The following is a 72,089-nucleotide window of genomic DNA, read 5'->3' as shown; positions in this document are numbered from 1 at the left end:
TAGAAAAATTCTTTATCAGGTACAGTAACTCTCCTTCCGTTAATGCAGTGTCTCAGAAGGAGCAAATGCCATCCCCTGCACAAGTAGCCTACATATAAATTCAGCCATTTACTTCGATTTGCAGAAATCATTTTTTGTATCCCCATTCCCCCACCTACTGACTCTCAATGCATCTATAATTTGGGATTTGATTTATATGATTAGTAGAACTGATCGATTTGTTTTTGCGGTTTTCTCGTCTACCACCCTCAGTAAGTCAAATAACTTAAAAGTAGGTGGTACTTCTTTTTGTTTTCTCATAAACTTCAGAATATTTCTGACCAGAAAAATAGCCTGTACTGTCTTGGCTTATTATGTCCTTGGAATTTGACTATAATTATGGTCAATAATGAGCTAATGAAAATGATTATTCCAACTTGAATGCCAATGAGACAATATTCGACTCTCAGACAGACAGAACAGAGCAGAACACCATAATGACTGTGAATGTTTCTATATCAGTGGAAGTTAATACTTCAGAAAATAGGGGATGTGAGCAGAAACAGGTCATCTTAGAAAAGCAAACAGTCTTAATTAAATCTAAAAAAAATCTGAAAATGTAATTAACAGGGCTTGATTGATACAAGGATTATGAAGACTTTGCAAGTACTGTGTTGAGCAGGGAGTTAGGTTTGGGTAGTTCATGTTCTGTTTTCCATTAAGACCTATAGCTGGTGCTGTTCTATCTGTAGGTGTTCATTGTTCCTTATTAATACACTATTTTTCCTGGTTCTACTCTGTAAAAATATTAATTTGTGGGTTACCCCTAGCGTCACACAGGTGGAAAAAATGACAACCGCTAATCTGAAGTCATGATTTTGTAATTTGTACTATATAAACTATAAACCATAAACTATAAACTGTACTTCTTTTACATATTTGTAGCCTTTCCTCTTCATTTGAAAGTCTCACTGATGCCCACTGATTCAACGCATAAATCTGCTGATATTAGGGCTGATTATGTCAATCCTGTTGTGCTCTCTCTGAAATCTAAAGAGTTCCCAGAGAACCCTTTGCATTTGCTTGCATAACTTTTGTGAAGGAAATAATATAAGGTGGAGGAAAAATTAGCTATATTTAGTATACTGCATTAATGCTTTTGTCTCCGTGTCACTCCTGAAAACATGGTAGAGAAATGCCTGCAAATGAGACAGAGACCCAGTTTTATTTGATTTATTTTAATATTTTTTTAATTTAATATTTTTTTTATTTTACTGGTATATTACAATGTATGCAAGTGAATTTCTTTGCTCAGACACAAAGATTAGATTAGTTTGCTGATAGTTTGTCCTCACATTTTTGAGTGAACCCCCATCATGACCGCATAGTTGTTTTATCAGGCTGGAGTGACGGTGATGGACGTCCCATACTCAGAGGGGCAGGAGGGAACAGGCTGTCCTGCTCCATAAAGTTCATTTAGCACTGGGTTTTCTGCTCTCCACCAGCGCAAGCACTTCGTCTGATCTCCTCACAGGTGACATACAATGAACGATATCTATAAAGCAGCGGTGAGTCCATGCATTTGTTTTTTTCTGGCAAATTTTCCACATAGCACTTTCTTGGCTTTCTTGACTTTAAAACAAAGTTTGCCAACAATAAAGTTTTCATAAATGGTTACTACAGTACTATAACATCAGAATACTTACCTATTCAAGGTTGCGCTTGCGCTTGAAAAATGGGGTGTTATTTCTGTTTTTGTTTTTTATTCATTTATTTGTTTTTTGTGTGTTTTTTCCTTGACATTGTCATTGTGTTTAATCTGAAGTAAAAAGATAAAATTAGACCCTTGGGGTAAGACGCCCCTTCCAGAACTGGCAAAGAAGGCTCAGAGTGGAATGTTAAGTGTTATTATTATTATTTTATTTTCATTGTAATTCGTGGGGTTATTATTCAATAATTGTAATGTATATTTACGTTGATTCATTCATTAAAACCTATAAACTAATTGAATGAATTGCTTGATTGTAAGTCATATAATAAATGTACCTTATATAATCCAATGTCTTTTACTGGAATTCTACTTTGTTAGCAGTTATTCAATTGAGCAACTAAATTCTAAAAACTCAATTTTAAATAGAGTAGTTCATTTAGTATTTTACATTAACAACACTTAATATATAGAAAATAACTAAATTAGCAAATGTTTATTTCTCTTAATAACACATTGGCTATTTATTCTGTACATGCCAAATTTCTATCTAAATATGTTACAATGGAAAAGTAAAGGCACATTGTTCTTAAGGGGGGTTCTTAACGCATTAGTATAACACATTTCGTTTGACATTTAGTGCTGATCATGCGTTGTAATCGACTCTAAAGGTAACCATGAATATCCATGAACAGTTACATTTATTACAGCTGTGAAAAAAAAAAAAATATTATAAAACTATAAAAATGATAAAAAACTATTATGAAAACATACTTATTATAAGGTGCATTATAAGGCTTCACAAATTACATTGCTTCATAGAAAGAGTGACAACAATATCTGTGGCTAACATTATATTTTATATATAAACTTTATACAACTACATATGAACGATTTATACAACTACATATAAATGGTCAAACTACTGTACAACATTATTTTCTGTATTGCGGCAACAATGAAGTGTAAATGTTAGTCATACAGGATAGTACATCACTCATCCGGCCAACTTTATGCCATAAGAGTTAAAAAAAGACAAGTGAAAATACATTGACTCTTGAGTATTATGAGAGTTAGATAGGAGCAACTCGAGAGAGAGCAGAGACACTATCATTCATGACTACACATGGAGCACCGCCTACCTCCCATGGCTAATTTTGGCATGCTTTGCTCAGCCAAGCGTGTATGTCTTCATGCTGGGAAAGCAGGAGCTTAAGATAAAACACTCAAAGTCAGATTCCAGCATTGATTGAGTGTGTGTGTGTGTGTGTCCACTGATCTCTCTGAGATGTACATGAGACTGTGAGTCTGGGAGGAACATCCTGACACATGTTTATATGTCACACTAGTCTGGTGGTTTGTGGTGGATCCAACATAGGACTATAGACAGTAACTTAAGCTACTTCAGCAGCTGTCTCATGAGTTAGCTTTGCCGGATTACCCATCCATTGTTATGCCACCTCATATTATGTCCTTTATCTGCGGTTTGTTATTTTTAACTCCAGAGTACCTTTATCTGCTGTGTGTAATCCACATTACTCAGATCTAACCTCCGTCTGTGTTTTTGGATAAAATATTGGTTTGGACTAAAGCAAACATATTGCTAATGAGAACACACCTTTTAAATATCCCATATGCAAATGATATTGATTTTAACTGGATATTGACTTTAACATGTACATATATTAAACGTCCTTATATGAAATATATTGTCATATGAAGTAAAACATAAATGAAAAACATATGAAGTCTATGTTTATAAATGAATATATAAAAACATGTATGAAATTAGAAATTGGAACAATTTTATTTATATATACATACATATTATATATATACATTAATATTATTATTTTTTTTTTGGGGGGGGGGGGGGGTTGTGTATATTTTTAATCAAGCTGCATATATAAATAAATATTATATACTGTATATATATACTGTGTCTGTGTGTGTGTCTGTGTGTGTGTGTGTCTGTGTGCACGTTTTTGTGACAAATGAGGACATAAATTTGTATAATGACACAGGTATGACACAGGTATTACAAGGTGAAGGTGACTTTTCAGGACATTACCCCATGTACCCACTTTTTTTTTTCAAAACCCTTAGGGGAAGTCGTGGCCTAATGGTTAGAGAGTCGGACTCGTAATCGAAAGGTTGTGGGTTCGAGTCTCGGGCCGGCAGGGATTGTAGGTGGGGGGAGTGAATGTCCAGCGCTCTCTCCACCCTCAATACCACGACTGAGGTGCCCTTGAGCAAGACACCGAACCCCCAACTGCTCCCCGGGCGCTGCAGCATAAATGCCCACTGCTCCGTGTGTGTGTTCACGGTGTGTGTGTGTTCACTGCTGTGTGTGTGTTCACTGCTGTGTGTGTGTGTTCACGGTGTGTGTGTGTGTTCACTGCTGTGTGTGTGTTCACGGTGTGTGTGTGTTCACTGCTGTGTGTGTGCACGTTGGATGGGTTAAATGCAGAGCACGAATCCCGAATATGGGTCACCATACTTGGCTGTATGTCACTTCACTTCACTTATAAATCATACAGAGTGAGGTTTTTTGGGGGGAAAGTTAAAATGCACAGTCTCCTGTGAGGGCTAAGTTTAGGTGTAAGGCAATAGCACATACAGTTTGTACAGTACAAAAACCATTACGCCTATGGGATGTCCCCACTTTTCACAAAAACAAACATGTGTGTGTGTGTGTGTGTGTGTGTGTATACTGTTTTGTTGCCATATATGGTTGCTACGTACATATTATACCATATTTACCATATTTTTAAAAAAATCATCATATAGATATTATTAACACATGCACATATACAGATTTAACTTCTGGGATTTTATATATATTTTGCAATGCCTCCACTTATTTGTGATTGACTGATGATGCTGCCCATGCAATAAAGAACTACACAAATGTACAGAGATAATGAAGGTTGTGAAATTTGTTAAAGAATTACACATTATAATAGAGGAGAGTTGGAAGTAAATCTCCAGACTGAGCAACCATGCCCAACTGTGTGAGGCAACCCTGTCACTAGGACATACTATCGTGACAAAATTAACAATTCGCATGCTCTTTAAAACATTTTCCTCTCTCCTTTGTCCTCCTCCTCCCCTTCTTCATCAACTCTAAAAGCTGATGACTTTGCCACGTTCTTCATTAATAAAATTAAAACCATCACTGCACAATTTTCCACACCACAATCTGTCAAGCACATCTTACCAGCAAACATACACTCGTTCACATCCTTCTCTTCACTCTCTGAGGCAGAAGTCTCCTCTCTAGCCATTTCTCCTGCAGCTGTACCTGCACTCACTCACATCATTAACACATCCCTTCACACTGGTGTTTTTCCCTCAGAATTTAGACAGGCTCTTATAGCCCCACTACTTAAGAAACCCACCCTAAACCCATTTCTTTTAGAGAACTACAGACCGGTTTCCCTTCATTGCAAAAATACTTGAACGAGCTGTGTTCAACTGAGTCTCTGCCTTTCTCACAAAGAACAACCTCCTGGACAGCAACCAGTCTGGTTTCAGAAGAGGACATTCAACCGAGACTGCCTTGCTCTCAGTTGTTGAAGCCCTAAGACTGGCAAGAGCGGATTCCATATCTTTTCATATCACTGCTATGCTGATAACACTCAACTCTACCTCTCATTCCATCCTGATGATCTGAAGAAAGCTGCTCGCATCTCAGCTTGTCTAACAGACATTTCTTGCTGGACAAAGGACCATCACCTTCACCTTCAACCCAACCTTGCCAAGACAGAACTGCTTGTGGTTCCATCAAACCCATCGTTTCGTCACAATTTCACTATTCAGTTAAGCACATCAACCATAACTCCTTCAAAAACAGCCAGAAACCTTGGAGTTATGATTGATGATCAGCTGACTTTCTCAGACCACACTGCCCGGTCCTGCAGATTTGCTTTATTCAACATCAAGAAGATCAAGCCCTTTCTTTCAGAACATGCAACACATCTACTTGTTCAAGCTCTTGTTCTGTCCAGGCTGGACTATTGCAGTGCTCTCTTGGCAGGTCTTCCAGGCAGTTCTCTCAAACCTTTGCAATTAATCCAGAACGCGGCAGCGAGATTAATCTTTAATGAGCCGAAAAGACTGCACGTCACATCTCTGTTTATCAATTTGCACTGACTACCAATAGCTGCTCGCATTAAATTCAATGCATTAATGTTTGCCTACAGAACCACCACTGGCTCTGCACCCCTTTGCTTATGCACGTAAGTCTCTAGAAGCATGCATTCTGCAAGTGAATGTTGCTTTATTGTTCATCCCAAGGAGGCACAAAATCACTTTCACAGACTTTTACATTAAATGTTCCTTCCTGGTGGAATCACCTACCCAACTCGGTTCTTAGCCATCTTCAATAATCGACTAAAAACACATCTCTTCCATCTTTATTTGACCCTCTAACTCTAGCACTCTCTATTCTAATTCTATTCTTTAAAATAAATAAAATGCCCCTATTAGATTTGCACTCTATTCATTTACTAACTGCTTGTTTAAAAAAAAAAAACACTAACTAACACTAGATTCTCTATTCTTTTTGTATTCTATCTATTTGTAATTCAAGTTTTTATTGCTTTTTGAAAGGTAAACGGGTAAGATTACAACATTACAATGATAATAATGATACAGGGTTACAGATTTCTACAGACACGGTTGGAACAGTAGAGAAAGTACAATACAAGACATATCGAGTGTTAATCTATTTATTGTTGTTACTGTAATATATGTCCAGAACTCTTCCCGGGGAGACAACCCATCCTCTTTCACACCATGTACTCTATTAAGCATAGATTCGTTAGAAGCAATTTCTATCATTGCACTTGCCCAATCTTTCAGTTCTGCGGCTTTCACTGTCTTCCAGTGTCTCAGAATAATCCTACTAGCCATTGTAATACATACCGTTTTAACAGAAAGTACACGCTAAGAGACATTTGGTAATTGAGATTTATCACCTAATAAACACAGTTAGAGGGTGTTAGAGATATTGTGTTACGATATCAATAACTTGTTTCCAGAATGGTTTAACTAGGCTACACTCCCAGATACAATGTAAAAAGGTAGCGGTTTCCAACTGGCATTTCCAGCACAAACTGTCCTTCATCAGTTTCATCCTGTAAAGTCTTACCCACCTGTGTGGTAGTATCTGTGAAGAATCTTATATTGAGTGAATTTTCCACTTGCTTTCTTTATATATTTACCACATGCCTATTCTATATTTGTTTTCATTTTATTTATTATACAATTAATCAAAAGCAATACAAAAAGGCCTCTAACACTAGCTTCCTCTATTCTTTTTCTATTCTATCTGTTGTCTTTTTATTTATTATATAATTAAAAAAATAATTGCTAAGTGTACTGCCTTCGGCTAACTGAGACTTAGCACTTGCATATCATTGCTCTTTTGCTGGTTTTGATTGCTTCTATTGTCCTCATTTGTAAGTCACTTTGGATAAAAGCATCTGCTAAATTACTAAATGTTACTCTATGAAATTTGTATTTTATTAGATCCTTTGATTTAATAAATATATTTAATATTTTAGTTCATGTTTGTTGCTGCAAAAATATCACACAAACATGTCATTATTTGCTTGCAGGGTTAAGTAACGGTCACAACAATAATAAATGTGAATCCTTCCACTGACCAAAATGACTGTAATATATGTGTGTGGATGCATGTTTGTGTTAATGTGTATAGAATATATTATTTGTGTATACAGTATGACTATTGACCCATGAATGTCTTCAACAGGTAGAGCAGCTCACCGATGAGCAGAAGAATGGTATGGTATAATACTATACAGCAAACAGCATTTGGTCTCAGAATGGCCATGAACATTATGTTATATATTCTACAATGACTCTAGATTATACCTTTTTGTTTGCTAGTGATGTGTAAAAAGTAAATGACAACAATGCAAAATGACAATGAAAATGAGGAATGTCCCGCACAGTATTTCAACTGGATTTGAGAGCTGGACTTTACGTTGGCCATTCCTTTGTGTTCTTGCATGATTTGGGTCATTGTGTTGAAAGGTCCACTTACACTTCAGCTTTAACTTTTTAACTTCTCGTTCTCAAGCACTCTTTGAGGCAGCAAAATAACTAGAAATAATTATAATAATTATATAATTTACTAAACTGACTTGTGATATGTAACCCTGGACCACAAAACCAGTCATAAGGGTAATTTAATTCAATTTAATTTAATAAATATTTATTATAGCTTTCCATTGATGTATGGTTTGTTATGATAGGACAATATTTGTCTGAGATACAACTATTTGAAAATCTGGAATCTGAGGGAGCAAAAAAATCTAAATATTGAGAAAATCTCCTTTAAAGTTGTTCAAATGAAGTTCTTAGCAATGCATATTACTAATCAAAAATTAAGTTTTGATATATTTACGGAAGGACATTTACATAATATCTCCATGGAACATGAGGACTTAATATCCTAATGATTTTTGTCATAAAATAAAAATTGATAATTGTGACCCATACAACGTATTGTTGGCTATTGCTACAAACATTTGTTTGTGCCTCTGTTTGTGCTGCAGGGCTACATAATATTAAGTGGTTCATGCGAGAGAAACTGTACTGTAAACTAAATTTCTCTGTGTTGGTGTTTTGTAGAGTTCCGCGCAGCGTTTGATATTTTCATTCAGGATGCTGAGGATGGATGCATCAGCACTAAGGAGCTCGGGAAGGTGATGAGGATGCTGGGCCAGAACCCCACGCCGGAGGAGCTCCAGGAGATGATTGATGAGGTGGATGAGGACGGTAAATCCAGAATAATCTAGAATTAGTAACATTCCAGAATGCTAACTTCATTTACTCACCCTCATGTTGCTCCAAATTCAGCATACAAATAATCTGTATGGGGTGTTTTCCCGGACAGATATCAAGCATAGTCCTAGACTAAAATGGCCCTTTAAACCAGATCAACAGAAATCTGCTTTCTCTGTCATGGTATTAAATAGTCTCAGCCTGCATCCCAATGTGCATACTATCCATCCTAAATTCTATGTGATAGTAGTATTATTAGTAGTAACTATTTAGGACGCAGGGTTAGACTTAGCCTAGTCCAGAATTGAATAGGCTGATTTCCTGGAGGAAGACTAGAGCTACTTCAGGACTAAATGGAGGCTTACATTATACCTACCAGGGGGCAGGATTAACTTCAGATTAACATTGTGTTCACAGTCTTTATATATCGCAATTATTGATACCCTTGGAGGATATGAACAAAGAAACCTGAGAAAATAAATCTGCACTGTTAATCATTTTAATCTTTTATTTAAAAAAAATCACCTTTTAAAAAAACAACCTTTCAACCAAGAAAATGGAAAGGAATGGAAATCTCATTATGAAAGTTTTTTTTCTCTCTCTCTAATACACATTGGCCATAATTAATTGGCTTTTATTCAATACGTTTGCTAATTTAACAGCTATGAGTCTGTCCAGTAATGCCTGATGAGTTTGGTGAACACCTGACAACAGATCAGAGACCATTCCTTCATCCAGATTCAGGTCAGGGAACTGGGACGGCCATGGCAGAACCAGAACCTTAATTTTTTTATGATTTTGATGGTGCTTTTGGATCATTGTTCTGTTGGAAGATCCAACCATGGTCCATTATAAGACTTTCTGACCCCAAGACGTAACTATTTTATGCAATTATCCAGCTGTGATCCTTGGAGAGCCATTGGCCATTCAAATTATCCTCCTAATGTTGCATTAAGACAATATAGATTTTTAACATATAGGTTTGTAACATGGTGGAAATGGAAATAATCAATGATTTAGCTCTTTATTTTACTTTATTTTTTATTTATTTTACTATTTTGTGCTATTTTTTGACTTCATGTTTTGTAAAGCTCAACAATCTGTTTATTCGGTTTATTGTGATGGATGATAAAGATAATTTGGCCTTTGTGTTCCTCATATTTATATTTCTGTGAAACAGGAAGTCATTGGCTGGATAATTTCATGTTCCTGGTCACCCTGGTGTGCTAAAAAAAAATGTAAATATGAAATGGGAATATAGATTTTACTAATAATAATTTCTAGGACTACAAATAATTGTGGCCAATGTGTATTATAAAAATATTGTAAAATATTTTTATAATGTGATTTTGTTGAAATGTTTTTTTGTTGAAATGATTTTTGTTATTTTTTTACTTTTTTACTTTTTTAATGAAAGATCAGAATGATAAACAATACAGGTTTATTTTCTCTCTCACACACTCTCTCTCTCTCTCTCTCTCTAAAACAGCTGCTTTATGTATAATATAATGAATAATAATAATAAAAATGTTGCAAAACTGACAACAACAGCTGATTGCAATTGAAAAACAAAAGGAACATTCTAGAGGGAAAAACAAAAGACTTGAAATGTAGAATTCAAATGTCTTTACAGGAAATGTCAGTGCAGGTGCTGTCATTAAAATGTAAACGTAATCTTGTGCTATAATGGTTGTTGGTGTACTTGTGCAGGCAGTGGTACGGTGGATTTCGAGGAGTTTTTGGTCATGATGGTGAGATGCATGAAAGATGATAGCAAAGGAAAGTCAGAGGAAGAACTGGCAGAACTCTTCCGCATGTTTGATAAGTAAGTTTTGTTCCTAAACTGAACTAAGAGACTTGACCTGCGGTGGGTTTAGGGTTTCTAATGGTGTTTGATTGTATTTGGACAGGAATGCAGATGGTTACATTGATCTTGATGAACTGAAGCTGATGCTGGAAGCTACAGGTGAAACCATCACTGAAGATGACATCGAGGAGCTAATGAGGGATGGAGACAAAAACAATGATGGGAAAATTGATTATGATGGTAAGCATGTGTCGTTTTACATGCAAGTTAACTGGTATTAACAGAAAAAACAGTGAACCAGTGTGATGCAAATGTGTCCCTTTTCCATCATTTCCACTATCCTTCTATTGCAGAGTTCTTGGAGTTCATGAAAGGGGTGGAATAAATAATGAAGAAATGTCTCCCTGGATTGTCTGTACACAAAAGCAGAGTAAATATTTAAGCTTGATGAGAAATATCAACAGAGCGTCTATGATATATTTCATTATTGTGCACAATATTTTCAGAAAATTCAGTTATTTACACTGAAGTCAAGGCCAATTTGTGTAGATTTAAGACTTTGCTTGGGTTTAATTTGTCTCTTTATATATACATTTATTCAAAATATTTAGGAAATTAGTCACAGTTCCATAATGTAACAAAATCACACCACACTGACCAGACTTGCCATTTAAATGTTCATTTCATTCTACCGCAGACCTGGAAAGAAATAACTATTCCATAGACATTCCCAAAATCCACATCTGTCAATCTATTTTAGCAAAGTCTGAGTTTACATTTGAGAGCCTGTGTTTATTGTTTTTCAGCCTATCTATCAAATTCAAAAACAAATTACTGTCTACTTGTCTGCGAAAATAGAATAAAGCATTTGAGAATTTAGCTTTGTTTCATTCATTGAGCCATGCATTGAAGCATTGAGAATGAATTACAGTTGTGCTCATAAGATTACATACCCCTACTGAATATGGAAATATGCTAATGTGCTTATATGTTAATGAATAAGCTATTTCACATAACAGATGTTTATATATACTCCACAAGACAAAATAATAACTCAATTCATAAAAAATGACCCTGTTCAAAAGTTTACATACCCTTGAATCTTAATACTGTGTTGTTTCCTGGATGATCCACAGCTGTTTTAATATTTTGTGATAGTTGTTCATGAGTGCCTTGTTGTCATGAGCATTTCAACTGCCTGCTGTTCTTCAGAAAAATCCTCCAGCTCCTCCAACTCTTTCCAACAATGACTGTATGATTTTGAGATCCATCTTTTCACACTGAGGGCAATTGAGGGACTCATACACAGTTATTACAAAAGGCTCAAGAAGGCAACACTATGCATTAAGAGCCAGATGGTGTAAACTTTTGAACAGGATGATGATGTATAAATTTTTCTTATTTTGTTTAAGATTGAAGGGTATGTAAACTTTTGAACGGGATCATTTTTAGAAAATTCAGTTATTATTTTTGTCTTATGGAGAATATATAAACATTTGTTATGTGAAGTAGCTTATTCAGGACAGTGTTAAACAAACAATAACAATAACCATTTTCATGATTCCTCTTATTTTGTTCAAATTATTAACATTTTGCATATTCTGCAAGCGGCATGTAAATGTATGAGCACAACTGTATACTAGCATCTCTAGTTGTAAGTTACAGTATTTATGAGGTGGTGGTGTGTGTTCTTGATTGGTTTGTTGACTGAGGATTCGGTCCCCTATTTAGCGAGCAATGAGACACACCACCCTGACCAATACACTAAACCTCAGGTTACTCCAGGAGGACTTAACCTGTAAGTGAACTTTAAATCTGTTTGAGTAAAAGTGTTTGCTATATGACTATAGCAACTTTTTTACTAATTAAGTGGCAAAAAGAAAAAGAAAAAGAAAAAAACATCTGCCTTATTGAGAGCATATACTTTGCGTTATTCAGGCCGCCTCATGCTAATCTTATCAGAGAGCTCTTCTTTCACTGCAGTCTAAGCTAGTCGATGAAAGGGAGAAAGAAACGCAGATGGCTATAGTATAAGACACAATAGTATCGTGGCACACGAGGGCTTGGGTTCTGGCAGCAGAGGCCCTGCAGCAGGGCAAATAAGTGACAACCCGGTGACATAGCAGCTAATGACACCCCTGCCATTCCTGAGAGGATTCACAACAGCTTCTTCCTTCTCCTCCAGCAGAATTGGTTAGTGCATAAGATATTGCTTCAGTGTTTGCTTTTTAAATCCCAGTTAAAACTGTAAGGAAAAACAGGAAGGTGAGGTGTTAAGAGGCATAAAAGACAGAAGCTGAAAAGGTAGACTCTCACAAGCAAAGCTGACTTAAAAGTGTAGTTCACCCAAAGTTCTGTCATCATTTACTCACCCTCAAGTTGTTCCCACATTCTTCAAAATATCTTCTATGTTCAACAAAAAGAAGAAACTCGTACACTTAATGGGTGGGTGACTAGAAGTCAAAAATGAACAAAGAACTTTATGATTTTCAAGCGAGTTTTTGGCAGAATCTAAAATAACAGTTGGATGAGATGACTACCGAAATAAACATAAAATCCAAGATGCTATTGTTCAAATAGAAGAAGCCTATTGAAATCCATTCTTGAAGGGGGAGCATCAGGAAGGTATCCAGGAGAAGGTTTTCAGAAGAGGAACCGAGAAGATCCGGTAGAGGAGGGTTGATTGAGTGATTAAGTCATTGGCCTAATGGATAGAGAGTTGGACTTGTAATCTGAAAGTTGCGGGTTTGAGTCTCAGGTCCAGCAGTAATTGTTGGTGGTGGGAGTGAATGTCCAGCGCTCTCTCCACCCTCAATACCATGATGGACCTTTTTGGAAGGAAGATGGCGGCGCGATCGATCGCAGCGGCTGCTCCGGGTCCCAAAGACGGTGCTTTTATGTCGTTTAATGTTGTCTGTTCGTCTCCAAATAGTGTCAGTTTACCGCTAACTCTTAAGGAAATCACCCCAGAATTCATCTATGATCGCCAAAGTCTTTTGGATATCAGCAACGCTTACGTACACCAACTCTCGCCGGCGGCTACTGAGAAGCTACGAGGCCTTTGTTTACTGCTGGAGCCGGACCTCGAGACCGCGGCCTCGCCTACTGACGCTACCCGCACAAGGCAGCGTCGCAAGCGGTGTGAGAGAGGATGGAAGCGCGGTAAGCGCGGAGGTATACGAGCTAGGCTAAGAGCTAACCCCTCAAGACCGGCTCTTCCAACACTCATGCTCTCAAACGTCCGCTCTCTGGAAAACAAACTGGACTTAATTCAACTCGGTCGATCTACACAGCATGAGGCAAGGGACTGTTGCGTGTTTGTTTTCACCGAAACATGGCTAAACGACAACATCCCGGACTCCGCCATTCAACTGCACGGGCTATCCCACTTCCGAGCGGACAGAGATTCATCACTGTCTGGTAAGACACGCGGAGGTGGCTTGTGTGTTTATATCAACAAAGACTGGTGTAACAATGCTGCGATACTATCAAAACACTGTTCATCGCTGGTGGAGTTTATGGTTGTGAAGTGTCGATCGTTCTATCTGCCGCGGGAGTTCACGGCCATTGTTATCGTTGCGGTTTACATCCCCCCGTGTGCAAACGCTAAGGACGCGCTTCGTGAACTGTATAGCGCCATCAGTGAACAACAAACAAAAAACCCCGACGCCTTTTTCATCATAGCCAGTGACTTCAACCACGCAAACTTAAAGACAGTTTTGCCAAAGTTCTACCAACATGTGAACTTTGCAACAAGGGAAAACAACACACTGGACTTTGTTTACACAACAGTAAAGAACGCTTACAAGGCTGAACCCCGCCCCCACCTCGGGTACTCCGACCACATCACTGTTATGCTAATCCCAGCATATAGACCACTTCTCAAACTCACCAAACCAGTTGAAAAGCAGATCACAGTATGGCCAGACAATGCCACCTCAGCACTGCAGGACTGCTTCCAGGACACAGACTGGAATATGTTTAAAGAGGCAGCCACCTACAACAACCACACAGACCTGAATGAGTACACTGAAACTGTGACTGCTTACATCAAAAAGTGCACTGATGATGTGACAGTCACCAAGACCATCACCACACGCGCAAACCAGAAGCCATGGATGACAGCAGAGGTTCGTGGGCTGCTAAAGACCAGAGATGAAGCATTCAGATCAGGAGATAAAGCAGCCCTCAAAACAGCAAGAGCCAATCTGTCCTGTGGCATCAAAAAAGCAAAACGGTCATATGCCCAAAAAATCAACAACCACTTCACAGACAGCAGAGACACACGGAGCCTGTGGCAAGCCATTCAGACCATCACAGACTACAAGCCCCCGCCACAGGCCTGTGATGAGGACACATCCCTCCCCGATGCACTCAACCACTTTTATTCACGGTTTGAAATGCAGAATGACACACCTGCACAAAAACTGCCCACACCTCCCAACGACCAGGCGCTCTGTCTGTCTCCAGCCGACGTAAGGAAGACCCTATCTAGGATTAACCCACGCAAGGCTGCGGGTCCTGACAACATACCTGGCCGTGTTCTGAGAGACTGTGCTGCACAGCTGACAGATGTCCTAACAGATATCTTCAACACCTCGCTGAGCCAGGCAGTCGTCCCCACGTGTTTCAAATCCACAACAATCATACCGGTACCAAAGAAATCACCTGTGTCCTGTCTCAATGACTACCGTCCCATAGCACTGACTCCAATCATGATGAAGTGCTTTGAGAGGCTAGTCATGCATAACATCAAAACCAGCCTCCCCAACACACTCGACCCGCTCCAGTTTGCATACCGTCCAAACCGCTCTACGGACGATGCAATTTCCTCCACCCTCCACCTGGCTCTTACCCACCTAGAAAATAAAGACTCCTATGTTAGAATGCTGTTCATTGACTTCAGCTCGGCATTCAACACAATAATCCCACAACAGCTCATAAATAAGCTAAACCTGCTGGGCCTTAACAATTCCCTCTGTAACTGGATCCTGGACTTTCTAACTGGAAGACCTCAGTCAGTCCGTGTCGGCAACAACACCTCGAGCACTACAACACTGAGCACAGGTGCCCCACAAGGCTGTGTGCTCAGCCCGCTGCTCTTCACACTGCTGACCCACGACTGCACTGCCAAGTTCAGCTCCAACCACATCATCAAGTTTGCTGATGACACAACAGTGGTAGGTCTCATCAGCAACAACGATGAAACGCACTACAGAGAGGAAGTGGCACAGCTGGCTGAATGGTGTGGCACAAACAATCTGTCCCTCAATGTGGAGAAGACAAAGGAGGTTGTGATGGACTTCAGGAGAAACTCCGTTGACCACCCCCCACTGACCATCGACAGCTCGACTGTGGAGAGAGTCAGCAGCACTAAATTCCTGGGGGTGCACATCACAGAGGATCTCACCTGGACCACCAACACCATGTCACTCTCCAAAAAGGCACAACAGCGCCTATACTTTCTCCGCCGGCTGAAAAGAGCAAGTCTCCCTCCACCCATCCTCACCACATTCTACAGAGGCACCATTGAGAGTGTGCTGACCAGCTGCATCACTGTCTGGTACGGGAACTGCAGTGCTGCTGATCGCAAGACCCTCCAGCGGACAGTGAACACAGCTGCAAAGATCATCGGTGCCCCTCTCCCCTCCATCCTGGACATTTTCCTTACACGATGCTCCAGCAAAACCAACAGCATCGTGAAGGACTCCACCCATCCCTCCCACAGTCTCTTCCAGCTCCTACCATCAGGAAGACGGTACCGGAGCATCAGAGCCCGCTCCGCCAGACTGCTCAACAGCTTCTTCCCCCAGGCTGTGAGAGCCCTGAACTCAAACCACCCCGCCCCCCTCTGAAACCCCATGCAAACCCCTACCTCCTGAACATGGACCACCCCCCACCCCAAACCTTACCACACCAAAGAAAAACTGTATGGAACTTTAATTATTTTTTTTAATTTATTTTATTCTTATTTTTCTTTACACTATGGACACTCTCCTCTATGTGCACTATGGACACCTACACTTTACACTATGTGCACTATGGACACTTACACACACTGCTGCGTGTGCACAATCTCACAAAAAACTCAGCAATATATGTATGTTTACATGCTCATGCACTACAAATCATCCTGCACTGTTCCCCAACCAGCTGCTGACTCAAATGTCTCTCTTTGCACATGTACAGTATTTGTGAAGCATTCGTATAGTTTGTATTTTTTATCTTCTATTTTTTAGTTTGTATAGGGTAATATTATGTGAAGCATTCGTATAGTTGTATTTTTTATCCTTTTTAGTTTGTATAGGGTAAATACTTATATATAGTATACTTATAGTTAAATCTGTTAGTAGTGTATAGGTTTATAGTGTTTTTTTTACTTCATTGTTGTAATGTCTGTATTTATGTAGCACCGTGGTCCTGCGAGACACGACATTTCGTTCCACTGCATGTCCCCACACGTAGCGGAATGACAATAAAGCTCAACTTGAACTTGAACTTGAACTTGATGATTGAGGTGAGACCCTTGAGCAAGGCCCCGAAGCCCCAACTGCTCCCCAGGCGCCACAGCATTGGCTGCCCACTGCTCTGGGTGTGTGTTCACGGTGTGTGTGTGCGCACTTGGATGGGTTAAATGCAGAGCATAAATTCTCACTATGGGTCGCCATACTTGGCCACAGGTCACTTCACTTTATTAGTCTAACCCCCTGTGGCATAGATAATATTGATTATCAGCTATTCAGTATCAGCTTGTAGAGAGGAATTATGGCTATGGGAAATTATATATTAATCCCACTCCTGACATGGAGAGTGTACAGACTGAATAGGGTATGTATAGGGTTAAAATGAGCATTTCTTCTTTATTTTATTGGCAATCAAAGGGCCCCACCTTGTGGCTGCTCCACCTCATTGTCACAAATGCTCTTTATTGCAAGTTTGTCAAAAAAAAAAAGGTGTCTTTTTAAGGTTTCTGATATCCTATCTCTGAATGTGAATGGGCTCAATTTAAAGGAGTAAGCTGGTAATCAAATTGAAGAAAAAAAAATTTTGTGCATTTTTGCAAAAAACTAATTTATCCAGTGTTGAACATGAAAACTGGGTTTTCATTATTATTTATCATATAATGCAGGTAAGAAAAGTGGAGCCGCAAAACAGGCAAACCCATAATATTAGGAAAAAAGTAAAGTACTCCTTCTCTTTTTAGATTACGAGAGGACATTTGATCTCTTTATCAAGTTATAGATTAGCTTTGGGTTCAGTATAGCATCAACGTTAACATTTCCAATTCCCTTGTTTTATAGTGAGGATGCAGATAGGTCTCTTCACAGTCACATTAGACTATGTTTTTTTATTAAACCATTGGCTCAAACTATTAGTGATCATATGAAAGTCTATTTGTGATGTACTGGTAAACCCAGACTCAGAAGTGCCTTTGTTGATGAACGTCTTAAAGATGTATTAGAGCTGTTGATACTGAACTTTGTTCCCACACAAGAACTGGCAAATAAGTATCATTTTAATTGGAATTTATCTACATATTCAGTATCCTGAGATGTATTTATTGAAGGATTTGTCCTCTTTGTATACTTTAAATTTCATCAAATAAAAAAGAACATTTATAAAGATTTGGACAGATGGACTTTGCTTGGCCTAGACAGGATAGGATCCATCAAGATGAATATCTTACCCAGATTACACTGGGTAATGCTGTTGCGTATTTTGTATATTGCGCTGCTTTTCATACACGATATTCAAATTATATGAAAGACTTCCTCATTTCGAACAACTTTAACTCTAGAACCACTGCTGTCAATCAAATCATTTGTCAAATGATTGAGAACATGTAAAAAATAAAGAAAAGAAAAAAACCTTTTGCAAAATAATCCATGGTTTTTCGCTCAATCTGGAAAAAAACACTGCAGTACAATTCACTAGAATCTCTAGGTCAAAAAAAAAAATGTTTAAATTTACCCTTTGGGAAGCTAAAACGGGGTTGTTTAGAAAAACAAAAACTCAAAACTGGTGAGCACATGTAGAAAGTGATTCTCAACAAGCATGCAAAGATCAAACCACAGCTGGCTCTATAACAAAAATATGTGAATTACTTGGATTTGCCAAAGAAAACTTTATTAAGTCATTGATTTAAGTGGATACAGACTTGTTAAATAATGTGTTTTTTCATATGTGCTTAAATGCCTTAAAGTGCTTAAAGTGTAATTTCTGCTTGCAGCTATATTTCACCTCGCAATTACCGAGAGACAAGGGAGGCATGGCATTCAATCATCAATTAGCCGCTCAGTTATCGAAACTCTGTATCAGATTGGAAAGAGATATAGAGTTCTATGATGGACACACCAGTACAGTCAGTTCCAGGTTGTCTACATCTGGTGAAAGTGATATATATCTATTAGATAATCAATGTGTGGGCCAGTCTGTTGGAGATGGATAAATGCCTCCAGCTTCATAAAGAGACGTGACAACACTTTGCTCCAGCTTTGTATGTCCACAGATATACAGTAGGGTCTGGACCTCCCATAACGCTCTCCAATAAACCATGTTGGACCTCACAAAAACTGAACAGTTGCCAAAGCTAATAATCTGTGTCCACTGCATTAGAAGACAAACCTTCAAGACACTTTTTAAAGCATATTTATGCTTTCAGTGTCGGATCCATTTTCAAACAGTCCCATCTGTTTCAGCGCTGTAACACGGATCCAGCCCGGGGCCCGGTTTCAGTGTCGCAGAGCGGATTTCTGGATTTCATAACAGAAGACGTCAAAGATATTTTGCGGTCAAAAGATATGTGTTATAATTAGTGCTGTCAATCAATTAAAAAAATCATTAAACATCACCTAACATTAAAGTTTTTAAATGTACTTTTATATTGCAATAATTATTAATAAACTCGATGCATGCAGACACACCTATAAACACTCGCACATACATATAAACTTGATCCATGCATATACACCTATACATACTCGCATATACATATAAACTTGATCCATGCATGTATACCTATAAACACTCGCACATACATATAAACTTGATCCATGCATGTATACCTATAAACACTCGCACATACATATAAACTTGATCCATGCATGTATACCTATAAACACTCGCACATACATATAAACTTGATCCATGCATGTATACCTATAAACACTCGCACATACATATAAACTTGATCCATGCATGTATACCTATAAACACTCGCACATACATATAAACTTGAGCCATGCATATACACCTATACATACTCGCATATACAAATAAACTTGATCCATGCATATACACCTATAAACACTTGCATATACATATAAACTCGATGCATGCAGACACACCTATAAACACTCGCACATACATATAAACTCGCTGCATGCAGACACACCTATACATACTCGCATATACAAATAAACTTGATCCATGCATATACACCTATAAACACTTGCATATACATATAAACTCGCTGCATGCAGACACACCTATAAACACTCGCACATACATATAAACTCGCTGCGCGCATACACACCCATAAAACACTCGCCCAAACATACAAAATAAAATTCACAAACATACAATTCTGATAAGATAGACGCATGCTTTAGTTGTGTATATATGTATATGCAAGTGATTTCATATGTGGATGTGCGTGAACTTTTCAGTGCAAACGGAAGGCATTTCAGCGAGTTCACGGATGTAGCATTGAGCTTTGTAAACACGCTAACTGAGAAAGCTACAGAAACAATAACTGTAAGGACATTCTCCAACCAGAAACCGTGGGTGGACAGAACAATCCGTGCTGCGGTTAACACACGCACTGCCACTTACAATGAGGCTCTTCTGACCGGGAATATGAGCGAGTACAAAGCATCGTGCTATGCTCTCCGACGCGCAGTAAGAGCCGCTAAACACAGATACAGAGAGAGAATTGAGTCTCATTTCCAGCTCAATGACTCTCGACGGATGTGGCAGGGACTGAGGACCATCTGTGCCTTTGGAAACAAATCCTCCGCTGAGGTGAGAGCAGATCCGTTGCTGGCCGACAAGTTAAACATCTTCTACGGCCGCTTCGATGGCAATGGCGGCGGCGCGACTCTGCCGACCAGCGCGTCAGGAAGCAGCAGGCAGAGCAGCGATGATCCTGTAATCACCGTGTCGGAGGATGAGGTTCGGAGGGCGCTAAAGAAAGTGAACGTCAGGAAAGCAGCCGGACCTGATGGGATAACCGGCCGTGTTCTGAGGTCCTGCGCCGATCAGCTTGCTGGTTTGTTCACTTCCATTTTTAATGAGTCCCTTGCTACCTCCGTGGTTCCCACCTCATTCAAAAAATCCATTATTATCCCTGTGCCAAAGAACAATAAACCCTCTTGCCTGAATGACTATCGCCCAGTTGCCCTCACATCTATAGTCATGAAGGTTTTTGAGAGACTTGTAAAGAGCCACATCTGCTCCTCCATCCCTGATACTTTGGACCCTCTTCAGTTTGCCTATCGCCCAAACAGATCCACGGACGATGCCATTTCTCACGTCCTCCACTCTTCCCTCACACACTTGGACAGCAACAATGGGAATTATGTAAGGCTGCTATTCATTGACTATAGATCAGTTTTCAACACTATAGTCCCCATCAAGCTGGCTTCTAAACTCACAGACCTCGGCCTAAACTCCTCACTCTGTGACTGGATTCAAGACTTCCTCACCGGCAGACCTCAAGTGGTGAAAGTTGGCCAGTTCACCTAAAACTCCATCACTCTGAACGTAGGAGCCCCACAGGGCTGTGTCCTGAGTCCCCTGCTTTACTCTCTCTACACGCATGACTGCGTGTCCTCTCACAGCTCCACATCTATTATCAAATTCGCTGATGATACTGTGGTTCTGGGCCTCATCTCCAACAACGATGAGACCGCATACTTGGATGAGGTAGAGAGACTCACATCATGGTGCCAGGACAACTGTCTCTCTCTGAATGTGAGCAAAACTAAAGAGCTGATCATGGACTTTAGGAAGAGACAGCAGCAGCCCTACACTCCTCTTATGATCAGTGGGACCCCTTGAATCTTCAGTGTAAAAGGAAGCAGCGGCACTTCCGGCAGGACATTTAAAAAATGCTTAACGTGGCTTAATGCATTAAAACAGTGTTTTTTAACAGACCAGTATCAATAAACACATTATTAATAAAGCATGCGATGTATAGACAAGCAGATGAGTCCAGAATAAGAAGGTAACACGTTTAATTACGCGTAAAGCGTTTTCCTCCCATAAGGAATATGCTTAACCTGGATTAATGCGTTAAGACTGTTTTTAAAATGCCAAACTCAGTAAACACATTATTAATAAAAATCTAACTATGTACAGTATAGTATGATTTATTAATGTTTTTATTGAGCTTGGCTGTTTTGGGGAAAAAATTATGTCGATATAAAGTGGTTGCATATTGACATGAAAAATATTTAAGAACGTGTATTATAGCAGTAAATTTAAACTGGAGAAAGTTTTAAAGTGCTATATGTGCTCAATGGTTAAGGGACCGTCTGACAATTCCACCGACTGGGTTAAAACGTCCGATGTATTTTTTATTAAAATTACTTTAAAAATAACACATTGTCAAACTGTAAAGCTTGTATTACATATATAGTGATTTACAGTGAGGTTTTTTTTGCGAATACATCCCTTGTACACAATTAGTTAAATAATGTATCCTAAGTCCAATTTTTCATGTTAAATTCTTGTGTACTGTACGTACAGTAAGGGAAATATTAGAAGTACTGTCTAAGGCGAGATATTGGCTAAATATATTCCAATATATTCAGTCAGTGTGCCTACTAGGAAAATCTCCAGATGCCGTTAAAACGCTGCATTAAAACAGTGTTTTTAAAATACCAAACGCAATAAACACGTTATTAATAAACCATGCTATACTGTACATAGTTTGATTTTATTAATAATGTGTATATGGGCGTCGGAACCATTGTATGTGGGTGGGACAGGACCCATCCACTTTTACCGTCTCTAATTCAGCGAATATGTTAAATTAAACTCCATTTAGCTACAGCCTTGAATTCCATAATGCTGCTTCCTCAACTCTATTGCACTTGGCTCATTCAGAGTCCATATAAATGAAACTCTATTCTGTGTTTTCACGAGTTACTCGCTCCTGCTGCACTCCCGAGACACAGCAAAGTAAAGCATCTGAGCTCAGATACACCTAATCCTACCCGATACTTTATTTAAACTTTTCAATTATTTCCTTAATTTTTTTTTTATTGAAAACAAATGCCTTTCCGATGTAATAAGAGATGTGAAAAGGGAAAAGAACGATTTCAGCCAAAGGCGGACTCGAACTCGGGTCTCTCGCGTCAGAAACACTGGGTTACACGCTTTATCTCTTATGCTACTGGAAATACAGAGATAGCCGTCTTTTGTAATGTTGTGACGTTAGTGGGCAGAAGTAAATAACCCATGCCAACAAGGCGGCATATTTGCACTTTGTGTAAATAGACACTGCGTTAATTAAAAGGCACCAGACTACAGAAAATATACTCCAGTAATTTTGTTTTTCTGGGGGAGGACCCACCCACATTTATTTTGCTTGCGACGTCCCCTAAAATGATGCATTAATCCAGGTTAAGCATATTCCTTATGGGAGGAAAACGCTTTACACGTAATGAAACGCATTACCTTCTTATTCTGGACTCATCTGCTTGTCTATACATCGTATGCTTTATTAATAATGTGTTTATTGATACTGGTCTGTTAAAAACACTGTTTTAATGCATTAAGCCACATTAAGCATTTTCATATTTCCTGCCGGAAGTGCCGCTGCTTCCTTTTACACTGAAATGCCTTCCGTTTGCACTGAAAAGTTCACGCACATCCACATATGAAATCACTTGCATATACATATATACACAACTAAAGCATGTGTCTTTCTTATCAGAATTGTATGTTTGTGAATTTTATTTTGTATGTTTGCGTGAGTGTTTTATGGGTGTGTATGCGCGCAGCGAGTTTATATGTATGTGTGAGTGTTTATAGGTGTATATGCATGGATCAAGTTTACTGTATATGTATATGCGAGTATGTATAGGTGTGTATGCGCGCATCGAGTTTATATGTATGTATAATGCAAGTTATTCACAAGTGTATATGCATTCATTACTAACATGATATGTATTGGTATGGATTTCATATTAGTGTGCACGTGTATTTCATATATATATATTGAACATCCAATAGTATACATGTATATGTGAGTAATGTATAGGTGTATATGCACGTGTTTTATGTATGTATTGATAAGCGAAGTTTGATTTAAATCCTACGTGGCGTCTCATGCTTTAATGGCATCTTTTTTATGACTGAAGGCCAGCATCACTGATATCAATACTACTGATGTCTCTAGAAAATTGTTTTTCCCCTTAAACCATTGACCGTAGCCATTCAGCATTACAGTATAATTTAGAGCTATCAATTTTAACATTAGACTTAACTTGTAATTTAAGTGAACTTAAAACAATCTTCACATGAATCCATTATGAAAAATTACATATTTTCCTACCTGTGCCCTTCAGCAGAAATATACAGAAAATGGATACTCACCAAACATTAAATTCTAAATTAAATATAGATGAACCCCTTAAAGCTATAAAAGTTATTGCTTTCCTCTTTTGTTCTTGGATTAGACATCACAGCAGCTGGTTATTAGCTTATTTGCCTGCTATTGCTTTAAAAGCTGCTGCTGCTGAACCTGACGCGGATCTGACATGCATCTTATTTCCTCACCAATCTCTTTACCTTTCTGACCCACTTCAGGTCTTAAAGTCTCTACTAATGAGCGGACGAGTTGAATCTGGTGTTTTAGATGAGGGGGTGCCTCGACAGTTTTTAAAACCATGTCAGAGGCATGCTCTTAAATGTGACGCATAACATATTGCATGCATACACAGTTTTAAGACAGCTTTAATCGCCTTTTTAATAGCTTCATGCCTTGACTGACGGCATAACTAGGCCATTGCATGCACGTAGTTTCTTTCGCTGTTTGATATGAAATGATACAGGCTACAGCGCGCGTGTATTTGAAGAGCGCGCACTACGAGCACAGTATCTTTTCCGCGCGCGCGTCCGTCTCCCGTTTGATGTGGTCATAAAGACGTTCTGCATCTAAATAAACGCAATCCTTTTCAAGAAAAAAGAGACAGAGGCAGCCCTAGCCCCGCCCCTGCGTTAAATATTTTTAACGCGTTAATCTGAAAAAAATTATCTCATGCGTTAACGTGCTAATTTTGACACCACTATTTATAATATATTGTTTCAATATCTTATAGAAACCAATTTAAGTGGAAGGATATAGGTTTATTTTTTAAATAATGCATATACACGACATGCCAGATGGTGGCGGTAATGCACCAAACAGTTTGCCAACCGCCAATAAACCTTAGAAGAAGAAGAAGACGTCAAGAGGATCGAGACAGACGGTACGCTCTTATCCTCACAAACTACACTTCTCCGAGGTGTGGCACACCGTGTGATCACACTGATCTACTACATTCATTTATTATTATGTTGTGTACTCGATAAGTTCAAGTTTGGTGTCTTTATTGCTGCTTAGATCGGTGTTGGACCGGCGAACACTTCGGCCTGTTATCAGAGGAGAAACGGTCCAGAGGTCTGTAATTATGCGTAATTAACGAATTTGAACTTAATTTACACTTTAGCCATTCTAACTTATATTGCATGTATTAGATGATATTGTTTGAATGTTTCGGATTGCTGCGTGGTAGTTAGTGATGGGCTAGCAGTGTTAATGTTTCAGTGCGTCTGAAGAAACCATCGTTTGTTTGGGACGGTGCTTGTGTTGTAAAGTGTTCTGGGTGGACTTTTCCAATTGTGTTAAAATATTTATATCCACATTTCTGTTTAACCCCCAAAATTATGGGTTTTTTTTGTTACCCTTTGGATTTTGACCCTTCTCACTGCAAATTTATTATTAATCTATTGCTATTTCTTGCTAAATTTTACATTCATAAATGTACATTTTCCACGAAAACTCATTTTTTATTTTCAGGAAAGATTTTGATTTGTTGATATGTGTCTTTTTTTAATTATTATTATTATTATTATTTTTTAAATGTTTGTAAATTCGTTAAGAAACTCTAATAATTCTATTGCATGTAAGACTCATGGTGTAAGTCTTATAATCTAACATAATATGCTTTATATTGTTGTCTTTTGTTCTTTCTTTGTCTTTGTTGTTCTGTTATTGCACAATAAAAAATCTAAAAGTTTAAGTGCAAGGCTGCATGCATTTATTTGATCAAAATATTGTGAAATTATTAAATGTGAAAACTGTTCTATTTGAATATTTTATAATGTAATTAATTACTGCAGTCTTCAGTACATGATCGTTCAGAAATCATTCTAACATGTTCATTTAGTGCTGGATTTTTATTGGTGCTCAATTATCAATAATGGTTCTTATTATTATTATTATTAGTTTAAAAAAAAAGTGAGACAACTGGAGTGGAGTCAATATTATGATTCTTTGACAAATAGACAGTTCAAAATAACATCATTTATTTGAAATAATTTTTGCAACATTATAAATGTTTTTACTTTTATAAATTGAATGCTTATTTGCTAAATAAACAGTATTTTCTATTAAATAACTCGCACACACCAGACATTTGAATGGTTGTATATCATGGCTTTTTTCAACATTGATAATAATCAGAAATGTTTGTTGAGCAGTAAATCAGTATATTATTATGATTTCTGAAGATCATGTGACACTGAAGACTGGAGTAATGATGCTGGAAATACAGCTGCAGATCACAGGAATAAATTACAGTTTGAAGTATATTAAAATAGAAAACCATTATTTTAATACTTCACAATATTGAAGTTTGTTCCTGTATTTTTGATCAAATAAACGCTGGCTTGATGATCATAAGTGACTAATAATAAAAAACATTAGAAAGAGTAATGTGTCCAAACCTTTGACAGCCCAGTCCTCCTGAATAAGCAGCAGAACGCTTTCAGGCACGTCATGAATGATAGAAACTGAGCAGACAGACATTATATTGTTTGGTATGGTTTTTATTTATAAGATCTTTGACAAAATATGCTTTTATTTCTGTTAAGGGTATGCTCCATGTTAATTGATTAAATTAATTGAGAAATTGTCCATCAACGCTATATAAGAATTTGTTTCAATTTCAGGTTCCACCGGAGAGGCAGGACTGTCAAAGAGTGAGGTGAGGCCTTTATGTGTGTGCGTGTTCAGTGGGGTTTCATTTGAATTCCACGATTTATAATTGAGTATTGATGATATTTAGTGCTTGATAATTTGACAACTAGTGCTGTTCATAGCTGGAGAAACGCTCCTTCAAATAACTTCACACTCAGCATCCTGAACAATATGCCTGTTATGACAGACCTCTAACAATGCTGTAGTCTGGGTACAAACTATTTCATCTCAAGTTGGTGATTAAAGGAAGTGTGTATGACACTGATGTCACAGGCAATAACTTCCAGAGAGGAGCATGTTAATAAACTGACTCTTATGTGTAAGGCTTAAACATTGCCTTCCTTGCTTTGTAATACTAAATTAAACAAATTCATTCATAACATATCTGTGTAATATGCAATTAGTTGTGTATTTTTTATTTTATTAAACAGGTGGCACCTTTCCCCTTGCTTTTCTTCTGTTATATCAGTTATTATACTTCACACCAATGAGCAGTGAGCAGAATTAACATTATCTTTGTTACAAAGCAGGACAAAATTACTCGATTACAGGAAAAATATAAAATTGTTAACGTTTATGATATGGAAAAGCATATACAGTGTGTGCATAATTATTAGGCAATATTCTGATCGTATGTTTAAGCACTTTTACTAAACCACATCAATTATAACTACTACTATTAATTTGGTTTACGATCATATATTTTATAATTATGTAATCAACAAGAACTGGAAGTGAAAAACGCTCACTGATGCTCCAGAAGGAAGCACAATACATTAAGGGGGTGAAGACTTTTGAAAAGAATGAAGATGTGTACATTTTTCTTATTTTGCCTAAATATATTTTTCCATTTAGTACTGCCCTTCAGAAGCTACAGAAGATACATGTTCCACAGAAGTCAAAATAAGTTCAATTTACCCTCATCTACGACCCTAAATCATTTTAAACGTTTTTAAGTTCCGTTTTAGTGTTGTGATTATTTTTATGATTGTTTTACTTCCTTCTATGTAAATAAAATTACCTTGCCTTGATCTTCAAATTCAAAAAGTTTTCACGCCCCAGCTCTTAATGCATTCCTTCTGGAGCATCAGTGAGCATTTGAACCTTCTGTATAAATACTTATTTTACAGAGGTATGATGGAAATTACATCTTTTTAAGTGGGAGAACTTGCACAATTGGTGGCTGACTAAATACTTTTTTGCCCAACTGTATATACTCCCCCTTTCAAAAGTATTGGGACAGTGAGGCCAATTCCTTTATTTTTGCTGTAGACTGAAAACATTTGGGTTTGACATCAAAAGATATTGCTTACATCAGACAAGAGATTTACATGCCGGCTTTTATTTCCAGGTATTTACATCTGGATCTAACAAACAACTTAGAAGATATCACCTTTTGTTGGAACCCACCCATTTTTCATGTGAGCAAAAGTATTGGAGCATGTGACTGACAGGTGTGTTTTGTTGCCCAGGTGTGTCCTGTGACTATCAATGATTATTCAAACAATAGTTAGCGCTGAAAGTCTACGCTCAGTTTCAGATTTGGGTTTTGCCTGTTCAAACTGCATTTATAGTTAAGAAGTGTAACCAACATGAAAACCAGAGAGCTGTCTATGGATGAAAAGCAAGCAATTGTGAAGCTGAGAGAAGAAGGAAAATCAATCAGAGCCATTGCACACACATTGGCCATAGCCATTTCAACCATTTGGAATGTCCTGAAGAAGAAAGAAGCCACTGGTGTGCTGAGTAACAGACATCGAACAGGTAGACCAAGGAAAACAACTGCAGTTGATGACAGAAACATTGTGAGAGCTGTCAGGAAAGACCCTAAAACAACTGTAAGTGAGATCAGCAACAACCTCCAGAAGGCAGGAGTGAAGGTCTCACAATCTACTGTTCGCAGAAGACTTCATGATCACAAGTACAGAGGCTACATCAGAAGATGCAAAACACTCATTAGCAAGAAGAATAGGAAGGCCAGGCTGGAATTTGCCAAAAAGTACAGAGATGAGCCTCAAAAATTCTGGGACAAAGTTTTATTGACTGATGAGACCAAGATTAACCTTTGCCAAAGTGAAGGAAAGGCTAAAGTTTAGAGAAAGAAAGGATCCCAAACATACAAGCTCATCTGTGCTCACAGTGGAGGTAATGTCATGGCTTGGCACCAAATTTATCACGCCTGAGACCTTGTAACACTAACGAGTCACATGACACCGGGGAGAGAAAATGGCTAATTGGGCCCAATTTGGACATTTTCACTTAGGGGTGTACTCACTTTTGTGGCCAGCGGTTTAGACATTAATGGCTGTGTGTTGAGTTATTTTGAGGGGACAGTAAATCTACACTGTTATACAAGCTGTACACTCACTACTTTACATTGTAGCAAAGTGTCATTTCTTCAGTGTTGTCACATGAAAAGATATAATAACATATTTAGGGGAGGGGTCTTTAAGCTGTGAAGTCAGATGGAGGCCTCGCATTTACTCGAACAACTAGAACCAACTCAAGCGCACAATGGTGACACATTTGTAAGGACGTTTCCTGTGATATACATTTCCCAGTGTATTCAGATTCTTCTCATTCTCCGTGTGTAGCACCAAGCGCGCTGAATATTATGTACAGTAAGCATTAAACTTTAATTTAGCTTCTGGAGTACACATTATCAAAAGGACAGAAAAGATGCACAGTGGCACATCTTTTGCATTGTTTTTGTAGTAATTCAATTGTTTTAATATGAATATTGTTTTAATAGAGTTCAGTACAGTAATTGTATATACATCTAAATCAGTACTTTAAACTTTGTTGTCTACAACTTAAAAAAATATCAGTGGCATTAGACAGTTAGGTATTTAATTATGTATATTATGCAAGATGCTTGTAGTCATTGCTTTAAAGGTATTTATCATTTCTACTTAAATACAGTCATTATTTACTTGTATTGTTCAGGAACTGTACAAATACTGTGGCATATGGAAATGACCAGTGTTGGGTGTAACTAATTAGTAAGTAATTAGTTACTGTAATTGAATTATTTTTCCCTTGAAAAAGTAAGGGATTACTCATATTTCTTTCAGTAATTGTAATTAGTTACTTATGTAATTGAACTTAATACTGTGTATAGACTGTAGAACATTTATAGTGGATTTAACATCAACATTTAAAATCTAACCTTAAAATGCATGCTTTATACGGTAATCTAATTACTCTTGAAGATGTAATTAGTAACTAGTAATTCATTACTTTTTAGAGTAACTTGCCCAACACTGGACATTACTCTTTTTATTTGTAACAAAGAAACATGCATTTTCTGTAAAGCTGCATTGAAATATGTATTATGAAAAGCACTGTACAAATAAACAAATGGTATTTGAATTCTAGATATGTATACAGCGTGTGTGTGTGCGTGCGTGCGTGCGTGTGTGCGTGCGTGTGCGTGCGTGTGTGTGTGTGTGTGTGTGCGTGCGTGTGCGTGTGCGTGCGTGTGCGTGTGAATGAGCTGGCCCACATTTGGTCCAAATCACCATAAAGGAATCGGCATCTGATGAAACGGATCCCTGCCGGTAATATTTCTTACCCCTCTGCCAGTTCTGGGTCTGCTCGCTGTAGGTGTAGAATTCTGGCCTTCGCATGTGTCCTGTGCTGAGACACGTTTAAATAAAGTTTTGAAACCTAGAACATAACCATATAAACATTCATAACCACAAACTCAGCTAAAACTACATAATTGAGACATTACCTTGTGGTAAAAAAATGTCGTTCAATTTAAGTTTATTAAACACTGGCACAATATTGAGGAGCATACATCTCCAAAACATGACAACAGATCACCTTTTATAAACCATGTGCCATCAACATAAAACATTATTTATGAGAGCTATTTGTGCAAAGGAGTCACTACAATAATAATACACAAAGAAAACATTATTTGAGAATGTTTGTGGTGCTCTTTTTTCGCTAATACAGCATACGACATATTTTCCTTTAAAACAAAGCCAAAATTTCTATATTATGTGGTTCTCACAACAATACACAGAAACATCTATGGACACACACCAGACCACAGAAGCAAACAGCAGAGAAACTGGATGCCAATAAATAATATTGAATCTAATAACTTACACAGCAAAACAAAATGATCTTTTCATATTTACAGTTATAGCACACAAAACATTAAGCTGTCTGTTAATAGATATTTATCTTATATAATTAATGTAGAATGTAAAGTGTACAGTTCACATTAAATGGTGCCTCAGTTTGCAAATACAATATGGTTATTCTGGAGCTGCAAAAAATAATAAAGTCCACAGAAGACTCATGAATGAATCTCACAAAACTTGTCAAAGACATGCTCAGGAAATTATATTTTGCATAACAAGAAGGTTATTTTAGTACCATTAAAAGTTTTACACCACAAGGTGAAATGTTGTTTAAATAGTAAAGTATTTATGCACTGCCTCTAACATATACGCTTTGTACTACAGTAATGTAAAGGAGTAACAATAATGCCACAATGCAAACAAAAATCTAAATCATCCTAAAAGTGATCCTTCTTTATGCAATATATATATATATCCTTTTTTGTTCTAATATGATCTGGACATGTATTCCTGAGATTCATCCATAAACATGCTTATTAAAGGAATGATTATCACAAAAAAATCCAACAACACCCCGATGACATGTAATAAGAAGAAAGAGTAACCAAAGTAAACACTAGTGCTGTGAGGAGGTTACTCCGTCTGGGGAACAGAGATGGCAGGACCCTTGGGGTCGTCGAAGCGGTCCATGGTGCGCAGCTGCATGATCATGTGCAGGCCGTAAGTGAGGACCAGCACCATGAGAAGAGATGTGACGAGCCCCATCCAGATACCAGGAGTGAAGAAACTAGCACAGTCACTGGCGTAAGAGAAATCCTTCCCAGCCACATTAAAGCCCTGGATCTGTCACATGAGAGAGAGAGAGAGAGAGATTCCTGCTTAAATACCATCCCTGGCTTACATCTCACTTTCATTTTGTTGAGTGAAATATGGTATTTAATGGAAATCAATGTAAGATGGAACCTGATTTGAACTATTAGGATTTAATTTGGGTTGTGAAATTTTGGCTATTACATTATGTGGTAATATATTTTTATTGGGTAATATACCTGCGGATGTAATAGCCATTTAAGAAGCGGAGAAAGTTATTGTGCTTTGATTAAAACTATGAAAACCTTATAAAGCAACTTTATTGTGGACTGCCCAGTGTGCTATTCAACAGCAGGTCACACTGAGCATGCCTCGTGCTGATCCACTCCTGACAGCCTTCGAGATCAGTGAGAAAGAGCAAAGTCCTCCAGGGATGAATGAGGGATGAGGCACTTTGGAAAAACCCTGGGATTTGTGTTATAGGAGATTTAATATAAAATGGAAACTTGACAACCTTTGAACAAATTGCAACGAAATATTAAGAACCATTTTCTTACACATCACTAAATACATAATGTTGTATCTAGAAGCTCAAGACACATCTGAGTGCGTTTGGTCTGTCCCCTTTAGAGGAACAGCTAAATCTCTACTCCATCAGCACTTAGTTGCTTTTACAATATACATTATACTGATCCCAAACTTTTGAACAGCAGTGTACATATTACTATATATCAATCTGGCACAAAGACATTAAAGTAACCCTCATCTATCCTGACTCCATATACATACACTATATTGCCAAAAGTATTGGGTCACCCCCTTCTAATGAACATGTTTGACTACTTTAGTAATTTCTATGAATACAAATCTTAACGTTTAAGCATATAATGATATTGAGCATATAATGAACTGGCCCTGTGTGGGCCCGGGGGGGACTGAGCCTGGTTTCTCCCAAGGGTTTTTTCTCCATTCTGTCACAGAGAGAGTTTTGGTTCCTTGCCGCTGTCGCCTCTGGCTTGCTCAGTTGGGGACACTTCATTTCTAGTGATTACCATCAATTTGATTTCACAGATACTATTTAAACTAAACTGAGCTAGACAATAACATTGCTGAATTCAATAATGAAATGCCTTTAACTGAAAATTGAGTGTTTAATCTTATTTTTATACATTACTGACACTATCCTCCAATTTTGATGCCTCTGGTGTGACTTTAAATGCAGACCTTGAGCCGAAAACTCATCATCAAACACTAATGAGAGCTCATTCATTCAATAAATATGATCGCTGCACGTTTCAGATTCAGCTGCTGCGCTGCTTGGGCTTACTGCCGTTCCGCTGGAAGAGGATGATTTTCCATTTTCAATCAGTACGTCTGCTGTTGTCAAAGATCAATGTGAAAACAACCCATATAAGCAGCAAACACGCAGAGTTGTAAATGTGAACTGGTGGATCAACAAGAAGATAATATGTTGTAAAATGTAACCAATTAAGGCAGTAAAATATATTTATATACGTTAATTAATATAATACTTTATTGTTTTTGTGAAAACCTGCATCTGAACTGTAAATCATGCTTTTTACAGTCATTTTATTTAATTAATTTATTTTATTTTGTGCAGGTCTTAAAAAAGGTCTTTAAAAGTCTTGAAATTAAGCTTAAATATCTTGCATATACCCTGGCCTGGCAAAAACCATCAATTGTTTTTTAGAATTGTCCGGACCTCGGCTGGTGGGGAGGGTTCATTATTGACCTCAAGCCATTTTAGTTGAAGACCCCTGATCTAAAATAAAAGCTATTGTAACATTATACACTACACCATTCAAAAGCTTGGAGTCAGTGTATATACAGTATATATATATATTTGTTTTATTTATTTATTTATTGGGGGGGTTATATCAGTTAAAACTTTTTTTTATCAAGGATGCTTTAAATTGATCAAAAGTGATGATAAAGACATTTATAATGTTACAAAATATTTCTATTTCAGATAAATGCTGTTCTTCTGAACTTTCTATTCATTAAAGAAACACGAAAAAAAATTGTACTCTGCTGTTTTCAACTTTAGATCAAATAAATACAGGTTTGGTGAGCAGAAGAGAATTGTTTAAAAAACATAAAAAATTTTGACTGGTAGTGTAGCATAACATTTATACTTTATGCTTAAAATGTATATTATAATGTAACATTTAAGTATTAAATATTTAATCTACTACTGCATATTAATGTTTAGGTAATAGTTAATGTACTACTGTATATAGCATGCTTTAACTGTTAACTGCACACTGGTAAGGAATTGTTTTGTTTTAAATGTTGGTTTTGTTGCCTGCCTATGTGCGCAAAGCACACTCCAGACTCTCCATGGCTTACTACTTTTACTCTCGTGATTACTGGATATAAATTTAGTAAAACATTATTTTATATACAGTAGACTGCACTCACAAAGAGCAATTTCAAGTCAATTATTTTTTTAAGCTGAGCATAAGAAGAAAATGTTTATTATAGACTTTAAACCTCGGGAACCATGGAATCTAGTTGTTTCATTGTTTCAGAACCTACCTGGAAGTCATCAAAAGAGATCTGCCAGTCGTTGGCGTTGTCCTTGTCTGAGTGGGGTGACAGCTGAGCGTAGCGGGAACTGCTCACGGACTCACAGCGGTACGAGTACTCGGCCGGGGCGTAGATGTAACGGCTGCCATTGAACATGGCATTTTTCCCATCATACTCCAGATGAACCAGATCCATGGTGAACCAATGGCGGGCAGAAACCTTATAGTGCCGGCGGTTCATTACAAAACTGAGGAGAGTACAGAACACCGTTCAAGCCCAACACAGAGATACAGAACACAGAGATTATTGTGTGTGTGTAAATGCGAAAATTAAACACTTACATGAGCTTAAAAGAACGGTAATCCAGGACGTCTTCATAGTTCAAAACCAACCTGTATTTCAAGACGAAAAATTGTGCTTCATAAACGGCCACATTGACCACATCGTATACATTTAAGATCTTGCTAATTACCTATAAGGCCCTGAATGGTTTAGCTCCTCAGTACTTGAGCGAGCTCTTATCACACTATAGTCCTTCACATCTGCTGCGTTCTCAAAACTCTAGCATTTGATAATACCTAGAATAACAAAATCAACTGCGGGCGGGAGATCCTTTCTTATTTAGCACCCAAACTCTGGAACAATCTACCTAACACTGTTCGATAAGCAGACACACTGTCAATTTAAATCTAGATTAAAGACCCATCTCTTTAACCTGGCTTACACATAACACTATAGCATTTATATCATTCAAATCTGTTAAAGGGTTGTTAGGCTGCATTAATTAGATCAACCGGAACACTTCCCAAAACACCTGATGTACTTGTTACATTGTTAGAAGAATGACATCTACACTAATATTAGTCTGTTTCTTTCTTAGAATAAAAATGACATTTAAATAAATTAAATTTAGAGACAGGACACTCACCAGAAGCAGGTGATTCACGCAAGTGGTTTAATGCACTTGAATCTCTAAATTTGCAATTGCATCTTATGCTAAATAAATTTAAACAGTCAGTTATGTCTTTAGGACAGGACAAAATATCTCATACGTGCAAACAGATCTTTGCATTAGTGTGAATGCATGCAATTATGATAAGAATTATTACTGCCAGAATCAGAATCAGATCATGAGGTGCCAAAAAAGTGTACGATATAAGAGTATACAGAGCGATTTAAAACACAGCCCCTGCTTTGCTCTACTGTGAATGGTCCAAACCCTGTAGGCCAACCTCCACAGGTCAGATTTTCTATGAAGGGTCTACTGAATCACAATGATCAACATGACAGAGTATGTTTACATATCAATGGCTATTTAGTGTGGAGGGGCACTGTTACTATTTTCACATGGTTAGCCAATCATGGTAAAAGTTTACAGTCATTTCATCTAATTCTCAAAAAGGGGTGGAAAATTGTCATGATAATGATGATAATGACTAACTTAAAACTAACATTAGAAGTGGATTTTATGGGAAAATAAAATCCTGAGGAATGTCCCCTTAAACCTCACAAGCAGTTGAGCACTATTTACCGGGAGTGAGTCTCGTTGCAGGATGATCCCGACAGGCTGGGTGACACACCTTCACCAAAGGTTTTGGGGGCAAGGTCATGCCTCTCCCACTTTCCTGAACGATACTGGCTGATGGCCAGCTTCTCCGCCCACAAGAGAATGCAGGTGGAGCCCTTCTCCTTAAACTCCAAAGGCGGCTTTGGAGCAGTCGTTTCCTCACGACGGGACTGCAGCAGGGATCGTGACCAGACCGAGTGCACAGCTGGAGACGCCTCCTCTAACACCTGAGACAAACACAAGCCATCTTAAATCTACTCTGCTCACATTACACTCCTACACTGGTTTGATATAATCACACAGCCTCCCATTGGACATGTAAAGCAGTGGGGCAACCTGCCTAATTTGGGCCAGTTTTGCACAAACCGTCTTTTGGCGTTAAAATAGTACTGTCAGGATTTACTAAAGACACGCATTGAAGAATTAGCGCTGAAAAGGAGTGGACACAGTTATTTTTGCGCCTGACCTTACTGAATATTATTTAATGCCCAAAAAAGCATGTTTTAAACTATTTTGCGCTTGAAATGGCTGCAGTTATTGTTGCTAGAGGAGGCACTGCAGAGAATAGAGAGCGCGTGGTAGAAGGGAGAGGGTGTTTCCACACGTGTTCATTTATTTTGAATGCCAGAAGAACACATTATCCGAGCATATCGTTTGCCAATCCATGTTATTTCTAATTTGCTTCAGGAAATAAAAGACGACTGAACGCTTAACTAGTAGTCACGCAATACAAGGTTTATCAAAACTTCTAGAAACCCTTCATTGTTTGGCCTCTGGTTCTTTTCAGCATACTGTGGCTTCTTTATTTCTTTATTCTTTATTTGTGACTATGCTAATTTGCGCTGCACTTGGTATATTGCGTTGGTCGATATGTAAATGAGCTGTTGCATCTGTGTTCTTTAATTTGCACGTTGTTAGTAAATCACCCGCAGAAATTTCCACACCCATCGTCACTTATGGAATTGTGCTCTTGCGCTAATTTGCCCTTTTTAGTAAAACTGGCCCACGATATATTCAAAGTTGCACATGTGAAAACTAATTTGGTAGTCTTGTGTTAACAAACGAATCTCTTTTGAATTCAATTTTCAAATGTCCATTTTATGTGAGCACATTTTCGAATGTGACTCATCCAACCAGATATTACAGTGGGAACTGCTTTTAACTACCTTTTAAATGATTCGTTTTACTGGTTTTAGTTTTTTGTGTGTTTTCTTTTCTACTTAATGTGTTACATGTTAAGCTTTAAAGTTTGTGTTTGCGTTACATTATTAAGCTCCAAATAAAATAATAAAAAAATCTAAATCAGCAACTGAGACAAAGTAACTTACATGAAAAGTATTTAATTAAACTAAAAAATTTATAATATACGTTATTTAGCATGTAAACCATTTTCGGTTGAATTTCCAGTAATATTAAATCGCTTCAATGTATGTCGTTCCACTCATATTTTTATTTTGGTTTGATTTTGGTCACACTAGCCACCCTTACCTGAAGCTGTGTACTTGCATACAGGATAGTTGTAGAGAAGTCTTACCCTTGAGGGCCCAAGTGCAGTAAACACTGCAGTATACGGCACAGACTGAGCCTTCATGATGCTCAGCACCTGACCAATCACCTCATCTACAACAAACAACACAATGCCACTCATTTGATTGTTTTACAATAATAATAATAATAATAATTGTTGGAGCACAAGTCTTTTGATACTTAGTGATGTTTGAATATGACACCTACCATTTCCGCTGAGCACTTCTTTAGTAGACATCAAATCAGCCCTGCAAGAGACAGACAGCTTACAGTCCTCATACGATTAAGAGTTCAGGTTTCTTTTCAGGTTTAAGAAGCTCCCAAATGTAAGGGACTTTCATCTATTCACCCTTTATTACTTTGTGTTTCCAAATTAAAAGAGATTTTATATAATGAAATGCTCACCCGACAAATGGAAAACAATGGCTGTGTTCAGAATCACATAATATAATATCGTCACTTTAAATTTCTGTCACATGGTGAAGAAAATAATAAAAGAAGACTTTTATCATTTTTCTTGGATTTTTCTCCTTTTTCAGCTCTGCCTCTCTCATCCTTTTTACTGTGTGGATTTCACAAGACACTATCTCTTTTTCTACCTTTCACTCACTATATCCAAGATATTTATCCATGGTAACATACACACTGGCTACAATTACTGGTTTTATTGTTATTTAGTATTAATTATTATTTAGTGCATTTAATCTTATGTCAGTGTTGTAATAATTTCTGTCACAATGCATATCCTACTGCCTTAAAATATTGTAAGACCCCATAAATGCATCATTGGTTGCAGAAGGTGGTAAAAGATGAGAAATCTAGTTATATGTTTGCATTTACAGCATGAATTTAATACATTTACAGTATTTAATTAAATATGTAAAAGAACCGCCATAGTTTTTGGAGATGATAACTGGATGGCACTCTGCATTAATGAGGTCATGTGACAACGCAGCATAGTACAATTTGAAACAATATCCAATTGCATAATGCATTAGTTCATATACTATTTAAAGAAAATCTGTAGTCAGAGGACAGTATTTATTTCATTCTGGACTCCAGCCAGTGTCGAAGAGATGTGATTACCCGCCGCTGTAAGGGAGGCGGAAGACCAGCAAAGCAGCAACAGATGCATTGAGGCGGAGCTGAGCAAGCGTGTCTGGGTTCATGTAGAGAGGAGCCGCATCAATCTGATTCTGGAGCAGTGTAGAAACCAAAGCAGTGGCAGACGATGATACCGATGGCAACCATAGGGAGGAGGAGGACAGCAGAGCCGCCTGTGAACATGCCACAGAACCTGAGAGCTGCTTTTTCATATTTGAGCTAACAAGCACAAGTGATTTAGTCTGAAATAACTGAAAAAAACTGAAATCTCAGGTAATACCAACACACAGCTTTTGTAAAGTCAACTAAAATCAAAAACATAAGAAGTAATAAATATAAGTAGTGACAGATGGAAAAGACATCAACATACCTCAAGATTTTGGAAGACACTATCCTGTTTGTTTCCAAAGACTCCTCCATACAATGTGAAGTCATCAACACTCAACTGAAGGAAACAGAGTTCAACCAATAAGATTAGCACTACCTCAACTAGCCATATAGAAATTCAGATTGCTGTCTTCAATAAAACCCATCAGGAACTCTAGTAGTAATTCATTTAGAAATGTGTATCTATTAGTGAAATTATAGCCTAGTATCCTCTCTCCCTCTCTTGATGTCTGTCTCTCTGGCCTCATATACAACTACTATTAATGTATTCTGTAATGTGAGCTAATCACAAGTGGACAAAGCAAACTGTATATGCTTATAATGTTTTTTTCATGCTTTATTTTCTTCCTTTTTTCAACACACTGACACATTGATGATATGTATGCAAAATCTGTCATGAAATGTATTATATATAAATTGAATTATATATATATATATTACTGCCAATTCCTATTGTCATCCAATACTGTGGAAGTGACAAAACTGTAAGCAGCACAGATCAGGAAATAATGTCCTATTAGCACACTAAATCAAACCTATATAAAGCTGTTTGCATAATGTGTTTTGAGTATAGTGCATACTTTATCCTGCAGGAAGAGCAGCAGATTATGCGGTGCAGTGCTCAGCGCTGTGTTCAGGTGTGACTCCAGCTCCTCCACAGACACAGTGTGACCCGCTGATGGAGTATTCACAGGAGACAAGGCAAACCTGCACACAAGACATGACAAGAGCACAGGTCTAGAAAAACACATGTGTGACCCTGGAGCACAAAATCAGTCACAAGTTAAAATTAAGATTTATACACCATCTGAATAAATTAATAAATGAGCTTTCCATTGATGTATGGTTTGTTATGATAGGACAATATTTGTCTGAGATACAACTATTTGAAAATCTAGAATCTGAGGGTGCAAAAAAATCTAAATATTGAGAAAATCACCTTTAAAGTTGTTCAAATTAAGTTATTAGCAATGCATATTACTAATAAAAAATTAAGTTTTGATACAATAGGAAATCTACAAAATATCGTCATGGAACATGATCTTTACTTAATGATTTACTAATGATTTTTGGCATAAGAGAAAAATCGATCATTTTGACTCATACAATGTATTTTTGGCTATATCCCCGTGCTACTTAAGACTGGTTTTGTGCTCCAGGGTCACAAATCCATAAGACAGAAACACACAATAAGCATCAGGAGTGTAACTTTGACAAACACGAGCCGGATTACCGCAGATCCTAGTAAACGGTCCATGAGGCCATAATGCTGCCTGACAGTTTACTAGCTTTAAGACAACATCTATCAACACTGCTCCCTGCAGTCTAATGCCAGCACACTGAAGCCTGTATATATTGTTCGATTACTAAACGCGTGTTGTTTATCAGAGAATGTAAGTGTTTAAAGCTGATCTGGAAGTGTTTACTCGGGTTTTCAGTACTGGACAGCGACCGTGTCATCCAGCTAGCAAACCGCCGAAGCTAACTATCTCCAGTCTCCAGAACTACACTCATATAACGTTCCTGTCGCTCTTTACCCGTCGCTCGCCCATGCGACCAGCGGGACCTGCTCGTCGCTCTTCGCTGCTGCGATCACACACAGAAGGACAAGCGAAATCATCCCGGTGTTACCGGAGACCGTCCTCAGAGCAGCCATCTTCCTCGCGCGCAGCTGAGACGTGACGTCACAACCGGCCGAGCAGTGACGTATAAATGTATCAAAACAGGACTAGCCCGCAAGAAGATTATAAACCTTTCATTTGTGCTTTTGGTGAAATCTCACAAGCTCAAAAAAACTACAGAACCACACATTCTAATGGTTTTCACTACAAATACAATCATTACAATACAAACCATCAACTTTGAACCATTAAAACCATTAAAAAGTGTGTTTTGGAACATATTCCATTAGGATTTATTTTTTTATAGCAGAGACCCACAGGGTCCATTAAAACCAATAAAAGTCCCATTATAACCTTTAACACCATTACAAATGTTGTGATGGTGTCTTGTTTGTTTTGTTTGTTTCAGCAGGGTCAATTTGAAAATACCTTGACTGTTTATAAATGGTGTTTATTGGATTCTAATTGTACTAATAAGTTTTGAGAAACTTTCTCATTTCTAGCAACAATTTTGTTATTAAAGCTAAGGCAAAATGGTTTCGTAGTGAGTGTTTGAATCTTCTGTAATAGTTGGAAATAAGTCCCTCAGTTGTCCTCAGTGTGGAAAGATGGATCTCAAAATCATACAGTCATTGTTGGAAAGGGTTCAAATACACAAAAATGCTGGAAAACCACAGAATTTGTGGGACCTGAAGGATTTTTCTGAAGAACAGCAGGCAGTTTAACTGTTCAGGACAAACAAGGGACTCATGAACAACTATCACTAAACAAACAAACACAGCTCTGGATCATTCAGCTAACAACACAGTATTAAGAATCAAGGGGATGTAAACTTTTGAACGGGGTCATTTTTATAAATTCAGCTATTATTTTCTCTTGTGGACTATATGTAAACATCTTTTATGTGAAATATCTTATTCAGGTCAGTACTAAATAAACAATAACATGCATTTGTTATTATCCCTCTTATTTTGGTAAAATAATGAACATTTTGCAGATTCTGAAAGGGGGATGTAAACTTTTGGCTTCAACTGTAGCTACTTTGAAATACAGTGATTGGAATTCATTTTTATCAGACTCAACCAACCGTTTGTTGTCATATTTTCAGTCTGTGCCTTATAGGTCACACAAGAGAGGCCTTTTATTTCAATCTTTAATATGTCCACTCAGATTTTCATCACTTTTCGTTGTTTAAATTTAGAAGTTGTTGTATAAAAATGCCTTCTAACGGATAACATAAATTATGTTTTATAAAAATAAGAGTTTAGTAAAACTTTAAGGATTTTTATTTTGAACTGATCAAATGTCTATCTACCACTACAATGTTTTTCATAAGCGCTCAACTTTCTTTCCATCATGCAGATGATTTTGTTTAAAGATCACGGTACAGCAGATGTTAAAATATTCTGTCTGTTTCATCAGTTGTCATGGCAAACGAGAATAATTATAAGTGGAATAGGTCCATTCTGATATAATTCTGTATTAATTATTTACAGTGTATTTACAGTCAAATACTGCATCAATTATAAAAAATCTAACAGCTAGTATCTTCCATTAAAAATGTCTCGATCTGTAACTAAAAAAATTACTCAATTCTTCAGCAGTCGCACTTTAAATCAAGAATTTTACTTTGTTGTCACGATAATCACTGATCCAGCTATGACAACTGTGTATACAAATGTATCATGTTCAGATGTTTAGGAAATCTCATACAAAGAACAAAAGAGAATGACACTGACATGGTAGGATGTAAAAGAGCTACTTTCATAAATGCTCTAAATGCTAATGCTATTATTGTTGGGTGAAGTATTGTGTAAAATTACGATGAAAAAAAGACTGTGGAAGAATGCAACGTATTGTGCTTCACAGTCTACAAGGCATTTCCAGTCACTGATATGCACACAACACGTCTCCTGAGGTCCTGCACATTGCTCAAAATTAATTTACCTTCTCTCTACACTGTGTGCCGAATTATTAGGCAAGTTGATATTCTGCTCATATTTTTTTCCAAGAACATTTGATCAATTCCAAACCACATCAATCTTAATAACTATTGATTTTGTATTTAATCATTTATAATTGATATATAATTGTCCATGAAGGCTGGACGTCAAAAACTCCTTATATTCAGGTGTGCCGAATTATTAGGCAGGTTTTCTTTTACAGATGAAATGAGCCAAAAAAAAAAAAGAGACTAAAAGTAAAAAAGTATTAAATGCCCATGAGAAGGATACAATACTAATGCAGTAATTAGCAAAGCTAGGGCATGACCATTGGGTCAGCAGAGTCAGAAAAAACATGTGGAGAAGAATCACATGTTAACTGCAATAGAATGAAGAATTAATGTGAAGAATTAGGTGTGAAACCATCAGGAACCGTTTAGTCTCCAGAACTGCAACCTTCCTGGAGTCTCCAGAAGTGCAATGTGTCAGGTTCTCAGGGACATTGCTTGGGCAAATAATCCTACAAACTGACCCTCACTATAAGAATAACATGCTGAAGTGCTGTGAAATACATGAAGACTGATTGTGTAAAGGCTGAGAACCTGACACATTGCACTTCTGGAGACTCCAGGAAGGTTGCAGTTCTGGAGACTAAATGGTTCCTGATGGTTTCTCACCTAATTCTTCACATTAATTCTTCATTCTATTGCAGTTAACATGTCTTTTCTTCTCCACATGTTTTTTCTGACTCTGCTGACCCAATGGTCATGCCCTAGCTTTGCTAATTACTGCATTAGTATTGTATCCTTCTCATGGGCATTTAATACTTTTTTACTTTTAGTCTATCTTTTTTTTTTTGGCTCATTTCATCTGTAAAAGAAAACCTGCCTAATAATTCGGCACACCTGAATATAAGGAGTTTTTGACGTCCAGCCTTCATGGACAATTATATATCAATTACAAATGATTAAATACAAAATCAATAGTTATTATGATTGATGTGGTTTGGAATTGGTCAAATGTTCTTGGAAAAAAATATGAGCAGAATATCAACTTGCCTAATAATTCGGCACACCTGAATATAAGGAGTTTTTGACGTCCAGCCTTCATGGACAATTATATATCAATTACAAATGATTAAATACAAAATCAATAGTTATTATGATTGATGTGGTTTGGAATTGGTCAAATGTTCTTGGAAAAAAATATGAGCAGAATATCAACTTGCCTAATAATTCGGCACACAGTGTAGAGATGTAACTCCTTTACAAAAACAAAAGATCTGTTCTGCTTAGCCCATGTCTGACTGTCCACACCTAAATGAACGGACACACATGGATATCATTTTACTTCAAAGGATGCCGTAAAGCTCTTTGGGTGCAGTCATCTGTATGATTGTTTCTCCTCGGTGTCTGTGCGGAGTTGTAAGGCCTGGGTTAGCTAATGGGTAACGTCCTGTATAGCCCTTAATCCTGTAATACGTCCCTTCATGGGTCACGAGTGTTTCCGTATCCTGTGATGAAGCGCCTCCGTCTGGGCTTTCAAACTGCGAAACTCCCCTTGAATAAAGTCTGTCAGTGTTTTCCGCATCTCCATCTGTAGAGAAAAATAATGTCATACTCAGCTGTAAGGCTACTACTACTACAGTATTGAGTGTAATTAGCTACTGTAGTTTAATTAATTTTGCTCAAATTAAGTAAGGGATTACTCTTATTTTTAACTTAATTACAGGTACTTCTTATGTAATTGAGCCTAATACTGTGTATAGACTATAGAACATTTATACACAATACAATAGTGGCTTTAACATAAACATTTAAAGTCTAACCTTAAAATGCATGCTTTTATGTTCCCTTCTCACTTTAAGTACTTTGGTAAGTTGATAAGAATACTGGTAACACTATTAACTTGTTGTTTATAAGCATGAACATTACAGGGATATTGGCTGTTTATTATTAATTAAAAAGCTCATATTAATGTCTTATTCTGCAAGACCTTACTCTAAATCCTTAATCCTATCCAATTCTTAAACATGACAACTACTTTACTAAGCATTAATAAGCAGTAATTAGGAGTATACTGAGGCAAAAGTCATAGTTAATAGTGAGAATTGAACTCTAGTCTAAAGTGTGAGCAGAATAATTGATGTAGTTATCTGTTATCTATTTGAAAGAATTAAAAGAAGCGTTTCATGTCTATCCTTGTACCCTAATCTAATTCTAATGTTGAAGATGTAATTAGTAACTAGTAATTAATTACTTTTTAGAGTAACTTACCCAACACTGTACTACTATTAATATTATTCTTCTTTATAAACACTATCACCTACCGGACTTGAGTTGTCAGCTCTCAGTGCATTTACCAGATGTCTGACAGTGAACGGCTTTCCAACTAAAACGGTTATTCGCTGCAAAAAAGACAAGTACACTCAGAATCAACACTGTTCTGTAGGTGTGACACTGAAAAATATCAGGTATGACACATCACGCAAGCAAAATATGTATTAACCTGTCCTACTCGAGGGACGTATGGAGTTTGATTTGGTAAAACATCACTCATACCTGAAACAATACGGTACATAAACATGTGCTCAAATATGAATTCATAGAGTTATGCGCTACGATAACAGCTTATGTCATTTGAACGAGTGCGTGCATAACTTACCTACATGCCACATGGGTAAAATGATTGGGTGAAGAGAGCACTCCGCAATCAAACGCCCGATTCCTGTCACGGAAAAGAAGGATTTACATGATTAGCAACCAAACATATCACAGTAAAACCAACTATTTGTTCATAAATCTTACCCCATTTTATCCTCATGAACTCTTCAGTCATGTTAACTTTACCTGGGAGGAGAAAAGTACCATTTGTCCTTTTAACTCGTACCACAAACAAATGCCGAGGTTAAAAATATGAGTGTCTGTACCTTCTGGAAATATGTGCACCCATTCCCCTTGATTCAGCCTTTCCAGGAGGAAATCCATTCCTTTCTGATATACTCCATCTCCTAAAAACACAGGACCGTTTAATGCATTCAATGAAATGTCCCTTTAAAAAAAGTATTAAAAAATTCCTCATGTTTTTCATACTTGGTTAATATATAAATTAGATTTAAAAAAGCTCTGACGACTGTTATTTTTAGCATGTGTTCATGATTATAATACCTCTTCTTCTATCACTCTGCATTTCAAATGTTTTCCGCAGCAAGTTTAATCTTGAACTTATTCTTTACCATCTCTTCCAAACCATAATTACCCAAATTATCCTGCATAGCTTTTAAACACAGGTACCTGTCTCCAATGGCAGGAACATTATTTTAAGTACATTTATAGATAAATAATGACGGCCCATTTGTGCATTACCTTTTGTGTACAAAAAAATACTTTACAAAGTTTGATTTTGTTTAATTTAGTCATTAAAAAAACTGGGAAATAAAACACGCTAAGAAAAAAAAACTGGGATTAGATGAGTTTACCTCTAACAACAGGCACACATTTCCCTCTGCTGAAGAAGCTGGAGTGTAGTTCTCTTGTGAAACAGATGTCAGAGGCAGCAGGTGTCCTGAGCACACACAGATAACTAATTATATGATTTAAAGCAACAAAACACTTTTACACGAGTCTCCAGATTCTGCTTTCATTCACTCACCATCTCATCCTGTTAAAGCTCCACAGATGCCGCAGCTTCAGGACTCCTGAGATCAGAACGAGCAAAAACACGCATTTACATTTTCTACTGACAAATCTACTCTCAAATGTGTCACCTCAGTTATATTAAAAGGGTGGTTGATTGTGATTTTGTGCTTTTTTAACGTTAGTTAGTGTGTAATGGTGCTGTTTGAGCATAAACAATATCTGCAAAGTTACGAACGTTCAGTGCAAACGGAGATATCGTCTTTTAAAATTATGTCAGTTTAATGCCTACAAAAACGGCTCGTAGGGACTACAACGAGCTACTTCCTGGGTTTGTGATGTCACAAACCCTGATAAACCCCGCCCCCAGGAACATGCAGCAAAGGGGGCGGAGCCATACTGCGCTGCTTTAGAGAAGAGGAAGAGTTGCTGCCATGCCGTCAAAACTAGTGGTGCTCGAAAAAATCTATTCATATATGAATCACGTCTCTGTCTAGGGATTTTAATGGAGTCACGAGTTTCCAAATCAGTGTTATAAGCAGCGGTTCTTAATCCTGTTCCTCCCCCTGCATCTCTCTCCAACAATGAACTGTGTTCCAATAATACACTTTATGTGTACAGACAGACAGATATTTTTCACATACTGTAGCTATGAGAAGCGTTATACATGGACGCACACACGGTGGCCATACTGTATTAAAGCTTTAATCAGGATAAAACCGTATATTGAAAGCAAACTAAAAGTATGAGACAACAACAAACAAAAAACATACTATTAAGAGCCGTGCTTGCACAGATTCTGCGGGATCCTCTTCACTAATATCCTCTGCGTCTCAATCGGGCTCAAATTGATACACAATATAGACGACGCCATTGTTCATGCCACTGAGGCGAGGGGCGGGATTTTCAGACGCGCAGTAGAGGCGGTTCAGCCAATCACATCACACTGGACCAGCTAACCAATCAGAGCGCATCACTTATTTCTGAGGGAGGGGCTTCATAAAACCAGGAACTCATCAGAGCGTTTCTCAGAGAAGGGACAGAGTGGTGTAGAATAGAGGTAAATTATGTGAAAAATAATGGGGTTTTTTTTGTTTTGTTTTTTAAACGAAGCATTACCACATGTTAGAGTGCAACCCATAAACACAATCAAGCCTAGAGAAGAAAAAAAACAGTCAACCACCCCTTTAAATGTGTATTTTTTGTTAAAGCCATGATTTTATTATTGAAAACCAGGTATCCAATGCTCCGCCTACCCCAGATGTGTGGATCATCCATACAGGACTGATGATTGCACACCGTGATAAGAGGCGTGTCCTGAGGACGCTCATCAACCAGGTCCAACAAAACATCCTGGTTGTGCACCACCACCGAGTTAAAATAATCTGCAGAACCAGATAAAGTAGGTGAATGTTACATCTTTCACAGTTCATGGTACACATCAGGATATGGAGAAACATCAGACTCACTGGTCCAAAGGTAACTGTACGAGCCCACCATTCCCATGACCACTCTGCTGGATACTCTCCAGCCCAGCCGGGGGCATTGTGGGAAGGGCCATCTCACCTCCAAGGGCATCGCCACAGCGTTCACCTGCTGAGATAACATTCATGCATGCAAGTTTACAAAGGGCAAACCTGTTTTTATAGTGCTTGAAAAAGATAGATGTGATGTCAAAATCTAAAAATAGCAAAGCAATTAAAACGGTTACTATATGCTCCTCTTTTAACATTTAAACATAAAAAATTACTTTATGGTGCTTACTTACAAAGAACATTTTCTGTATTAAAACTGCTTTGTAACATCCTATGGAAATGTAAAATATGTGTAGTTTATATTTGTTTGTAAACTGATGCTTATGTTTCTTGTTCTGTCTCGTTGATGCATGTGAAAGGTTGTTATACTGTGGGATATGACATTATACATGCTATTTGTTGACAGTAAAGCATTAAAAACGCACTGAGATATTAGAGCAGAGAATAAACGGATCTGTTAATAAGGCACATATCTACTGGCAGTGATACTGCTCAGCTGCGGAGGATATATTTGCTCCAGATGAATCAGATTTAGCATGTAATCACTTTGGGATAGATCTGTTAAACAGAAGCAAGAGCTTTATATCCAAATAGAAACAGGAGCAGCGTGGCAGCTGTTCACGCAAATTACACAACCTTGAGAAATAGCGTGATGTGTGAAAACACAAAACACTGCGAAAAACAAACATGACATATAAAATCTGCTGAATGCTCAAGAAGTCAAACAGTAAGAAACTTCATTCTTATTTTAAACTTATGTAAACAGGGTACGTTAATTATACATGACTGAATTTACTAATGGATGTAGTTAATTGTTCGCCGCTTTTCTGTAATAGCAACGTTAAATTGTAATGTGAGTTTGATTCATTGCAAAGAAATAAATGTATAATTAAGGAAATATAACCCTCCCACCTTCCGTCCCGTCAGCCGATGGGCGCAGAAATGCAGCGTCACCGGAAGTACTTTTCCACTGCGAGCGGTCATGGGAGATGTAGTTTTGTAGTCGTTATTAGTTTCTTCGACCTTGACGTTTTCGCTTTAATATTAACACCACATCAATCTTAAAACATAAAACAGTTTTGATGATATAGCCTACTATTAGAAAGACGAAAAGTAGTGTGGGACTGCTGAAGCACATGCTGTTTATTTCACATTTTACATCACACGCGGAAGTGGCGAAAATTAACCATGGTTTTACTACAAATAACACCAAAAAACCATGGTTACTTCACTTTTACTATAATAAAACCATGGTTACTTAACTTTTACTATAATAAAACCATGGTTACTTAACTTTTACTATAATAAAACCATGGTTACTTAACTTTTACTATAATAAAACCATGGTTACTTCACTTTTACTATAATAAAACCATGGTTACTTAACTTTTACTATAATAAACCATGGTTACTTCACTTTTACTATAATAAACATATTAAGAAGTCACACTTAAGTCTAAAATCACATTTTTACTACAAATACCATGGTTAAACTGTGGTTAGTATACCAAAACCTTGGTTAATTTGTGGTTACCATTATTTAATAATGTTTTTTTGTTGTTTTTTAGTAAAACCATGGTTAATTTTCGTAAGGGTGTGTGTGTGTGTGTGTGTGTGTGTGTGTGTTTGTATTCCCTCAGGAATAGGCAACTTCGGTCCTGGAGGGCCGGTGTCCTATGTCTTATAATTTAACATAAACCATATATGAAAATATATATTTTAACATGTTATTATTACAATGTACATTTCAAAACTTTTCAATGCATTTTAAAAAAATTTAAATGTAACTGTGATGGCAAAACTAAATTTTCAGCATTCATTACATTCACACAATCCTTCAGAAATGTGTGTTGTTTCTTTATTTGTTGGGGTGAAATACATCAATGAAAAAAAGCCAAAATATTAAATGCCACAGATTAATATTTACTGGGTAATCCACGATTTGACAAGTCAGTGGTTTTCCCCAATAGGCAGTGTATTGAAAAATGATGGTTTGTCAAGGCCTGGTTTCAGTTGTTGATGAGTTAAGTCATAAATACACCTGTGTCCAGTAATCACTAATTGCGATAACTAGGATCATATATAGGTTTTTGACATTTGGCAGTTGTGTTGTGTGTGCAGATACTGGCACTCCTGTCCAGGGCCACTTTTTGACCATTTTGGCGCTCAGGCCTTGTTCGGCTCCTTATTGTAAATTACAATATGCTTAAATCTGTTGCTATTTGTAAATGTTCCCCTATCTAGACTATACCAAAGGGGTTATAATACTACTTGAAAGCAAAATTTTTCCTAAGAACAAGTTGAAATTGAACAGAGTATTAGGTCTCCACCATTATTTATTACAGAGCCATTGTTTGTGATTCAGAACTGCAGGTATCCAAAGCTTGACGCATCGCTCCTACAATAACAAAGAGTCTGAATACTTACATCAGACTGATATTACAGTTTTTCATTTTTAATAAATGTTATTATACAGTTTACATAGAGATGCAAGTGACCTGTTGTAAAGATGACCGGCTATATAAATACAATACGATACAATGATTGTGATTTGCACACATAGTAATTGGTCTACAATTACTATAATTATTTTTATACACAGAAGTAGAAGAAAACAATCTCACATGAGAGTCAATGCATGATTTTTCTTCTTCTACCTTTTCATGACAGCTCCATTAATGCATTCAAAACTATTTTAAAGACATGGCTTTAATGCAAAACCAATACACTTCAAACATCCAGAAATTAAAAAAACAAATTATATTTGCTTTGATAATTGTATTATTATAATTATTCAATTGAAAATAATTAGCATAAGATAACAAGTAAGAGAGACATAGGTAAGAGAGCATCATACAAAAGTATCATACGTTACTGTAAACTGTCTTTGGATAAGGCACAGAATTCTGTCATCAGTTCAAAATTAAATGGTAAAGAAAAGAGAAAACAACACAAATCCAAGGCTTTCTGCCCCTTGCTGAAGCCATGCAAATGACAAATGTCTAAAATGACACCAAAAAGGCCTGCAAAACAATGCTACATTGAAAAAAAGGGTATTGAAATATCAGTCGTATAGTATCCCTCACCATCGTAACTGTGAAATCACCAGTCTGGAGCGATGTAGTTTAAGCACTTTAGTGCAACCTCAAAGCCTAGAAAACAAGCCTGCAAGCAGAGAGAGTAACATTATTATCAGAAGAACATTTCAAAACAAATTAACACTCATTTTAGCATTCAGAATCCATTGAATATCAAATGTAGAACGGAAAATGTATCATTGACCTGTTAAAAATGCACAGATGTAAGAAAATGTTAGTAAGATCTGCAAAAGGCTAGTCAAGAGACTGATAGGGGCCTCAAAGCAGCATTATTTATCTGAACTGCAGGAAGTTTGAGAATTAATCAAAATATGATATTAATAAAAGTCTGTTTTTTGTTGCTACACCTTTGATTCGTGTCAGCTTGGGCTGTCAAGTGATTCATATTTTTTTTTTTTAATTAATTAATTACATGATGTGCCGATTATTTTAATTCATCAATTTTGGCTGAGAAATTACCCCTCAAAATATTAAAGTCATTATTGTGTTAAATGAGAAAAGCATTGAATAGACATACAAAAAGTAGCTTTAAAAAGAAATATTTTGATTGGGGAAAAATTGCTCATTTGCTTGTGTGATATCATATAAATACAAAATACAAAAACACAGAGCATTTTTTGCCCTCATATCTTGAATTTTAGGGGCATTTAACTGCATTTTCAAAGGCTACACCATGCATTATGTTCATGCATTAACGCAAATTAACGCATTGATAAATTAAAGCACTGATTCAGCTGTAATTTTATGATAGTGTGGCAAACCTATGGTAAAAGAACAGATATATAATTCATTTATCAATTGAAAAGAAAGCAACTAAACAACATTTATAAAAAATGATGATATGATATAACCACTCAATAGCTGAAAAGGCAAATGGAGCTCTAGAGTAGTCTATTGCCAGTTCATAAGAATTTATGAGTCAGATAAAGGTGACTTGACTAATGTAAATACAGTGATAAACTGTCCCACGTCAAAGACACTGGGGCATAAACTGAAATAAGCACCATAATTCCTGTTCTTATCGACAAAAAAGCACCTGAAAGTGACAGACTCTTAATTATGACTTCAGAAGTGGGAATTTCTGAAAGCATGTGAAGGCAGAATATATAACTACTATATGGCATTATAAGATTTGGTTATTGTTTTTATCAACCGCTGTGACCAACTGAGCTCACCAAACCATTTAATACAACTTTACTAGAACTCTGTAATAAACCTTTTCATGGCAACAGGCAAAAGAAAGTGCTGATATTGAAAAATGTATTGGTAGCATGAGTATGTTTTCTCACCGCATTAGCAGGAAATGCTCGTAACATGACTGCGCTCAAGCCTTTGTAGAGAGCATGGGCTCCTTCCTCCCGTAACAGTGTTTTTAACACATCTCTCAAACCCCGGTAACGTCCATCTGTGGCTGCAGGACAGAGGACAGAGCACTGAGTCAGTGGCACTGGGTTTTACATGTGAGGTGATATAAGGGCACATTTCTATTCTCATCCTGTGGGAAAGACCAGAGAATACAGCAATGAGTGACAAAAGATGTGGAGCCACACAAATAAGGAAATGGCTAGTCTGTAAGATAATGGTTGAAATGCTCATTTAAAAGTAAATGATCCATGAAGTGAATGACTGATTGAACAATTGATCCATGGCCGTAGCTTGTAGAAAGATGGTAACTGAAAGATTTTACCATTTTTTTTTTAGATTAATTAATAAATCAAACCAAACTTACTAATGCCTCCACCATTTACATTTGTCACATGACAAATCTGCATTTACATGGAAATTCTGCCTTTACATCCAAATGTTATTTAATTTACATGGAACCAAACCAAAAACATAATTTTTTAAATATAAACTGCTTAATCATCTATTTTTAGTAAGATTTAATAAATGTGTTACTTTGCTTTATAAAATCATACTTAGAGATCATGCATAACTTACAACATGTTAATTGCTAAGTTTAGCACAGCAAGCATAGACTATATTCTACAAGTATCTGGTTTGGCCACCCATGCTGAAATGTAAATCCATAAAGTGACCTAGAAGAGGATGTGTGTATATATTGGAAAGACTAAAGAGAATACCCTTAAAGGGACTTTGATATTGGCCACATTCAAGATGAGAAGGACGGTTCGAGTGGCTAAACAATTTGTAAGGATTGCATACGTTAACTGGATCATGGGGTCAGAAATTTTCCAGCACATCAATCAGACACCACCTACATAACTATAAACTTGTTGCATAATCAGGCCTTTGATGTCATCATACAACAAAAGCACTAGCAGTTTGCCAAACATTACTGGGACTTTCATTGAGACCATTGCTATTTATGGCGTGACCAAAACAAAGCTTTTTTTTGTAAAAAAATTAAAAAGAAGAAACAGATGTGGGTCTTGGTGGCCAATAATTGTGGTACACATATATTAAAAAAAATAGTTTTTTTATGTTTTTTCCTTCAATTATTTTATTTCAATTTAATTAAAAAAAAGTGTATTCTGAATGAAAAACCAATAAGATAAACAGCAAAGACATTTTTCTAAAGACTATTTGTTAATATTTACCAAGAGTGCATATATTAGTAAAGGACATGGAAAGACACGTTATCCATTATTGAGCAAGGACATGAAAATCAATGTTCAAAAACATATTCTTGCAAATTCCATAAAACTAATGTTTTATTCTTTTGTTTATGCCATGCCCGTAAATATAGAAAAGAATGTATATCTACTATACAGTGTGTTTGGCAGTTGTGATACTTACTCATATTTCTTTTTTGATAACACTTACGATAACACTTTTTTAGTAACACATTTCTCAGATAAGTATTGCCCAGCTACCATGCCACACACATGATACTTTACTGAGCATACTTTACTGAGACTATACAGCAGTGTGATCACCTGAACTGGCTCATTAAAATGCCCTTGGCTACCCTACTCTCCATCATCTAATAAAATACTGCTGCTATAATCACCAGAAAGTGTGTGGAGATGACTCATGTAAATAAAAATCTGCCTACATTTAAATATTTGTAAATTTGTAAACTAGTTTGCTGATGGTTAATTAATATGATGCAGGTTTTTGCAGGGAAATACCACACACAATAGCATAATTCACTGGCTCCCTTTTTATACTTTTATTTGTGCCTCTAGGCCACAATGTAGAGCAATTTTATGGCTTATTGAGTCATATAATTATGACATAGTAAGTCATAAAAACAAAGGCACATTCAGAAGTGTGTGTGGTGTACCTGTTTGGTAGTTTGACTTAAGCACATCTGCAGGCAGAGCAATCAGCCAGTTTAACATGCCAGCAGTCCCACCTGCAAGAAGCACTCTGGATGTGCTGAGATGATGAACACTTGGAAAAAGTGAAATGAACATTAGTTCTAAATTCTGATATTATTTATAGCTAGAATAACAAAGTAGTGACTCTCACCACTCTCCCTCAGGGGTCAGAAACTGTTTTAAGTATTCATAAGTTAGAAAGTATACACCATTTGAAGGCACGTCTAAAAGAAAAAAAAAAGATGCATCCAAAAATGCCACCTATTCATTTATGTTTACATGTCAGTGAACATATCATGTCACACACAATATCACCTACATAAAATATCACACACACACACCTCTGATTAGAGTAAGTACAGTGCCCTTGTAGACACTGCGAATTCCCTGTTCCTTATAAAGTCTCAGTGCACAATCCACTGGTCCAGTGTACTTCAGCTGACTGGCCGAGGACTGGATCTAAAACACATATGCATATGTCAATAAACACAAATCATAACATTACAGGATTTTACATGATTAAAGGGGTCATAACCTGAGAAATCATAATTCCTGTAACGTCTAGCCAGCAGAGGGAGCCCTCACCCGAGTACTGAACCTGGCCGCTCCCTCTGCTGTCACTTCCTGTTTGACTCTCATAAATTCTGAGACCTGTACACGTGCTAGTCGCAAAGTATTGCCAGTCTTTCTGCCTTACCAAGCGTTTGTTCCTTCTACTGTTCCTGTTTGATAACCTGTCTTCGACCCTGCCTGATATCTTGACTTACGGTATTGTGCTCTGCCCCTTTGTTCTGACGCCTGATTTGACTAATGTTTGTGTTTGGCCTTATCACCATTGTCTTTGTTGCCCCTGCGTTTGACGAACGATCTAATTGCTTCTCTGGTTTGACCTTCTGCCTTTTTACCGACCACTGTTTAAATAAACTTCCGCTTATGGATTCTAACCAAACTCCAGCGTCCCTGTTACAGAATACTTCACCTCTTATGAATCCAGCAGAAGTGTCGAATCTACAATCAGCAGTCTCATATCAAACAGAAATGCTCCAAGGATATCAGGAACAACTCACCTAACAGCAGTCTATCAACGAACATCTGACGCACTACATTCGATCTCTCCCTCCACCCACACCGAAGACCGTAAGCTTCGCACTCCCTGATAAATTTAACAGAACCGCTGAACAATGCAAGGGCTTTATTCGCCAAGTGCAGGTTTATCTGGATCACCAAGGAGAGAGATTCGAATCAGAGGGGACAAGGTGCACTTTCATCCTGACACTTTTGACGGGCAGAGCTATCGATTGGGCAGCAGCCCTTTGGGACTCGGACTCCTGACTGAGGAGTTCAGTGACGTACTTCATTCAGCAACTCCGCAAAGTGTTTGAATACCCTCATGGCGGAAGAGATGTTTCGACACAGCTCATCAACCTAACACAAGGTAACCGCACCCCTGCCGAATTTGCTATTGAATTCAGAACGCTCGCTGCCCAGAGTGGATGGAATGATGTCACTTTAAGTTATGTTTAATAAAAGCCTTAACTGCGATCTTAAGACAGAACTTGCATGTAAGGGTGAAGGATCCTCCTTCTCTGATTTTGTCACGCTCGCCATCAAGATTGATAACCTTATGAGACAAACTCCTAAGAAGAAAAGTGGAAAGGGTGGACAGACCAACGCTTTTTCTTCTAACCCTGTCTAACCCCAGATGTTTTCTTCTGAGGAACCCATGCAATTAAACACTTCTCGACTATCTGAGAATGAGAGAGAACGGAGGCGACACAACGGAGTTCCAACACAACCATGCACCCCACCAATTCAAGTCAAGGCTATCAATAATGCACAGATTGGCAAGGGCATCACTCACCAAACCAAGACCCTCACACTCCAGGTTGGAACTCTGCATAAAGAATCCATCACCTTTTACATCATCGACTCTCCTAAACACAAAGTTGTTTTGGGATATCTATGGCTCTCTACTCACGACCCCGAAATCTCATGGCATCAAGGTGAATTAACACAATGGTCATCCTTCTGTATGAATAATTGTATCACTGCAAAACCTCAATCATGTCTCACAACCAGTGTGAAAAGTCCTGAAACACACAAGAAAGTTCATATCCCCCATTACTACCAAAATCTCTCTGATGTATTCAGCAAGGTAAAAGCCACTTAACTTCCCCCACATAGACCATGGGACTGTGCCATTGACCTCCTGCCCAATACACAACCCCCTAAGAGTAAAATATATCCACTTTCTAGAAAGGAAACTCAAGCCATGGAGGAGTATGTGGATGAAGCTCTGAACTCCGGTTTTATTCGACCATCAACCTCCCCAGCAGCTGCATGATTCTTCTTCATGGAGAAAAATTTCCACTTTGGCTGTCAACGAAGGCGGACGCATTTTTCTCTCCCTCTCCTCCCCCTTACCTTCCCTGCTTTGCTCTCTCGTCTCGTCTCGTGTCTAACACTGGAGAGACTCTCTCTGCACTGCTCTCCAAACTGAAAAATCATGGATTTGATCAACTGGTCTCTCAACGCAATTGACACCATCTTCTCGACGAGAAGCTTGGGTTCGGGGGAACCTGACTGCCCTGCCGGAACGTTCGCAGCTGGCTACACGATGGACGCGTGAGAGGTGGCGGGTCGTGTGTCTGGCGGCTCTGTGGAGGACATTGAAGATATCTGCCTATTCGGAACCAAGATAACACGTCTTCTGCTGATTGGATTAGGCTTTACCCTGGGTCATCGCAGGAAACGGGAACAACTGTCCAAAGCCTCACAAGCCTGCCCGTCATGACTGAAGCAGTGGGCAGAGCGGTCAGCATTGAGACTGAGACTATTAACCGCAATATGGATACCATCACGGAAAAGCTCACGGCTTTGCAAAGGAAAATTGATGGATTTGGAGACCAGAATGGACAAAGAGAGTAGCCGTGAAAATTGGAATGCGGCTACTCGCCCCAAGACCAAACAATCGCAATCTTATCTTCTTTCGGCTCCCCCACACCAGCACTGGCCTCGGCAGGCCGCTGTTGGGAAAAACAACCCCGGGAAGAGCACTGCAGTGAGACGCTCTTGCGTTCCTCCCTCCTTCCACAGACACCTGCTGATTGTTGACTCTGTCTGGGTCCTGATCAAGCCTGTCTCCATGGCAACTTGCTGTTTTGCTATCACAATCTGCGGACTGAGTCAACTTTGATTTGAATGCCAGCGTGGCGGCTCTCCAGGCCTACAAATACACGAACTACATACATAAACACACACATACGCACATATATACAGATATGCATTCACCTCCCCACCCAGATCCATCGCCTTCGCCGCTTTGTACCGCCAATCTGACAAGCGGGTCTGTGACCAGCGCCGAGATTGGCTGCAGGACCGGATGGCTGCTTGCCGGAGCTGGATTACCTCCCCTGTTGCAAAGTCGTGTGTCTATGCTGTATTAATTATGAGCTTTTGTTGCTGGGGTGTTTTTCCTGTTCTCACACTGTACTCCCAAAGGAGCATAGTCTGGGGGTTATTTTTTTCTCCCCCCCCCTTCCTCATGTTATGCTGTATTTCTTCCTAAATTCCCTGTCTTCCTGTCCAGTCTACCCCCTTGTCATATTGTATGTTGTGTATGTATGGACAGGTTGATGGCTAATTTCGCTGGTACTTGTGACTAGTGACAATAAAGGGCTACTACTACTACTACTAAAAAAGATGGTGGTCTAAGACCGTGTATTGATTATAGAGGACTGAATAACATTACCATTATATTCCGTTATCCCCTTCCATTAATACCATCTGCACTAGAACAACTCAGAGAGGCCAAGATCTACACCAAACTCGATCTCCGAAGTGCATATAATCTCATCAGGATCAAAGAAGGGGATGAATGGAAAACAGCCTTTTTCACCACCAGGGGGCACTATGAATATCAGGTAATGCCGTATGGGCTAGCCTACTCTCCTGCAATATTCCAATCCTTCATCAATGAACTCTTAAAGGACCTTCTAAATAAGTTTGTGGTCGCCTACATCGATGATATCCTCATCTTTTCCAAAACTGAACAGGAACACTTCTCCCATGTCAGAACAGTCCTTTCCCGACTTCTAGAGAATAAATTATATGTCAAGGCTGAAAAGTGTGAGTTCCATGTCAATCAAACCCTCTTCCTGGGTTACCACATCAGTTCACAGGGCGTCAAGATGATCGATCTCAAAGTTCAGGCAGTCACAGAATGGCCACAACCACGAACCATCAAGGATCTGCAGAGATTCCTTGGCTTTGCCAATTTCTACAGGAGGTTTATTCAAAATTATAGCATGGTGGCCTCTCCCCTCACCTCACTCCTCAAGAACAAACCCTCAAAACTGGTTTGGACATCAGAAGCTGACAACGCTTTCCACGCATTGAAAGAACAATTTACGACTGCCCCTATCCTGAAGCATCCTGATCCGAACGGGCAAGTCGAACGGCTCAACCAAGAGATAGGAAGAGATCTTTGAAGTTACTGCAGCCGTGAACAACACAGATGGTCTGAGTTCCTATCATGGGCGGAATATGCCCAAAACTCTCTAACCCACTATCTCCATTATCTGGAGGACTGGGAGGGCTATGGACCTGAGGAGAGATCCTGGGTAGCCGTCCGGGACATTCTGGATCCGTCCCTCATAGAGGAGTTTCATTGAGCCAGATCCGATGGACCAGCGCCACGACCACGGGGACGTCCACGTCGAGCTCCAGGAGTTGCTCCTAGAGCAACTGTAACATCTAGCCAGCAGAGGGAGCCCTCACCCGAGTACTGAACCTGGCCGCTCCCTCTGCTGTCACTTCCTGTTTGACTGAGACTTGTTCACGTGCTAGTCGCGAAGTATTGCCAGTCTTTCTGCCTTACCAAGCATTTGTTCCTTCTACTGTTCCTGTTTGATAACCTGTCTTCGACCCTGCCTGATATCTTGACTTACGGTATTGTGCTCTGCCCCTTTGTTCTGACGCCTGATTCGACTGATGTTTGTGTTTGGACCTTTTGCCTGCCTTATCACCATTGTCTTTGATGTTGCCCCTGTGTTTGACGAACGATCTAACTGCTTCTCTGGTTTGACCTTCTGCCTGTTTTACCGACCACTGTTTAAAGCCCTGTCCTCTAATAAACTTCCGCTTATGGATTCTAACCAAACTCCAGCGTCCCTGTTACAATTCCCTTGCTCTTTTGATAAATAAGAGGTCATAGTGCTATAAAAACATCCTGTAAGTTTCAGAACTCATATCATACCTCATTAGCCTAAAAACAGCTTATATTGAAGGCAGTCTTCAAAACCACAGCTTGTGGAATGTTCTTCTCTACACTGATGTACAGTGTGTTAAATTATTCCCTTAATATTTCTCTTGTGAAAAACATTAGAAGAAATGTATTTCACGTTAAACAGGTTGTTTTTGAAAATTGGTGCATGAAATAAAGCTGCTCTGAATTTTCATTGATGACTGCAGTGTTAATCATTTTAATTAGAGGCCTATAATTCATTGTATAAATTAATAGACCTGTTTTTTTTTTCTTTTAAAAACATTTTTAAATACATTTTCAATGAGGAGTAAGCTATAGCCTAATCTTTAATTATCCTCACAGCACGTCATGTAGTGATGCGCTATGAAATTATGGTGGGGAAATAATTTCATGTAATTTAATAATAAAATGAACCTAATAATAATAATAGGCCTAATAATAAGAAGAATGTAACAGGCCTACATTAATTGGAAATGCTAAATCCTCTTAATATTGCCAATTTTTGATGCTTTTGACAATATCTCTGGCTATCGTCGACGCATGATACGACGCAACTCAGCACGGGGAGGTTATTGCGGGGCCCCATCAGTGTGGAAATAGTTGTCGGCACTTTATCTATTGTAAAAATGGTTAGAATTTAGAAGCTTAGACGTTCATTACTTTCACTCAATTTAATTAGTTTTTTAGCACCCCCTCTGAACTGTCTGTTAAGCCCACCCCCACCCCCCAACAAAAAAAAATTAAAAATCCTGGAATGAAATCCACTGATGATGTAATAGTGTGGATAAGAACCGCCTCCGCAGAAGAAGATCAACGCTTGCTTCTACATAACTGCCTGTTTAGCCCCGCCCACCGATTCACGCATTCAGTGTAAATAACTAGAGAGGCAAACCCAGGTCTGCGCAGAAACCAAATGATAAACATGCTCCGAATACAACTACATGCTGTGCAGTGCCGAGATGTGGAAAAACACAGTTTTGCATGGCCTTCCTTCTGATCCTAACATTAGGAAAGAGTGGACTTTATTTTTAATGATCCAGATTTTTTTAAGACCTCTGTCCTTTGTTCACTTCATTTTACCGCAGATTCGTTTACAAACAAAGCACAAATCGATGCCAGACTTTCAGAAAGATTGAAACTAAAAGACGATGCTGTGCCGACTATATTGGATCTGACTAATGTCACAACACACAAGTGTGAGTTTTTATTGTGGTCACTAGCTTTGTCTGTTATTCAGATCTTTTGATATGTATTGAGTTATTTATGCGTTTTGACCTAAATCACAACAGCGTCCATCTGTGAAGGCTGTACACTGTGAAACATACACAACTATTAGCCAATCACAGCAGTGGGCGTTTACTTCCAAGTCTACAATCCTACAGGCCTATTTATACAGAGTGTTCTGATGAAAGCTTGAAAAACAGGATAGAAAATAGCCTGTTACTTCTAAATAATGATGTTTTTAATGTAAAAATGACTTGATCTGTCATTGAGATGTAAAATGACCTGATAACATTATAAGTGGACCTCAGAGAACAGTACAAAATAATAATAATAAAAAAGTCAGATCATGACCCCTTTAATGTCTCAATCACTACTCAGTTTTCAGGGATTTTTTTCCAAGGACATTTTGTTGACATTTTAGACTTCATTTTGACTTCTTAGAGTGCCAAATTAACTAAATTGACAGCATTCTGTTATAGTTCTGTGCCTTCTGGCTGTAAAAAAGGTTTACAGTGAATGAACATCAAGTGAGCTAATACAGTGGCTATGGTAATATTGCTTAAAATGGGTTCTTTTGTTTGTTTTTTTTTGTTTTTTTAATTTAAGTATATTTTTTATTCCTGAGTCTTTTATTACTATGCTAATGGTGTCTATGGACACAGGTGTATTTATGACAGTAGTGTGTTTGCCCTGCCTGAAGTAAACACTTGATTCTCTCGCCCGGGGCCACAATCACAGAGGTGAATACTCCTGCCAGCATCCCCGCCAAGTAGATCTGTGTGTTCCTGACGGGGTCAAATACAGTCATAAAAAAGAGAAAAGCATTAGACTATGATGTCTATACAGCAATTATTCATATACAGCATATAAAACTAAAAACTATGTGAACAAATCTATTCAGCTGCTGCTCCGTTTAGCCAAATGCAGCAGCACATAAAGATAAAAATACCCACTAGTTTTTATTAAGACTACACACTTTTATCTCAATAAAAAAACTGTTAAATGTGGCATATTTAGCACAGAGTTGACATCACAAACATCCCCTTTCTCTGATCGACCCTCGCCTGTACTAACGTGATTGGTACGGTGGGGTCACTTTGCAGAAGTTCCTTTCCCAGCCCAAAGCCCAAGAAATTCAAGGCCATCATTGGGGTAACACCGGCTAGCGGGACACCCATCCCTTTATACAGGCCAAATATTCCCTGCAGACATTAAAACAGGGTAAACGTGATTGGGAAGAGAAAGAGAGAGTGTATGGTAATCAAATCAGTGCTTCTCAACCACTGAGTCACTTGTCTGTTGTGATAACTTTGCGGACAGCAAGAAGGCAAAAGAAACATGCTTTTAAAATCACTTCTCATTTCTTTTGTAGTTGATTCAAAGTATTTTGGGGCAAATATCCAAATAGGTTTATCCCAAGAGTTGTTATGACTAGAATAAATGTATTGATAATTTAAGTTTTTGTTAAATTTGTATGATAAACAAATGTGGTACAGTGTCTGGTTCCCAGCTGATGTGGAATCTGAAACTTGACCAAAATCCTGTAGCAAGACCAGCTGAGAGTCACTGAACAAAATCAACAAAACTGCTCAAACTTGGGATCAAATGTCAGGAAAAGGTCTTTAAAGGTGCTGTTTTGTGAACTTTCACTGGGTTTATCTAATGAAGTAGATACATGCTCTCTCTTCCCAACACTGGCCATGAGACCAGTCCACCAACCTAATGTCAGTAAACCCTGAAGATGCCAGTTTTTTTGTGTGCTTTTTTGGGGGGTAAAATGCATGTGCTGCTCCCCTGACTCTTCTGAGATACTATTTACAGAGTCTAGGGGCATCACAGCAACAGGAGTGATTGCCATGACACATATTTCAGTAATAAACTGTATCTGTCATGTAGTGGGGACACTTTATGTGTGCTATAACAACAGCATTTGCTGACCGAAAGCTATTACCTCCTTGGACACAGTCTTTCGTAAGCAGTCATATGTTCCTCTGTAGACAACACATTCCTGTGTTTGCAGACGGACCTGTGGAAACATGAATATTCACATGGTATAACTCACAGCAGTGACACATTGATCTTGAGGGTGTCTTAACAGTGTGAGATAATAAAGCATGGTCTAACAAATACTGATAAAGCACTGTCAGAAGAAGCAGCCGTCATCTGTGTCGTTTGCTCCCTCTGTGTCGTTAGATAACATATCACTGTCGACAGTGGAACTGTGACCATAAAACTTCATTTGTCTTCGAATCATTAACCACCCCACAAATGCTGTAAATTATTGAAAGCTTTGTGAAACAATACACATTTTAAGTCTATGATGTAAATATTTGACAGCTGAGTGAATTCTGTCACATAAACCAGAACAGAATAAATGTTAATTACGATGCATTCAGATCTTGTATTTTTATATTCAAATGTTATAGTGACAAAGTAGCAAAATTGTCTAGATGAATGTAAAACATTGAAAGTATCTCCTCAATACACTCCTATTTAATCATGCTAAAGCAGATAAAAATAATTATAATGTTATAAATTACACCTTTGCCAACTCGTCCGTATTTTGATGACCCTTATCACGCATCTTTCTCCTCTTGGGTGAAGTGTTACCTTGATAGTGTCCAGCGGGTGTCCAGCGACTAAGAGACAGACACCACCGACCCCTCCGGCCACAAAGTTCTTGAGAGGAGAAACTCTTCTGTCTGACTCTACTGCATCCATCATCACATCTGCACGGACCGTTCAAGAGCTGTTTGCGCGCGCTCTTTCACGATCATCTGCTCTGAATGGACTTTTACCACTATCACCCTGAGCTTGAGAACCTCATTAGATCCAGTTGCCTCCTCTAACGGGCATAGATGTGAATTGCATGATCGCATGATCCACCTTCATGCGCTATTGCCAATAATCTGGATGCATTTTACGTTGTCTTGCTTTTAAATGAAAATAAATATGATGAACAAAGACATCAAAAGTAGTTATTTAATTCTAAAATACATGTTTTCCGTCCAGTTTAGTTGAATGCAGACTTGCAAAAACACGTGTTTGTTAGTTTTGTTATAACAACTGTTTATTGAATTGTCTTTTAGAAACAGTAAAATATAACAAAAATCAACTGTGCAAATTTAGAACCCACCCCAAATCCCATATATATATATATAATTTTTTTTATTATTATTATTATTGTCTGTTTTATGAATTTTGATTATAGTAATATGCATTGCTAATAACATCATTTTGGGAACTTTAAAGGCGATTTTCTCGATATTTAGATTTTTTTGCACCCTCAGATTCCAGATTTTCAAATAGTTGTATCTCAGACAAATATTGTCCTATCCTAACAAACCATACATCATTGGAATGATTAGTTATTCAGCATTCAGGTTATGTAAAAAACCTCAATTTCAAAAAATGGCCCATTGGCCCCTCATGACTGGTTTTGTGGTCCAGGGTCACATGTTGCTGTGAGGGCGGCTGTTGTCCGGCAGGGGGCGGTGCGGTGATGCTCAGCTCTCGGCGGAGCGCCGTTCATCGGCCGCAGAAGAAATCACCGGGAAACTGCGCTCTCGTGTTTACGGCCAGAGCTGTAAATAGAGAGTTAAACTTCACTGACAGGTTAAAACTCTTTTAAACATCTCACCGTGTGTTGTTGTTGTAGTAATCGACATAACTCGCTCAGATAAAGCATTAGCATTAGCTTTGTTTAACCCTGATGTTAATGTCTTGCGTTCGTAACATCCGAAGCGACAGAACATCATTGATTCATGTGTTATTATGTAACGTTATTCTTATTTTGTGTGTTTGTACTTCTCAAGGATCGCTCGCCATGTCTCAGAGGAAGAAAGCGGTTTCAGCTTCTCAGAACAAAACTCAGAGAGTAAGAAAACATTTACAAACGTCTTGATATGTACTTGTTTTAAAGTTATGAATGTTGAAGCTATGAGATTAAGTGATTTTAAAAGTGTACACGTTCACCTTTGAACCGATGTATATTGGCAGTATATGATAATCTAGAAAGGTAACGTTAGTGAAACCAATATTTCCATTCAAGATGTGTTCAAAGTGTTTCACACGAGACCACAGTAGCTGGGGCCCGGGGCCAGACAATTTTAAAATTCATCTTAACCTACTTCAATATTATTCATTCAGTCATTTTTCACCATGTCATGTAATCACTGCAATCTCTAGAAGTAATCAATAGCAGTTTAAACTAAAATGAATGTTTCATCATTTGACAAATAATGTTGTATTGTAGTGTCAGGGGCATCATGCACTCATTACTGAGGGGCTCTCATGCTTGTCATGTGACACAGCAGCCACAACACCACTGTATAACTGATGTAGGCGTATGTCCCTACATCAAAGAACATTTTACCATTACAAACATTACAAACCATCAACTTCTACCCATTAAAAGATGGTTTTCTGTAGTGTGTTTTGGGACATATTCCATTAGGATTTATTGGTTTTAACAAGCCATCAATAGAAGGAGACCAATTACCAGCAGAGACCCACAGAGTCATTACAGTTTCCATTAAAACCAATACAAGTCCCATTATAACCAGTAAAACCATTACTAATTTTATAATGGTGTCTATTGTTTTTTCAGGTTTTATTAAATTGTTTAAATTTTTTATTCGATATATCCACAAAATATATAATGAAATATCTCGATTTTCAAATATGTGTAAGTAAATGCAAGTTTGACCCCCCCCCTTACAACCGCCCCTGAGATTCATTCAATACATTCAACAGTATTTATACAAAATCTCAGTAAAATAAGCAAAGGAAAAGAAATGTTTTAGTAATAAGACCTTAACAAATATATTATCAACACAGTGTTAGTGATATTGTGAGTTTGATTGTTTTGTGTGTGTGTGTGTGTGTGTGTGTGTGTGTGTGGACTGCAGCGCTCTCAGGTATCTCTGGATGAGGATGATGAGGATGCTAATTTTAGCCAGATAACCTCATCACAGGTCCAGCGAGCCCGAGAGAACTACACGTCTGACCAGATCGACCGCAAGGTACCCGTCAATCACTTGTGATATTCAGTTCTGTTTTATCATGAACTCTGCGTGTTAAAGCGTTGTCTGGTAATGACCGGTCTGGGCTGGTGTAAAGGTGAGGCATACTAATGATGGAGGGATGGGGGCCACTTGCCGCACTCCTGACGGTCTTTCACACTTTCTGAATCTCAGTAATTTTTCTCTTTTCTCAGTATGTACAGTGGTGTGAAAACGTTTTTGCCCCCTTCCTGTTTTTTATTTTTTGCATATTTGTCACACTTGAATGATTCAGATCAAACTAATTTTAATATTACACACCGATAACCCGAGTAAATACAAAATGCAGTTTTGAAATAATGATTTCATTTATTAAGGGTAAAAAATCTGTCCAAACCTGCCTGGCACTACATGAACAAGTAATTGCCCCCTAAATCTAATAGCTGCTTGTGCCACCCTTTGCAGCAACAACTGCAATCAAGCGTTTGCGAGAACTGACAATGAGTCTTTCACATCGCTGTGGAGGAATTTTGGCCCACTCTTGGGCTAAAGATGATTTAATTTTAGTTTCACAGACACAGTTGTACCTAGCACCCCCAGAAGTCTAGGATCGGCACTGGTTTTTAGGATGTTCTTTTATGAAAAGTGTTGGTTTTATGCCAGATGTAACGGAACTTTTGTCTCATTTTGTCTATTGTTGTATTTTATATTTATGTTTAACGCTCACGTTGTGTTTCAGGTCATTTTAACATATTTTTCTGCTTTTATTCCAAGGTGGCAGAGGTGGTCCAGTTCATCTTAATTAAAGACCAAAAAAAAATACCCATTCGAAGAGCAGGTTTGTCTTCTGTGGTCAGTGATGACCCTCTTCATTTGATCCTTATTATGTCACTGCTTTATAGCTAAATAATTATTCAGAATAGAAAATTATTTTTATATTGTATAAATCTATTTAATACAATGTGTGCACTCTCTTTTGACTGATTCTGCAGACATTGTCAAACATGTGATAAAGGAATACAAAGCCATCTATACAGAAATCATGAACAGACTTCGCCGCAAATTTGATCAGGTACAACAGATGGAGCATACGGTGACTGAGTGGCCTTTAATAGATGTGAATCTGAACAGAGGTGAACTTCTGTGTTTGATGCAGGTGTTTGGATTAAAGCTGGTGGAGATTGATTCCAAAAATCACATTTATATCCTGATTAATAAGCTGGAGCCCATTCATGGAGAGCCAGTGAGCATGTAAGTAACACACAAGATCACTTTGTTTTTCAGTGTTGGGTAAGACTTCATGTGCTTCTGTAGTAATTCAGTACTTTATTTTGTCCATTCTGGGTCTGTTTAACAACAGTGTGCTGTTAAGAAGTTGTTTCTCTATTGCTTATGCCTGTTTCATATATATTACTTGTGTATGTTCATTTTTGTTGCATGGGACAATTCTTGAACTGCTGTCCGTTGTCATGAAATGGAGATGATAGACTAACTGACTAACTTTGGGCTAAAACATGAATCAGAAATAGTTTTTTTGTGAGATTCACTCACACGTATCTGCACTAGTTTTGCTGTCTTGGGCATACGGTTTCTTCTGTTCACACAGGCGTCCTGGAAACCCAAAGACAGGCCTGCTGTTTGTCATCCTGAGTGTCATCTTCATGAAGGGCGGTGTCATTAAAGAGAGTGAGTGATGCACCATTCACACCACTACTGATCGGTTTCTGTGGGTGGTTTGTTAATGTGTTTTCCATGAATGCTGTAGATCTGGTGTGGAATACACTCAAGAAGCTGCGGGTGGATCCAGGGTTTGTGCACTAGATCCTTTTGAAAAACTAAATTTACTTTTTGTTGTTTTCGGGGGATTTTCACTTCTGATACCTCTGTCTTCTCACAGGGAAAAGCATGACGAGTTTGGTGATGTAAAAAAGGTGGTCACAGATGAATTTGTGCGGCAGAAGTAAGTGAAAGTGTCTTTCAGAAACAAAATGATTGGCTTTCTATAACCATGCCCTGACTTTGAATACTAATGGTTTACGATGTGGCTGTAAGAACAGCGACTGATGGTTGTGGGTTGAGTCCCAGCAGATTTGGTGTGTTCAGAGCTGCTGTTCTTTAGACCATGGACAGGTGGTTTATATCACACCATAGACAATGAAGGGGTCTAGCAGAATGAAGACAGAAAGATTCATGTCCTTCATCAAAGGACTGCTGACATGATTCTTGGACTACTGAACCTTATTTTTTTTTCATCATTTCATTTAGTTTTTCATGTGTCTGATTTAGATATTTAGAGTATGTGAAGATCCCTCACACAGAGCCGGTGGAGTATGAGTTTCGCTGGGGTCTGCGGGCAGAGGAGGAGGTGTCCAAACTCAAGCTACTGGAGTTTGTTGGAGAGGTTTGTGCATTTTTGTTTCACCAATACAATTAACCAACCTTTCAGTTACAGTCAGTACAAATGTAATGAAATGTGCATTGATCAATCTTTCATTACAAATCCACACATCACACCCACCCTTGATTAATATACTAATAATCCAGCTATTTTCTAGCCTGTTCTTACCTTTTAAAAGTCTGTAGTCTCTTCTTTTATGTGCACATTTGATAAAGCAAAACAGAGATATCATGTTCATAATATAGTCACAAGTAGCAGTTATATGGGTCTAAACATAAACAACTCTCATGCAGACAATAGTTATACAGTGGCTCTTTTCAAATATAATATATTCTTTAAGGCTTTGTTTAGACTGCAGGAAAATGTGGCCCAAATCCGATCAGGTAGGTTTTTTCATGACAATGTAGGGCTGGACGATATGGCCAAAATTTATATCACAATATATTTCTTAATTTCAGTCGATACAGTATAATTTCGATATCGATATGAACACTATTTACACAACAGATGTCTGTACCTATAAACTTGATTTTTTAAAATTCAAGTTTATTAAAAATTATTTTTAAAATGAATTTTCCAAGTCTATGAAAGTTCCTTCTATAAAACTACATAATATTTTAGGAAAACAAAAAACAGGAATACATTAATGTTCACATTTTATTTGTATTTAGCCTTCATACAAACAAGAAATGTGAAATCACTGTCAAATAAACATCTCAGACTCACCTTATTAATATTAATATATTTAACTTCAGGCTATACACTACCGTTTTTGAACAGTAAGATTTTTAATGAATTCTCTTCTGCTCACCAAGCCTGCATTTATTTGATCCAAAATACAGCAAAAACAGTACCATTTTGAACTAATTTCACTATTTAAAATAACTGTTTTCTATTAAAAATATTTTAAAATGTAATGTATTTCTGTGATCAAAGCTGAATTTTTAGCATCATTACTCTAGTCTCATGATCCTTCAGAAATAATTCTAATATTCTGATTTGCTGCTCAAAAAACATTTATTATGATGTTAAAAACAGCTGAGTAGTTTTTTTCAGGTTTCTTTGATAAATAGAAAGTTCAGAAGAACAGCATTTATCTGAAATATAATTGTTTTGTAACATCTTTATCAGCACTTTTGATCAATTTAGAGCATCCTTGCTAAATCCTATTAATTTCTATAACCCCCCCCCCCCCCCCCCCCCCCCTCCCCAAAAAAAATGATACTGACTCCAATCTTTTGAATGGTGTAGTGTATAATGTTACAAAAGCTTTTTATTTCAGATAAATGCTGATCTTTGGATGTTTCTATTCATCAAAGAATCCTGAAAAAAATGTACTCAACTGTTTTAAATATTGATCATCAGTAAATCAGTATATTATTATGATTTCTGAAGATCATGTGACACTGAAGACTGGAGTAATGATGCTGAAAATACAGCTGCGCATCACAGAAATAAATTACATTTGTAAATATATTCAAATAGAAAGAAATTATCTTAAATAGTAAAAAATATTTCCAAATTTTACAGTTTTTCTGTACTTTGAATCAAATAAATGCAGGCTTGGTGAGCAAAGACAATTCTTAAAAAAAAAAAAAAAAAAAAAAAAAAAACTTGAAATCGTGCTGTTCAAAACCTTTTGACTGGTAGTATAGGCTGATTATTCTTATAGATTGAAACAAATGTGGTTCAGCCAGGATAAAGAGCATGAAAAGTGCTCTGAGTTCTTGCAGAAAACAAAAGAATTGAGCAACAGCAAAAGCATGTTGCAGGAGACAGCTTATTGAGAATGCAGTCTGAGGCTCTGCCGGCAGGAGGCACTTTGAGTGCTGCAGCTAGCGGTTTCCACAGTAAAGGCTGTAAACAAAGCAGCTCCTCTCATGAACAATACTTTATCAGTTCAAATGAAAATGCCATCTAAACTTTTCTGAAGACAGTGTGTTTAAAAATCATATCTCCATTATTGAATAAAATTATATCGCGATACATATTGATATTGAAGTATTGTCCAGCCCTATGACAGTATGAACAGCACAAATCAAATGGAATCTGATCTTTCTGATTATGATTTTCTGTATGTGGTCCTAAATCTGATACAGGTCTGACGTTTTCCAAGTCAATGTCAGTCTGAACAGTCAGATAGGAATTCAGCTTTTATGTTACTCTACATCAAGTAACGGATTATTATAGTGACAGCTCTATACAAGCTAAACTTTAGGGTTGGCACCATAAATATTTAAAAACGTTGCACTCTTTCTCCTAATCTTCGTCTGTCTTATCACCTGCTCACGAATTCTCTGGCTTTTGCAGCACATCAATTTTTTTTTAATGAACTTGCTTGAGTTTTCTCTGTTTACTTCAGCACATGCTGTCTTGTTTATCGTTCTTTTGCACATGCAGAGCAGTTCACAAAATTATTTTGACAGCGTAGTCTATAATTGCTTTGTGCACAATTTGGTGAAGATTGGACGAACGACCTAAGAGGAGTTTGAAAAGTAGGCCCTGACATGTTCATGAGATTTACCCCTACAATGACTATTAAACAGCCAGCATTATTTATTCATGACTGTAATGCCTTTCACTTGAGCACATAAATTCCAAACCAATAAATAAATTCAAAGTTGTAGTAAGTAATAAGTGTTGGCATGTGTCTTTTCTCTCACAGCTTTTTGATCAGGATCCTCAGAGCTGGACGCAGCAGTTCAGAGAGGCCAGTGCCGCTGAGACCAGCAGCCAGAGATCATGAACACCTTGTGATGTGTATTTATTAGCCATATTTAAATAGACCTTCTTATTTAAACTGCGGTTGAAGAAAAACCTGCTTTAATACAGAACAGTTTTTTTGAGCTCTTTTGTTTTGTCAAAACAGTTTTTACACTTGTGAAATATTTTAATTACAATATTTCTTGTTTATAAATGAAGTTATTTTACAATTCTCTTGTTGGCAGTGTTCAGAGTGTTATTTTACAGAAGTCGGTGTAGAGGTAATGTGGCCAAACGTATGTGGACGCCCTCTTATATTTAGCCAGTTTGAATATTCCAGCCATTTCTTTGAGGACAATTCAATGCTACAAATTGAAAATGCCATTCTAGAGAATTTTGTGCTTTTTTGTTCCAAGGCATGGGAAATCTGTGAGCTCAAAGCAATGTCTGCATAGAAATACTTTTTCAAGTCTAGTGTGGAAGAACTTCAGTGAACTTCAAGCCCAGACTTCAGTGGGGCTCAGATCTGAGCTTAGTAATGCATTTCTACATGGTTTCTACATAAACAGAGGTGGAAAAGTACACAGTTCCACTATACTTGAGAGAAAATACAGATACTGCTGGTCAAATATCACTCCACTACAAGAGAACGTTGTAAAGACAGATTTTTACTAACTAAATGTACAGAAGTACTTGCTTTTAAAAGTACTTAAGTGCCAAAAGTACATTTCATTTTTTATGTCAATGCACTGCCTTATTATTGTTGTACGTAATACTTGCAATACCACCAATAATAATATAATAATACCTACAGTTGTAATACTTACAATACATTACGCCTACTGAATGCATTGACTATAGCGTGTACTATGTCTTTGGAATAAAGAGCTTTTAGAATGTTAAAAACCTATAGAAATGAAACAAGTGAGTTGACAACAAAACAATCAAATGAATTTAACACCCCTTCCCACCCCACAAAAGCAGCATGGTAGTGCTCTCACACAGCTCTGGCAGTGCACACATCCACGTGCAGCCATTCATCCACATTGGAACCGAGTGGACAGGGAAATTACTGTAAATACAGACTGATAAGAACAAAATCAAACCTGCTTTAAAACCCAGTAACACAACTAGCTGTATAACTTTACAACACCAACACTGCTTTCACAAACAAAGCAAAACAGCTAGATTTTAATTACTTCAGACTACTTTTGATGATTTCTGTCATTTTATGTATTTCTATTCATGCTACAACTCCAATTCCAGAGAAGTTGGGACGCTTTGTAAAAATGCAATAAAATCAAGAATCTGTGATTTACTTTTATTTAATTGATAAAAGTACAGAGAAAAGTTTTCCAAAGTTTTCACTGACCAACGTAAATATGAACAAATTTAAATTTTGATGCCTGCCAACCCATTACAAGTTGTGACAGAGGCAAAATAAAAGTGAGAAGGTTATAGAATATCCACTTTAAACTGTTTTGAAACAGTAGGTGAATTGGTAATGGGTCAAGGTATCATGCTTGGGTATAAAAGGATATAAATTCCAAATTTCACGAGAGAAGTGTCAAACAAATCAAAAATCACATTTCTCAATGCAAAATCGCAAAGAATTTAGATCTTTCATCAGTTGGTGAAATACATAATATTGTGAAAAGATTCAGGGAATCCAGAGAAATCTCAGTACGTGCAGGAAAGCTCAGGTGAATGTGTGTGACCTTTGAGCCCTCAGATGGCATTGCATAAGAAACCGTATTAGTACAATTTAGCT

The 72,089-nt window shown here is 37.7% G+C and overlaps 5 protein-coding genes across 7 annotated transcripts; 2 read left to right on the top strand and 3 right to left on the bottom strand.

Annotated features, from left to right (window-relative positions):
* The first annotated feature begins 1,393 nt into the window (after positions 1 to 1,393).
* Positions 1,394 to 11,190, top strand: LOC306859509 (troponin C, slow skeletal and cardiac muscles). The gene is made up of 6 exons (XM_079400562.1): positions 1,394 to 1,547; positions 7,467 to 7,497; positions 8,351 to 8,497; positions 10,214 to 10,328; positions 10,414 to 10,550; positions 10,664 to 11,190. Exons 1-6 carry the CDS (start codon positions 1,524 to 1,526, stop codon positions 10,693 to 10,695), a joined length of 486 nt encoding a protein of 161 aa, XP_079256688.1. The 5' UTR covers positions 1,394 to 1,523; the 3' UTR covers positions 10,696 to 11,190.
* Positions 11,191 to 30,290: 19,100 nt separating this feature from the next.
* On the bottom strand, positions 30,291 to 40,282 carry LOC306859479 (V-type proton ATPase subunit S1-like). Its single transcript, XM_079400519.1, has 10 exons — positions 40,143 to 40,282; positions 39,186 to 39,312; positions 38,588 to 38,662; positions 38,200 to 38,390; positions 37,321 to 37,361; positions 37,121 to 37,206; positions 35,551 to 35,813; positions 34,361 to 34,411; positions 34,029 to 34,266; positions 30,291 to 31,502 (listed from the first exon to the last, which is right to left on the bottom strand). The coding sequence occupies exons 1-10, from the start codon at positions 40,259 to 40,261 to the stop codon at positions 31,293 to 31,295; spliced, it is 1,401 nt and encodes a 466-aa protein (XP_079256645.1). The 5' UTR covers positions 40,262 to 40,282; the 3' UTR covers positions 30,291 to 31,292.
* Positions 40,283 to 43,220: 2,938 nt separating this feature from the next.
* On the bottom strand, positions 43,221 to 48,294 carry LOC306859769 (tafazzin-like). 3 transcript variants are annotated; one of them, XM_079401014.1, is made up of 11 exons: positions 48,252 to 48,294; positions 47,274 to 47,400; positions 47,061 to 47,189; positions 45,821 to 45,866; positions 45,648 to 45,733; positions 45,099 to 45,179; positions 44,977 to 45,018; positions 44,834 to 44,896; positions 44,678 to 44,730; positions 44,499 to 44,576; positions 43,221 to 43,765 (listed from the first exon to the last, which is right to left on the bottom strand). In XM_079401014.1, exons 2-11 carry the CDS (start codon positions 47,380 to 47,382, stop codon positions 43,664 to 43,666), a joined length of 789 nt encoding a protein of 262 aa, XP_079257140.1. In that variant the 5' UTR covers positions 47,383 to 47,400; positions 48,252 to 48,294; the 3' UTR covers positions 43,221 to 43,663. The 3 variants fall into 3 exon arrangements, with proteins under 3 accessions (XP_079257140.1, XP_079257139.1, XP_079257141.1); XM_079401013.1 differs by having other exon boundaries at positions 43,516 to 43,765; positions 45,648 to 45,751; positions 48,252 to 48,264; XM_079401015.1 differs by lacking the exon at positions 44,678 to 44,730 and having other exon boundaries at positions 43,631 to 43,765; positions 45,648 to 45,751; positions 48,252 to 48,264.
* Positions 48,295 to 49,660: 1,366 nt separating this feature from the next.
* On the bottom strand, positions 49,661 to 63,047 carry LOC306859761 (mitochondrial carnitine/acylcarnitine carrier protein). The gene is made up of 9 exons (XM_079401003.1): positions 62,825 to 63,047; positions 62,166 to 62,240; positions 61,289 to 61,416; positions 60,909 to 60,999; positions 54,066 to 54,183; positions 53,876 to 53,948; positions 53,688 to 53,797; positions 51,727 to 51,848; positions 49,661 to 50,504 (listed from the first exon to the last, which is right to left on the bottom strand). The coding sequence occupies exons 1-9, from the start codon at positions 62,936 to 62,938 to the stop codon at positions 50,442 to 50,444; spliced, it is 894 nt and encodes a 297-aa protein (XP_079257129.1). The 5' UTR covers positions 62,939 to 63,047; the 3' UTR covers positions 49,661 to 50,441.
* Positions 63,048 to 63,664: 617 nt separating this feature from the next.
* LOC306859760 (non-structural maintenance of chromosomes element 3 homolog) lies at positions 63,665 to 71,631 on the top strand. Its single transcript, XM_079401002.1, has 11 exons — positions 63,665 to 63,829; positions 64,030 to 64,091; positions 65,125 to 65,238; positions 65,992 to 66,055; positions 66,210 to 66,289; positions 66,374 to 66,468; positions 66,824 to 66,903; positions 66,983 to 67,025; positions 67,115 to 67,177; positions 67,504 to 67,618; positions 70,281 to 71,631. The coding sequence occupies exons 2-11, from the start codon at positions 64,041 to 64,043 to the stop codon at positions 70,359 to 70,361; spliced, it is 786 nt and encodes a 261-aa protein (XP_079257128.1). The 5' UTR covers positions 63,665 to 63,829; positions 64,030 to 64,040; the 3' UTR covers positions 70,362 to 71,631.
* The last annotated feature ends 458 nt before the right edge of the window (positions 71,632 to 72,089 follow it).

This window comes from Barbus barbus (genome assembly GCF_936440315.1).
Source record: "Barbus barbus genome assembly, chromosome: 40".
NCBI classification, from domain to species: domain Eukaryota; kingdom Metazoa; phylum Chordata; class Actinopteri; order Cypriniformes; family Cyprinidae; genus Barbus; species Barbus barbus.
This window is presented reverse-complemented; position numbering and strand designations above follow the sequence as displayed.

Bases quoted from the DNA above. Each gene is read 5' to 3' on its own strand.
- LOC306859509 (XM_079400562.1), top strand. From the start codon at position 1,524: ATGAACGATATCTATAAAGCAGCG. The intron at 8,498-10,213 runs GTAAATCCAGAA...GTACTTGTGCAG, and splicing joins TGATGAGGTGGATGAGGACG to GCAGTGGTACGGTGGATTTC. The intron at 10,551-10,663 runs GTAAGCATGTGT...CTTCTATTGCAG, and splicing joins TGGGAAAATTGATTATGATG to AGTTCTTGGAGTTCATGAAA.
- LOC306859479 (XM_079400519.1), bottom strand. From the start codon at position 40,261: ATGGCTGCTCTGAGGACGGTCTCCGGTAACACCGGGATGATTTCGCTT. The intron at 38,663-39,185 runs GTATGCACTATA...TGTTTCCTTCAG, and splicing joins TGCTCTTCCTGCAGGATAAA to TTGAGTGTTGATGACTTCAC. The intron at 35,814-37,120 runs GTAAGACTTCTC...TGTTTGTCTCAG, and splicing joins CTGCACTTGGGCCCTCAAGG to GTGTTAGAGGAGGCGTCTCC.
- LOC306859769 (XM_079401013.1), bottom strand. From the start codon at position 47,382: ATGCCCTTGGAGGTGAGATGGCCCTTCCCACAATGCCCCCGGCTGGGC. The intron at 44,731-44,833 runs GTAAGTTATGCA...GTATTGTTTCAG, and splicing joins TTTACCCATGTGGCATGTAG to GTATGAGTGATGTTTTACCA. The intron at 44,577-44,677 runs GTTAATACATAT...TCTTTTTTGCAG, and splicing joins ACGTCCCTCGAGTAGGACAG to CGAATAACCGTTTTAGTTGG.
- LOC306859761 (XM_079401003.1), bottom strand. From the start codon at position 62,938: ATGATGGATGCAGTAGAGTCAGACAGAAGAGTTTCTCCTCTCAAGAAC. The intron at 62,241-62,824 runs GTAACACTTCAC...ATGTTTCCACAG, and splicing joins ACCCGCTGGACACTATCAAG to GTCCGTCTGCAAACACAGGA. The intron at 53,798-53,875 runs GTGAGAGTCACT...ACTTTTTCCAAG, and splicing joins CTGACCCCTGAGGGAGAGTG to TGTTCATCATCTCAGCACAT.
- LOC306859760 (XM_079401002.1), top strand. From the start codon at position 64,041: ATGTCTCAGAGGAAGAAAGCGGTTTCAGCTTCTCAGAACAAAACTCAG. The intron at 65,239-65,991 runs GTACCCGTCAAT...TTTTATTCCAAG, and splicing joins CTGACCAGATCGACCGCAAG to GTGGCAGAGGTGGTCCAGTT. The intron at 66,290-66,373 runs GTACAACAGATG...TGTTTGATGCAG, and splicing joins TTCGCCGCAAATTTGATCAG to GTGTTTGGATTAAAGCTGGT.